The sequence below is a fragment of the Lithobates pipiens genome, unplaced genomic scaffold (genome assembly GCF_037356315.1).
Source record: "Lithobates pipiens isolate NorthernLeopardFrog02 unplaced genomic scaffold, aLitPip1_a1.2 Scaffold_25, whole genome shotgun sequence".
Classification (NCBI taxonomy): domain Eukaryota; kingdom Metazoa; phylum Chordata; class Amphibia; order Anura; family Ranidae; genus Lithobates; species Lithobates pipiens.
In genome coordinates this window covers 100766845-100838933 of record NW_027507787.1, presented here as the reverse complement: position 1 = coordinate 100838933, position 72089 = coordinate 100766845, and the positions used below count along the sequence as shown (strand labels likewise).

The following is a 72089-nucleotide window of genomic DNA, read 5'->3' as shown; positions in this document are numbered from 1 at the left end:
AACAAATTATTTTTAGTATATAATTAAAAAATCAATTCATGATGAAATGAATATGGTTCCATATAAAATGTAGCTGGGGCATCAAATCAAAAGCTTGACGCGTTTCGTGGGTGTATCCCCATTCATCAGGTTCTGATGCGACCAAAAAGTTCCTATGGGATATGAATAAAAAGTATAATATACTTAACCATATAGACAAAAATATGAATTTAATAAGGATTTAATGCGTATAAATGGTTAGCCAGAACACACTCACCAATCCGGACGGCAAGTGCAGTGCGCGGCCGTGGGCGTAGGGTGGGCCAGGAGCATAATCCCTCCACGGGAACTGAGGCGGCATGGAAATGGATGCGATATCGGGAAAAGTAAGGAAATGCAAAAGTATAGAAGAGTATCACCAAAAATGTGTTGTAATTGTTGAGACCAACATATCTGGGAACAAGGTATTGTATATGTGTATAATTAGTAGTAAAAAATATCCCATAGGAACTTTTTGGTCGCATCAGCTCCTGATGAGTGGGGATACACCCATGAAACGCGTCAAGCTTTTGATTTGATGCCCCAGCTACATTTTATATGGAACCATTTCATCATGAATTGATTTTTTAATTATATACTAAAAATAATTTGTTTTACATCTAGTGGATGCATACTTGCCATGTGGGTATATCTGTCGATATCGGGTATGCTGTCATGGGCACCATTATGCTACACTATTAAATTTTTTTATTATTATCATGTGCTGTTGTATGTATATATTATATATCATGCTTCTACTGTACTGATGCCCTTACATATTATTAATTTGATACTTTTTACGTTTTTTTACTTAACAATCAATAAACATTTAAACATGGTTAATATCTACCTCCACTATCCAAGTGCTTCATTTTAAAGTCCCAAACTCCCTTCTATATGTACCTATTATCGGGATGGATGCACTTAACTGTGCTTCATTTAAAGTCCCAAATCCCCCCCCCCCCTTTTCGCCAATAAAATACATTTACGTTTTTTGCTGTAACATAACAAAATGTGGAAAATGTCAAGAGGTTTGAATACTTATATATATATACAGTGCCTTGCGAAAGTTTTCGGCCCCCTTGAACTTTTCAACCTTTTACCACATTTCAGGCTTCAAACATAAAGATATAACATTTTTATTTTTTGTGAAGAATCACCAACAAGTGGGACACAATTGTGAAGTGGAACGAAATCTATTGGATTTTTGAAACTTTTTTAACTAATAAAAAAATGAAGTGGGGCGTGCAAAATTATTCGGCCCCCTTGCGTTAATGCTTTGTAGAGCCACCTTTTGCTGCAATTACAGCTGCAAGTCACTTGGGGTATGTCTCTATCAGTTTTGCACATCGAGAGCATGAAATTCTTGCCCATTCTTCCTTGCAAAACAGCTCAAGCTCAGTGAGGTTGGATGGAGAGCGTTTGTGAACAGCAGTTTTCAGCTCTTTCCACAGATTCTCGATTGGATTCAGGTCTGGACTTTGACCTGGCCATTCTAACACCTGGATACGTTTATTTGTGAACCATTCCTTTGTAGATTTTGCTGTATGTTTGGGATCATTGTCTTGTTGGAAGATAAATCTCCGTCCCAGTTTCAGGTCTTTTGCAGACTCCAACAGGTTTTCATCTAGAATGGTCCTGTATTTGGCTGCATCCATCTTCCCCTCAATTTTAACCATCTTCCCTGTCCCTGCTGAAGAAAAGCAGGCCCAAACCATGATGCTGCCACCACCATGTTTGACAGTGGGGATGGTGTGTTGAGGGTGATGCGCTGTGTTGCTTTTACGCCAAACATATCGTTTTGCATTGTGGGCAAAAAGTTTGATTTTGGTTTCATCTGACCAGAGCACCTTCTTCCACATGTTTGGTGTGTCTCCCAGGTGGCTTGTGGCAAACTTTAGACGAGACTTTTTATGGATATCTTTGAGAAATGGCTTTCTTCTTGCCACTCTTCCATAAAGGCCAGATTTGTGCAGTGTACAACTGATTGTTGTCCTATGGACAGACTCTCCCACCTCAGCTGTAGTTATCTGCAGTTCATCCAGAGTGATCATGGGCCTCTTGGCTGCATCTCTGATCAGTCTTCTCCTTGTCTGAGCTGAGGGATAGCCAGGTCTTGGTAGATTTGCAATGGTCTGATAGTCCTTCCATTTCAAAATGATCGCTTGCACAGTGCTCCTTGGGATGTTTAAAGCTTGGGAAATCTTTTTGTATCCAAATCCGGCTTTAAACTTCTCCACATCAGTCATTTAGAACAACATTGGATCATTCAGAGATCCTCGCTGAACTTCTGGAGTGAGTTTGCTGCACTGAAAGTAAAGGGCCGACTAATTTTGCACGCACCACTTTTCAGTTTTTTATTTGCTAAAAAAGTTTAAATTACCTAATAGATTTCGTTCCACTTCACAATTGTGTCCCACTTGTTGGTGATTCTTCACAAAAAATTAAAATTTTATATCTTTATGTTTGAAGCCTGAAATGTGGCAAAAGGTTGAAAAGTTCAAGGGGGCCGAATACTTTCGCAAGGCACTGTATGTGGGTGGTGTGGAGCTGGCACATCCTTGCTGGTTCTTGGCCTTTGCCAGGCAGTATGGGTAGGGTCACTCGCAATACATGCAGGGATACCTTTTTCGCAGTGCACGCAAATTAATGTCTGGAACCAGGCGGAGACTGCAGTCATGTGAAGAATCTAACAATAAGGTAGTAGTTTTTCAATTGGATAGGACTATCGTTGGCCTATCCTATGACCCTATCGTTGGTTCAACAGTTTTCCTTCCTTGTACCGCTTTTGGTAATTCCTGACCTATGCAGACCGGGAACATCCCACAAGGGCTCAAATTTTGGAGTTGCTCTGATCCAGTCCAATACAAATTAATCTGTACAACACTCAAAGAATGTTAGATTAACAACAATAAATTGCAATCATTCACCAGGGTATGCAGAAACCCACATTTGATAATATAGCCAATTGTGTAACTTCTTACCAATACAGCTACAAGATGAACAAATCTTAACCCCTACCATTCAGCAGTCGATCCATGATCAGGTTCACTGGAACCAGATCTGGTGTATTCAACCACGGGGCCCAATGTTTATCAAATTTACCATAGCTCCCCCTATGCTGCTGGAATTAATACTTTTACAGTCTAAGGTCTCTTTCACATGGACGTGTCCCTGTACGGAGCCTGCTCTGCTCAGCGGGGGATCTCTCCATTGATCCCCGCTGATCAGGAAGATGACAGGTCCGTCTCTGCACACTGTGCAGGGATGGCCCTGTCAGAGCGCCGCTCTCCCCTATAGGGGATCGGATGAGGACGGCCCGTAGAGTCCGTCCTCACCCGATCCGATCCTCAGACGGATGGAAAAGTCGATTTTTTCCTCCATCACACTTTTTCGGATCAGGTCGGATGTCAGTGGCCATGTCACCGCTGACATCCGAGTGTCCGTTCAGCTCCGCCTAAAAAACTGACAGGTGGACCTGAATGGATCGTCCTTGTGAAAGAGCCCTAAGGATATCTCCCATTTGAGCTATCCTTCACTCAGTGGATGTCCAGTGTCTTAATATAAGCTTGCGGGCCTGGAGCACCATCCTGGCTATGGCCTGTTTTGTAATATCCTCTCCTGGGAGATCATACAAAATCCCCAAAAACATTGTTTTGGTTCCTCAGGCAGCTGGACCTGAAATACCTTATTTATGTAGTTATAACTCCCTTCCAATACAAATGTAGCTTTAAGCACCACCACATTGGGTGGAAGAAATCACTGCTGCACCTTGTGCAGATGGGGCTTTCCCGCCTTCCCATACAGTACAGTCTAGCAGGTATGTAATGCACCCTAAGGAGCAGATACAGTTAAGAGATACATTCAGACAGCACTGTTGGACTGCCAAGAGAGTCTCCTCCCCTAGCTTTTTTTCTGCTTTCAATACATCAACTTCAGTGACAACTTAAACAACTCTTGCCTAATATATCTCACCCACCTTTAGGTGCCATTGGTATTGGTATTAGACCCTAGAAGAAGCTATGACCCCAAATATAAAAGGGAACAGAATGACCTTTCTGTGTCAAACTGCTCCCTTAAAATCCTAATGCCATGGGCCCAGATAGTAAATAGCACAATTTATAACAACAATTTGTAAGTAATGCAATAATCAGCTTTTGAGTAAGTTCCCCTTAATGTGCACAAATGTTATTCACTGTTAGGCCGCGTACACACGGGCGGACTGTTCGCCCCAACTTTGTCCGCTGAACAGTGTTTCAGCGGACAGTCCGCTCGTGTGTGGGCTTCAGCGGACAGTTTCAGCGGACAGTCTGACGAACAAAGTTTTTCTGAATTTCCGTAAGACTGTCCGCTGAAACTTGGTTTCAGCGGACAGTCCGCTCGTGTGTAGGCTTGTTCGACAAACTAAGTCTCGCGCATGCTCAGAAAGAATTTACACGGCGAAGGTTGCATTGCAGTGTATTGGACTTCGAATCTCTCGTCCCGTCGTACGTGCCGTTCACGTCATCGCGCAAGTTTTCAGTGGACTGTTCGTTCGTCGTGTGTGGTCAAGTCCGTTCATGCTAATTTTGAACGGACTGTTTGTCAAACTGTTTGACGAACCTAGTTGGGCGGACAGTCCGCCCATGTGTACGCGGCCTTAGTCCTTTCAGTGGGGAGGGAAAAAAACAAGTAGAGGAGTCCTTGTAGGGTTGATGTTCAAAATCTTAAGCTAGCTCAACAAGGGCCCAGAAAAGGTTGCTGTGAAATGGCGACCAGCAATAGTAGAAGACATATGAAATGTGTTTCTTGTTAGGAGCTTTGTGTAAAGAGATGGGTAAGGGTGTCTGCATGCAGTGTCTTTTGTAGGGTGTACACAGGATGGGCTTCCGCCCGCTCACCAATCTTGATACCAAGGCTCAAGGGATTATAATGCCCCAGAAACAGGCCCTTGAAGGACCTGCAGTCAGATGAAGGATGCCTGACTGGCAACCCAGGTATCCAATTATGTCTGTATGGGTGCTCCAAGAGGTATCCACACAGCCGATGGGGTGACAGTTGACCTGCGCCCAGTGATGGAGCTTGCTGGTGGGAAGGACTGCCATGTCCCCACACAACAGGCGGGGGGGGCTCCTTCTCCTGCAGCTGGTTACCTCTCTCTCTCTCTCTCTCTCTCTCTCTCATCCCTAGCCACCTTGTGTCCTCTCTCCTTCCTAGTTAACTCTTCCCCCTTCTTTGTGAGTTCCTAGCTCTTGCTTGGCATGCTGGGGGCTGTAGTCTGCCCCCTGTGGTCCACAGTGGGTATGTTTGTCCTCTGGGAGTACTTGTCCCACGATCTTCTATTCCCCCCCCCCCCCCCCTTGATTGTTTTTTTTTTTTTTTTTTTTATAGCCAATGGAGAGGGAGGGGAAAGAAACAGCAGGCTGGGCAGAGATCTCAGCAAGCACCGCTCTCCTGTGTAGCAGTATGAGAAGGGGGGAAGCCTGCAGCTGCTCCAGTCTCTCGCTGTTCGCTGGTCTTTCCTCCGCTGACAGGAGGGGGGAGGGGACAGGAAAGCAACAGAGAGCCGCTCTTTCTGCAGTAGACAGTGGCAGCTGGCTGAGCTGGGGGGATTCGGCACCCGCTACACATTCCCCCCACCAAAAAACCTTTGGTCCCCAAAGGAGGGAAAGAGTCCATTGACACATAAAGTCTGTAACCTGTTACACGCTTTCAAAGGTACATCGGGAGGCAAAAGCAAGTTAGTACATGCAAGAAAACAATTTGGCCTCTTGCACACAATACTCCTGTTTTGAGCATCTACTTTTTCAGACTTTTCTTTATGTATTTTGGCGCATATGCATTTGTGCAATTTTCAAATATAAAAACAAAATAGATGCAGCACTAATAACAACACATAATTGAATTACGTGATAAATTAATTCATGAATAATGAATACAGTTAATTAACCACAAAAGGAAAAAAAAGAAGAAGAAAAAGAAAAAAAATGTGATCAAAAAAAAGAAAAAAGAAAACGAATGCAGAGTCCCATTAGAATCAATGGTGAAACAATTTATATAAAGTGTCCACGCAATAAGTGAGTAATAATGATCTCCGTGATCTATCTTCAAACAGCATCCTCTTCACCACAAATAATGTATAGATTGCCTGCTTACCAGAGGGCGATGACTGCCAAAAGAACAGTCTCGCCTAGCGTTTGGAAAATAGGTCTCCCGCAACCCTTTAGATGTTAATGGAGCCTCGGTATGTAACACAATACCGGTAAACAAAAGAGACTTCCATAGTGTGATACCGTAAAATCAATACGTTTTTAATAAAGATAGTTTGCACTCACAAATTAGTAGTCATCAAATGGCCGAAAATATATCCAAGTGTGTAAATCTCCAATGCAGTCTCGCCAAAACAATCTCTCTACTTGCTTGTTCCTGTATCCATCCACCATCTTGCGGCTAGCATGATGAAGTCACCGTCAAGGCCCACCCTACGCGTTTCATCAGCAAACGGACGTTGTCTGGGGATTGGCCAATTATTTATTTGTGGTGAAGAGGACGCACATTGCATGCTGTTTGAAGATAGATCACGGAGATCATTATTACTCACTTATTGCGTTGACACTTTATATAAATTTTTTCACCATTGATTCTAATGGGACTCTGCATTTGTTTTCTTTTGTCTTTTTTTATCACTTTTTTTTTCTTTTTCTTCTTTTTTTCCTTTTGTGGTTAATTAACTGTATTCATTATTCACAAATTACTTTATCACGTAATTCAATTATGTGTTATTAGCGCTGCATCTATTTTGTTTTTATATTTGTGTAATGCCGCGTACACACGGTCGGAGAATCCGTCGGAATGCGTCTTATCGGACCGTGTCGTCAGATAATCCGACTGTGTGTGGTATGCATCGGACTGATTCCGTCCGAATCTCCGTTGGACCCAATATTCCAACATGTTGGAAATATTTCCCGACCAACTGGGCCGGTCGGACGTAATCCGATCATGTGTAGAGAATTTTGATTGGACCAAGTGCCACGCATGCTCAGATCAAATTCCTACATCAAAGCTATTGGCTACTAGCCTGAATCTAGTCCCATCGTAATGAAATTACGTCATCACGTTCTGAAAGATCAGATTTTTCGACAACTTAGTCCGACCGTGTGTATGCAACAGTTTCGGACACAATCCGTCTGACTAAATCTAACGGACAAAATCCGACGGATTTGGTTGTGGAAATCTCCGACCGTGTGTACAGGGGCTTAGAAGTACTAGGTACTGGACTTTTTTGGTGCTGGATGCTTATATTATATATCTCACCTTGGTTATAGCGTAGCGTTTCCCGGAAGGGCTTTTTGAAAATTAAATTTTCGCCCAAATTTGCGCACATTTTTGCGCATTTTTACAGATTGACAATGGCAGTGGACAAATCTGTGTGCATTTGCGCTCATGAGGCGAAATTACTGTCCAAAAATGCAGATTTTTCTATTTTTTTCTTTACTGAAGAATTTACGGTGCTTGTTTATAGGCCTGTGTACATAGTACATTACAATTAATGGGCTGTATTTTAGCTCAGTAAAAAAATAAGCTGTACTGAGCATTTTCAAGCTGCAGTGTGTAAGAGGCCTTAGCATGTACATTTGAATCTGGCAGGGGAACCTCCCACCATTTGCCTCACCCACAAGCCACCAATTTTGGGATGGCCCACCTAGATTTGCCAGGGGGTGAGCTGGAGTCGCCTTCCACTGAATCTGTAATGGGAAGGGTCAGCATGTTGAGAGTTCTTTGAGAGGTGAGGACAGTTCCTTCACTTTCACCTAAAGTATCGTAAGTCAGTCTTTTAGGGGGGCAAATTGTACACTTCTTTCTCTGCTCTCTGGGCTCAGGTGTTTCAGGTATTACAGGCTCTTCATCTTGTACACTTATAAAACCTCCTGCCCTTGAGTGGGGATGCCAGTTGTCTAGATTCCCATTTTGGCTTAAATGGACATACTGTGCCATAAAACAAAACGGAGAGCTCACCAGCCTAGCACATTATCCTCAAAACATACAGTATATTTTATTTTTAAAATCCGTAAGTATAATACTCACAAACCTACAGGTGTATAGAAGCTTGTCATGCTACAAAACAGCATCGAGCCCACGCTACTTCATAAATCGTACCAGAATATCATGAGTCCAACAGGTTTTGAGTGGTTTCCCTCTTCCTCAGAGAGGTTCTGCCTGTAATGCTTCTCTTTTTAGAGAGCTGGACCCCGGTATCCAGTGTTTGGTTTTTAAGCCATATTTTCCGAGCGGGGTGCTTTACAGGCCCAGGAGTGTGGATCCTCGATAACAAGGGGCCCCGGTTCCTGAAGGTTTTTTAACGGAGCCCACTGTGAGTGAAGATTGGGTCTGTTTGGTTTACCACAGAACCCTATAGCTGGATAAGGTAAAGGAGATTCCTAAGGAATTTTTCTAATTTTTGTGGGTTTTCTCAAGTAAATGTTGCTATGCCTAAAGTCTCCACCGGGGGCTGTCAAGTGCATGTACCTGTTCCATGCTTGTTAGTCTTGTTCAGTGTCACAAGCTGCACGCTTCCTCCGAGCCCAAGCTCCAGGTAGGATGTGGGAAGGGGGGTTTTCTATTTTCAGGAATTTCCCCCCACAGCTTTTTTCCAGACTAGAGGCCATGGGTCAGTCGGCAGTATGCTGCACCACTCCCGCTGCTGCCGCTGTTACGGTAGCTCTCCATCCACCTGGCCTCCTCTCTCCACCATCCGAGCCTCCCCTCCACGTGCGATCTGGTCGGATCTGAGCCCCCGCTTGCACGGGAAAACTTTCTTGAAAAAAGATGAGGGGGCTGAATGGGGGGGGGGGGGGTCAGAGGAGGGGGTGGAGCATTATCGTGGCGTCAACGCCCACAATGTGGGCTATGCATAGCTATAAAGGTGCACTTTTTGCAGGTGCCCACAGCTAAAGGAGGGACACAGAGCAGATGGATGGCATGTGAGTGTGGGTGACACAGGCATTCCCAGGCACATTTACTTAGCATCAGACTGAGCCTTGATAGCAGTGGCAGTTGCTGAACTATTTTGATCAGCATTGGGTACATTTCTGGTAGTACCTCTGCATTTGTGCTTAGCACTATGGCCAGAAGGGGAGGTACAAATACCCCAAAAAATAGGGGCTCAAAGGGATCTCCCTCAGGCACTGATGACCCCCATCTGCAATGCCATCTCCCCCTGAAAGACCTAGGGAGGATGGTCAGAGTGAGCCATTGGGGCTAGTGGCTGCAACTGCTTCTGGCATTTCAGCCCTGTATATATTATTCAGGAGGTTTTTTCCTCAGTCATGAGTGGATTGGAGGAAAGATTAGTGGCCTTAATTGCATCTTCACAAAGTGGAAGAAAATGCACTAGGTCCCCTTCTACCACCCAGGACCCTCAAACAGAAGAACTCTGGGGAAGGGGAGACGAATCCCCCTCAGGGGACGGGGAAGAGACTGATGACTCTTCAGAGGCGGCTCTAGACTTTCTGAGGCCTTAGGCAAAACTTAGACATGAGGCCCCACTCACGCCCATAATGGGAAAAATATTATAAAAATGATAAAAATTAACTGTATGAATGCATATATTAACTTAATTCCTATGAACTATGAATTCACCGTTTCTATAAATTTCTCTAGCCAATTATTCTTTAATCAAATATCATTAAACATAGGGTGGGTGGGTATATATGTTACACGCACACAGATATAGATCAAATTGTGCAGCTGCCTACTCATTATCCTTTGTGCTGTCTCATAAATGTGAAATTAATTTGTCAACAAAGTATAAAACAAAAAAAAAAGTAATTTTACAACATATTCTAAAACATAACCTGTTTAATGCAACAAGTCCAATCCAGCTAAGGAGCAGTCCCAGCTGAGGGATATAGTCATAGTCCAACCCAGCTGATAGACATAGTCCGACCCATCCAATCCAGCTAAGGGACAGTCCCAGATAAGAGACAGCCCAGCTAAGAGACAGTCCAATCCAGCTAAAGGACAGTCACCGACCTCACATCCATGATACAAGAGATGGTCAGAGACTGTGTACGGGCAATAATACAGGAGATGGTCAGAGACTGTGTGTGGACAATGATACAGGAGATGGTCAGAGACTGTGTGTGGACAATGATACAGGAGATGGTCAGAGACTGTGTGTGGACAATGATACAGGAGATGGTCAGAGTCTATGCAGACAATTATACAGGAGACGGTCAGAGACTGTGCAGACAATGATACAGGCAAGGGTCAGAGACTGTGGACAATGATACAGGAGATGGTTTTATTATGGTAATGACAAGCAAACTCTTACCTGGCTAACATGGTATCAAACGTTGGAGCCACTGACAGGGTGCTGACAGACAATCATGCAGGAGATGGTCATAGACTGCGGAAAATTATACAGGAGATGGTCAGAGACTGTGTGTGGACAATGAATCAGGAGATGGTCAGAGACTGTGTGTGGACAATGAATAAGGAGATGGCCAGAGACTGTGTGTGGACAATGATACAGGAGACGGTCAGAGACTGTGTGTGGACAATGATACAGGAGACGGTCAGAGACTGTGTGTGGACAATGATACAGGAGACGGTCAGAGACTGTGTGTGGACAATGATACAGGAGACGGTCAGAGACTGTGTGTGGACAAGGATACAGGAGACGGTCAGAGACTGTGTGTGGACAAGGATACAGGAGACGGTCAGAGACTTGCAGAGACAATGATACAGGAGACGGTTTTATTATGGTAATAACAAGCAAACTCTTACCTGGCTAACACGGTATGAAAAGTTGGAGCCACTGACAGGGTGCTGACAGACAATCATGCCACAAAGATGCAGGAGATGGTCAGATACTGTGCGCAGATAATGATACAGGAAATGGTCAGAGACTGTGGGCGGACAATGATACAGGAGCCACTGTGCCATCAAAAGCAGCCACCGTGCCAGTAATCGCAGCCACTGTGTCATCAAACACAGCCACTGTGTCATCAAACGCAGCCACTGTGCCCTCAAACGCAGCCACTGTGCCAAAACGCAGCCACTGTGCCCATCAATTGCAGCCACTGTGCCCATCAAACTCAGCCACTGTGCCCATCAAATGCAGCCACTGCGCCATCAAACGCAGCCACTGTGCCATCAAACGCAACCACTGTGCCATCAAACGCAGCCACTGTGCCCTCAAACGCAGCCACTGTGCCCTCAAACGCAGCGACTGTGCCCTCAAACGCAGCCACTGTGCTCATCAATTGCAGCCACTGTGCCCATCAAATGCAGCCACTGCGCCATCAAACACAGCCACTGTGCCATCAAACGCATCCACTGTGCCATCAAACGCAGCCACTGTGCCCATCAAACGCAGCCACTGCGACATCAAACGCAGCCACCGTGCCAACAAAAGCAGCCACCGTGCCATCAAACACAGCCACTGTGCCCATCAATTGCAGCCACTGTGCCATCAAACTCAGCCACTGTGCCCATCAAATGCAGCCACTGCACCATCAATTGCAACCACCATGCCATCAAACTCAGCCACTGTGCCCATCAAATGCAGCCACTGCGCCATCAAACGCAGCCACTGTGCCATCAAACGCAGCCACTGTGCCCTCAAACGCAGCCACTGTGCCCTCAAACGCAGCCACTGTGCCCTCAAACGCAGCCACTGTGCCCATCAATTGCAGCCACTGCGCCATCAAACACAGCCACTGTGCCATCAAACGCAGCCACTGTGCCCATCAAACGCAGCCACTGTGCCCATCAAACGCAGCCACTGCGACATCAAACGCAGCCACCGTGCCAACAAAAGCAGCCACCGTGCCATCAAACACAGCCACTGTGCCCATCAATTGCAGCCACTGTGCCATCAAACTCAGCCACTGTGCCCATCAAATGCAGCCACCGTGCCCATCAAATGCAGCCACTGCGCCATCAATTGCAGCCACCGTGCCATCAAACTCAGCCACTGTGCCCATCAAATGCAGTCACTGCGCCATCAAACGTAGCCACTGTGCCCATCAAACGCAGCCACTGTGCCATCAAATGCAGCCACTGTGCCATCAAACGCAGCCACTGTGCCATCAAACACAGCCACCGTGCCCATCAAATGCAGCCACTGTGCCCATCAATTGCAGCCACCGTGCCCATCAATTGCAGCCACCGTGCCATCAAACTCAGCCACTGTGCCCATCAATTGCAGCCACCGTGCCATCAAACTCAGCCACTGTGCCCATCAATTGCAGCCACCGTGCCATCAAACTCAGCCACTGTACCCATCAAATGCAGTCATTGCGCCATCAAACGCAGCCACTGTGCCATCAAACGCCGCCACTGTGCCATCAAACGCAGCCACTGTGCCCATCAATTGCAGCCACTGTGCCATCAAACACAGCCACCGTGCCCATCAAATGCAGCCACCGTGTCATCAAACTCAGCCACTGTGCCCATCAAATGCAGCCACTGTGCCATCAATTGCAGCCACCGTGCCATCAAACTCAGCCACTGTGCCCATCAAATGCAGTCACTGCGCCATCAAATGCAGCCACTGTGCCAGCAAACGCAGCCACTGTGCCCATCAAACGCAGCCACTGTGCCATCAAACGCAGCCACTGTGCCCATCAAACTCAGCCACTGTGCCATCAAACGCAGCCACTGTGCCATCAAACACAGCCACCGTGCCCATCAAATGCAGCCACTGTGCCATCAAACGCAGCCACTGTGCTCAATAATTGCAGCCACTGTGCCATTAAACCCAGCCACTGTGCCATCAATTGCAGCCACCATGCCATCAAACACAGCCACTGTAAAGCATCCTCAGTAAAGCAGATGAAAAGTTATTTTTAGAATGTGTGAAAATAAAACTGTCTTGTCAATGCAGAGTTAATATGGCCTTTGGACTCTTAGATTTGGTGGGGGTGCATTGTTGTTAGGTTTTTCATATATATATATATATATATATATATATATATATATATATATATATATATATATATATATATGAAAAACCTATATATAAACTGTACCTGATGATCCTGCTCCTCGCCTTGGTGACAAATTGGTAAAGGCAGCAGGACTCAGTTGGAGAAGCAACACATGATGTTCTAGCTCTGCCCTGCAGTGCAATCTGGGAGTTGTAGTCTCTGCAGAGCACAGGCACCAGACGGCCATGTTAAAGTCTATGTGCCTGTGCTCTGTGGGAGAACTACAATTCCCGGCATGCAATGGGGCCGCCGTTAGGGGAAGGAAGGGCTAGGACTCGGAGGACAGCGCTGCTGCTATTGGACACACAGGCAGCCTAAGCCATGCATATTAGACAGTCGGACATACTCTTATCACCCCCCTCATCCACCGCCGCGGAGCTCACTCTGTCTGCAGCTGTGTGCAGCGCGCCCGCCGCTCGCTCACCCCGCCGTTTGAGAGACACTCCACACAGCAGCAGACAGTGCAGCACAACACCTCAGAGACAAATTAGGCAATCGCTCGATGGCGAGGCCCTTCCTGTGGGCGAGGCCTAAGGCAATCGCCTAATTTGCCTAATTAAAGAGCCGCCTCTGTGACTCTTCTTCTGAGGAATCAAGTGGGGAAGGACCCTCTTCAGCTTCACAGGCTGAGAAATTGCTGGTGCATTCTCTTACTGAAATGGTCCACTCCACATTTAAGTTACCCATAACTGAGTCAGGGGAAAAGACCACTTCTTTGGGTTCACTGAAGCCTCTTCAAGCTGTGCATGCTTTTCCTGTTCATTCTTTGCTGAAAAAGATTATTTATTCTGAGTGGGATCACCTAGATAAACATTTTTTCCCTCCTAAAAAGTTTTCAACACTTTATCCTATGGAGGAAAAATTTACAAAGATGTGGGGTATATAAGCAATTGACGCTGCTATATCCTCTGTAAATAAAAGTTTGACTTGCCCTGTTGACAATGCTCAAATGCTTAGGGATCCAACTGATAAAAAGTTGGAATTCCTGTTAAAAAACATGTTTTATTTGGCAGGTTCAGTAGCTCAACCTGCAGTGGTGGCAATTGGGGTATGTCAATCCTTGAGAGCCCACTTGAAACAGGTGCTCAAAGTTTTTCCCTGAACAGCAGGCCCAGGAGTTAGCACAGTTGACAGCAGCTTTGTGTTTTGCAGTTGATGCCTTACACTTGTGTTGGTGCATATGCATAGAATCTTATGGTTGAAAAATCGGTCAGCCGAAGCGACATGCAAAAAGCTCCTGGCTATTTTTCCCTTTCGTGGTCTAAGGCTGTTTGGGGATGATTGGGACAATTATATCCAAAAGATTTAAAGTGGGAAAAGTACCCCTTTTCCAGTTAAGAAAAGGAGTAAACGTCCCTCATTTAAACGGGCTCCTTCTTCGGTGCCATGGACATCATCCTCCAGGCAGTTGCGACGGCCTCCACGTCAGGTTCCAGAGGTAAAACTCAGCGTCAACCCCAGGGACAAAACAATTCCTTGGGGAAGGAACCTACAAGACAGAAATCGAAAGCCTCTTTATGAAGGGTCGCCCCCCCCCACTCGTTCGAGTGGTGGGAAGACTGCTACAGTTCTCAAAGGTCTGGCAGGTCTGTAATAGGTTACAAACTAGAGTTACGAGAATTCCCGTCTTCTTGTTCCCTGAGATCAAATGTTTCCAAAGACCCAGAGAAAAGAAGTCTCTCCTTCAAGCATTGGAGCAACTTTTGTCACAAAAAGTAATCATGGTGATTCCCATGGAAGAGCAGGGGTTGGGTTTTTTTTTCAAACCTTTTCATGATGCCAAAACCAAATGGAGATATCAGACCCATTCTAGATCTCAGGTTTCTAAAAATTTGATCTTTTCCCATGGAATCAATTTGATCAGTAGTCTCCATCCTACAAGAAGGAGAACTTCTGGCATCAATCAGCATCAAGGATGCATACCTACAGGTACCTATTTTCCCCGCTCATCAGAAATATCTGTGTTTTGAATTGAAAAAACTTAATTTTAAGTTTGTAGCTCTACCTTTTTGGTCTAGCTACTGCACCTCAGGTGTTTACAAAGGTCCTGGCCCCTCTGGCCAGATTAAGGGCCCAGGGTATAACGATTATAGCTTACCTAGACGACCTGCTCTTAATAGACTGGTCGGTAGCCCGCTTAGACCAAAGCTTGGTCACCTCAGTCAACTACCTGGAATACCTAGGTTGTGTCCTTAACCTAGAGAAGTCTTCTTTAAAACCAGTAAGAAGACTAGAGTACTTTCCATAAAGGAGCTGGTTCAGGTAGTCAGGGTGAAGGATCCTTCTATTCACCTTTGTATGAGGTTGTTGGGAAAGATGGTGGCTTCATTCGAAGCGGTTCCGTATGCTCAGTTTCATTTGAGACTGCTGCAAAACAGTATCCTGTCTGCCTGGAACGAGAAAGTCCAGGCGCTAGATTTTCCAATGCGTTTATCGCCAATAGTGAGTCAGAGCTTCAGTTGGTGGTTAATACCCGAGAATCTGTGTAAAGGGAAATCCTCCTTACCAGTTACCTGGAAAGTGGTAACAGATGCCAGCCTTTTGGGTTGGGGAGCAGTTCTGGAAAAGACAACTGTCCAAGGGAAATGATCCAGAACTGAGAGGACCTTACCCATCAACATTCTTGGGGTTCAGGCAGCGCACCTAGCCCTAAAGGCCTGGGCATTCAGGTTGCAGAGTTGTCCTGTCAGGGTCCAATCCGACAATGCCTCAGCAGTGGCTTATATCAATCACCAAGGGGGCAGCGGCTGGGAGCTTTTTCTGTCTGTCACCCAGCATTCGCAGCACAGGAGAGCATAGAGAGGACCGAGCAAAGGGGGGATTCACCCATCACCCTGCCCACCTAGGTACTGAGGAACGAGAGCTGAACTCCCTCGGAGGCTGTGCTCAGCCCCATTGCCATAGAAACATTTGTAATGGGGAGGAGTTAATAAGATGATCACGCCCATGTGGGGCGCCATAAATATTTCTGCACCCAGGCGTCTGTGACCCCAGGATTGGCCCTGATGACATTGATAGGCAGCACTGATAGGCGGCACTGATAGGCGGCACTGATGATCGGCACTTAAGGGCATTGATAAGTGGCACTTATGGGCACTGGTAGGTGACACTGATAGGCAACACTAATTGGCGGCACCGATGTGCACTGATTGGCGGCACCGATGTGCACTGATTGGTGGCACCGATGTGCACTGATTGGCGGCACCGATGTGCACTGATAGGTGCCACTGGTGGGCACTGCTTAGTAGTGCTGATATGCACTTGTAGCTGGCACTGGTGGGCACTGCTTAGCATGTCCAATTTACAGCGTGAGGAGGGAAAAAAAGTGGATTACCGGCTTCTATTTATGTCGCATGATCAGCTGTCATTGAAAGAGTGAGAGGGGAAGATGTGAGCCTAGTGATTGTAATTGAATAACAGTTTTAAATTGTGGCATACAAATTAGTATCCTTAACCTGCCAAAATCATTACCTTGGACCTCGCCTAGCATAGGCAGTAACCATTTGTCCCATAGGTGTAATATGCTGGCTTTCTGCTGCAAATTTGCCCTCTGCCATGAATGCAACTCCTAAATACAGCTTGAAAAAAAGTCACATCTCATCTCATTTCTGCTATGGTTTTGTCCTTTTTAAATCTTGTTCTTTCTAGAGATACATTCACTTAAGATTTATTGCATGTTTGAATTTGTATAATAGTTTATGCATGCGATAATGCTTCAGATGATTGTGGATTCCTCCTGGATCACTCCATAGGATTGAGGATAATGTGTCCCTGCCTCAGTGTCAGGTGACCTTCCAGTCCACTACTATACAGACCAGTTTTCAGATTAAATTTGCCATCTTTTTTTTAGAGATAATCTTTTAGGACACAGTTAAAGTGTGTGTGTGTGTCACAAGCATTTTACCCTCATCCAAAGCACCCTACACCATAATGTAAGACAAAAACAGGTAATATAGAAGGAAAATGTAATAGACATTGCCATCTTGTGGTCAAAACGGAGTACTATATCATTTTACATTGAAGTCCAAGATGCATACTGTCGATATCAAAGATTTACCTGCTCTGTTTTATCTGCTTAACATTGTCAACAGGACATAATGTGAGGAGCAATTCCGAATTTCTCCCAGACCAGAGGAAACCAGTTCTTGTGATGCCTTTGCAAAAGTAAAGGGGAATCCTTTGTTTTCCATACACTAACCAAAACTGAAAAAAAGCTTCAACTAAAGGTTCACTTTAAATAATGAAATGAAAATGAAGGAACAAAACTACAGTATATGTAAGCCACGAGTTACAACTAAGAGCTTACACAGACTCTTGGCCTCCCACATGTGACAGCACCAGGTGCCTAAGTGACCACATGCACTATTACTTAGAAGATAGGGGATGAAGTTAAAGGGGCTGTAAAGGTTTGTTTTTTATTTTCTAAATAGGTTCCTTTAAGCTAGTGCATTGTTGGTTCACTTACCTTTTCCTTTGATTTCCCTTCTAAATTTTTTTTTTCTTTGTCTGAATTTCTCACTTCCTGTTCCTCCTCAGTAAGCTGTTCTGGCTGACTAAACACCGCTCAGATGATGGTGTGAAGTTTACTAAGGAGAAACAGGAAGTGAGAAATTCAGACAAAGAAAAAAACATTTAGAAAGGTAATCGAAGGAAAAGGTAAGTGAGCCAACAATGCACTAGCTTAAAGGAACCTATTTAGAAAATAAAAAAACGATCCTTTATAGCCCCTTTAACCCAAATCCCCAAATGCTGTATGTGAATGTCAGCTCCAGCTGTTGCCCATAATGCCCAGTTTCCCAACAAACAATTCTCCACTAACTGGTGTGGTATCAAAGAATAGAGCATGGATAGGCAGCAGAAAATGTGAAATGTGGAGAATCATCTGCTATAAAAAGACAGCCTTACCTCTTGTGCCCTGTACTCATGGGCAGACTTTCCAACGACAAAATCCATCAGATTTTTTCCGACGGAATTTGGCCCAAACTCGTCTTGCATACACACGGTCGCACAAAGTTGTCTAAAAAAACAATTGTTCAGAACGAGGTGACATAAACCACTTACGACGGGACTATAAAGAGGCCAGTAGCCCCAAGGAGAATTGTACAATAAAACAAGATTTGTTACACCCACAATTTTTCTTTTTTTTAAATCACTATTATTCCTTTATTTTGGCTTTTGAAATTTGGAGTTGTTGAGTAGGAGAGAGACACAGCAGCATGCTGTGTGGAAACGTCCATTGCTGGAAGGTGTACCTGCTGGGTGAGCTTAAACCACAAAAAGACTGTAGCTCTGGAGCCATGAACTGTTACCTCTAAGCCTGTGGGCTGATGAACTGTGAGCTGTACCTGTGTGCACATCCGTATGATAAGACAAGTCTGGTCTTATGTTTTGTTTTGCTGAATAAAAGACAATTTTATTTTACTGGACTGCCTCTGAGCCAGCTCTTCACACCTCTTATCCCCTACAATATATATATTATAAAACAATAGAATAAAATATAATGTATTATATTCTGTTCTATTGTTTTTCTAGTCTATTCCCTATTTCCATTCTAATCTTTTCTATTAAAATTCTAATTCATTCTATACGAAATTCGAATGTCAGAAGTGTGTGTGTGTGTGTGTGTGTTAGGGTTGCCACCTTTTCTTCAAGTCAAACCCGAACACTTTAGCGGCGCACAGCAATCTTTTTTTTTATAGTATAAACTATACATCTATTTTGCTACTAAATAACATTTCTAATCATATGAAGTTAATAACAAGAGTTCCCCCTTACATCAGAATCCAGAGTTCCCCCTTTACATCTGAACTTGCAGAGTTCCCTTTCACTGTAAGGGGGACTCTTCAGACTCTGATGTAAGGGAGAACTCTGGGGACTCTAACATAAGGGATGCTGTGGGAACCCTGATGTAAGGGGGAACACTGAGAACTCTGATGTACAGAGAGGACTCTGATGTAAGGGGAAAGACTGTGGCCTCTGGTGTAAAGGGGAACTCTCATATAAGGGGTGCTCTAAGAACCTTGCTTTGCCTTAGTGTACTTACTCAGAGGCAAGACAGTGAAGAGGGGAGACTTCAGTCACAAATGGATAGATGGTGAGCTCACTCACCTCTTGACAGTCAGCACCTCTCATCCAGTTGGATCTGAGGCTGCTGGACTTCAAATTTCTGGCCCAAATTTCCCTTTTCTGAGGCACAGTGTCAGGGATTGGAGTGTGGGCAGACAAAGAGAGGTAGGGGTGGGGGGGAAGAGGTGCAGATCGAGCCCTCTCTCCTCTCCCGTCTGTATGTGTTTGGGGGGGGGGTTGTTAGTGTTGGCTTTGGGGAGTGTGAAAGAGAGTAACAGACACACTCAGCTTAGACAACTGCAGCCAGCAACCCTGCTGGGAAGCCATAGGCCAGTCCAAATAATGTGTCCGGGTTGCAGACAGTCTGAAACCTGGACACATGATTCCAAACCCGAACTGTCCGGGTGAATCCGGTGAATCCGGTGAAACAGGTGGCAACCCTAGTGTGTGTGTGTGTGTGTGTGTGTGTGTGTGTGTGTGTGTACAGTATATGTATATATGAAAAACCATCTTCCGAAATTCGAATTTAGTATATAATGATTTTGATTTTAATATAAAAGAATAGAACAGTAATACAATAAAATATAATATAATATGTTCTGTTCTATCATTTTTCTAGTGTATTTTCTATTTTATTGTAATCTTTTCTATCCAAATTTAAAATTAATTAATGAAAAAATTTGAATTCATACTATTTGAAATTCAAATGTATTCTATTCGAATTTCAGAAGATGGTTCTATATTCTTTCTATTTTATTCTATTAAACTATATTTTTTTTTCTATTCTGTTCTAATCTTTTCTATTTGAATTAGAAATTTTGGAAGATGGTTAGTTACTTATATACATCTGTCACATTAACTTCTCATACTTGCAGTGTACCAGTGCAAAAACGCACACATCTTATTTCATTTATATTTATCACATCAATGAAGTTATCAGCATGCCTGATTGAAGAAGTCACGGATGTCGATCGCAAGGCAAGTACATATGCTGTATGTCATTGTCCACTTGCCACGTCACCTGCCACAAGTTGTGTATTGTCCACTTGCCATGTCACCTGCCACAAGTTGTGTAGTGTCCACTTGACACGTCACCTGCCACAAGTTGTGTATTGTCCACTTGCCACATCACCTGCCACAAGTTGTGTATTGTCCACGGGCCACGTGACCGGCCATGAGTGCCACGTGACCAAGTTGTGGATTGTCCACTTGCCACATCACCTGCCACAAGTTCTGGGGCTCCTAGCACCAAGTGACCTGAGATATGGGCAATGTGCTAAGTACTTTTCTGCAGCAGAGAATGACATCTTGCGACCCGAATTTGGGGCCACGTATCTCAGGGCCACTTATAGCACTACAACATCTCCAAATTTGGGGCTTCTAGCACCAAGTGACCCCAAGATATGTGGCCCCAAAGTCGGGTCACAAAATGTCAATCTCTGATGCAGAAAAGGGCTTGACATTTTGCAATCTGACTTTGGGGCCCCGTACCTCGGGGTCTCTTGGTGCTAGAAACCCCAAATTTGGAGATGTTGTTGTAGTTCTAGCTCTACTGTGTTTACATACCAAATTTGGGGTTTATAGCTACAAGTGGCCCCAAAGTCGGGTCACAAAATGTCAAGCACTTTTCTGCAGCAGAGAATTACATTTTGCGACCCGACTTTGGGGCCACATATCTCGGGGCCACTTGTAGCTAGAAACCCCAAATTTGGTATGAAAACACAATAGAACTATCACTACAACATATACAAATTTGTAGCACCAAGTGACCAAGTGACCCCGAGATACATGGCCCCAAAGTCGGATTGCAAAATATTTTCTAATCCGGTTGAAATAGTTTAGAAAGTGGTTGAAATCATTTCGAATCATCTTGAAACCTTTTCGAATGCGACCGATTTTTCAAATTCGGTAGAAAACGAAATGAAATCCAAAAACGAATTTAATGAATTTAACTAATATAACTAAACAGAATAAATTAACAAATTAAAATGAAACGAAACTAAACAAATTTTTTTCTTTTTGCACATGTCTACCCTTAGGCCTCATGTACACTGCTGCTGGTAAACGGACGTTCAGAGGCAGTTGAGCATATTTTTTTTTTTAACTGCTCCTGAACTCTCCTCTATGTTATCTTATCAGTTCATGTACACAGGGTCGTTTACAGTTCTTTCTGGGCAGTTGAGTTTAGAGCTTTTTTTGGAATGCAAAAAAATGGCTTCAGAAGCTGAGTTTAGAGGCATTTCAAGTGCAAATGCTTCTAAATGCGGTAACTCAAATTTTGGCCACATTTTGTTTACAGGCGTTTTTCATTTTTGGGTAAATTTTGAAAAAAAAAAAAAAAAAAAAAATATATATATATATATATATATATATATATTTATATATATAAAAATATATATATATATATATATATATATATATATATTTTTTTTTTTAAATGCTTCCAAATGCAACAAAACGCAACAAAACTCGGTTAAAAGCTACATGTACACACTGCAAAACTGACGTTTTTAAATGTGGGTTACTATCTGTCAAGTTAAATTGTTCAGGAGAGGTTGTAATAACTTCCCGTGTACATGAAGCCTTACTTTTCTGAGCCACCTATAAGCCTGCTTTCATACTGATGTGCTGCAGTTTACCCACACTGTGGGTGCAGAGCAGTGCATCTACAACTTTCCTGGGTTAGCTGTGCTTTGCCATAGACTTCTATTCTATATCGTGCTAGTGTAGTGCACTTTATGAAAACGTTACCAAAACTCCTGCACTCAGGGCAGAGAATAAAGTTTATCAGTGTACAGAGGTTATTAGTTTGTAGGGCAAAGAACAGGGAGCAGCAGGGCAGTGTACAGGGTGTAGGCAGAGCAGAGGACAGGGGGGCAACAGGGCAGTGTACAGGGGTGAGCGGGGCAAAGGATGGGAAGTCGGCAGAGGAGTGTACAGAAATTGATAGGGCAGTATACGTACAGGGGATCAGCAAAGCAGTATACAGAGATTAGCAGGGTGTAGGACAAGAGTGAATGGGGGTGGCGCAGATGAAAATTTTGCACCCCCCCTCAGATCTGGCCATGAAGAGGACAGGGCAGCCCTGCAGTTAAGATTGCAACAGAACCCAGCAGCCTGAACAAAATGGGACATACTTAATTACAGGTAAGTAATGTAAACATCAGCTTTATGGTCCTTTCACATGGGCGGTCTGCTCAGGGACTCTGTTTTGAGCCCGGCTGAGCAGGAGGATGACAGGTCTGTTTCCGCTCACTGTGCTGAGACAGACCTGTCAGAGCTCCACTCTCCTTTATGGGGAAATCAGATGAAAATGGACCGCATGTCCATTTTCATCCAATCCTATCCACCAGACAGATGGAAAATAAGGTCATCATCTGTTTAATCACGGTCACATGATATTTTAAGTTCTTTCAGGGTTTTTTTCGATATGTGCAAAGAAAGATCACACAAATACTTAAAAGCATAACATTTATTAAAAGTAATGACAGATACAGATAAAGAAAATATCAAGAATACTTAACTAGAGGTACTTTTTCTCCCATGGAGTCCCATAACATGGCACAGGTGATCGGGACCAGATACTTGCCTCATGGCCATTCTGAATGAGATTAGCTTATGCCAGTTTGGGCTGTGGTATTCGAATTGTGTATAAAGAATAAACCATCCTAAGCCAACTCCCTATGCAATATGACCCCTCAAGGACTTGAATAGTTAACAATAACATTCCTTTTGGTATATGGTAAAGCTATACCTATGTCCTTACATGACTCTTTGATTAGTATGTGGAGGCTTAGAAATCTTTGTTTAGCCACTTTATGAAAAAAAAAATGGAAATATGAAATATGCAATTTCCCCAACGCCATCCGCCTGCATTTGGAGGACAGGAGCGGATCGGATAGCAGTGGGAGTCAGCAGACATGTCACCACTGATATCTGCCGATTCATAGGAATGAGTGGAGTGTCCGATCAGGTCCTGATCAGAAAGCCTGTGCGAAAGTGGCCTAAATGCATGAAGATTTCCTCATGTTTTATCCCTTTAAAAACTCTGCAAAAACTTTCTATTTGAGCTGCCAATGCAGCCTTTGCTTTGCTGAAATCCCAAGCATTGTTGCCTAAGTTCTCCCCTGCTGGACTACAGAACACCCTCTCTCTCATCATCTCTATAACCGAAGGGGTTTTCAGCTAGAAGTTAGAAGATCACTGGATTTATGGTGGGATCAAGAGGTATTTTTGTGCACTTGCAATGTTTTTTTTAAAGAGACAAAACATGGAAAAATGTTCATGTACTGCCTATGTTTTTCTTTGTCACAGATAGGGATGAGCTTCGAGTTCGAGTCGAACTCATGTTCGACTCCAACATTGCCTGTTCAGCGAACAGTGAACAATTTGGGCTGTTCGCGGCAAATTCGAAAAGCCGGAACACCCTATACAAGTCTATGGGAGAAATCTAAAGTGCTAATTTTAAAGGTTAATATGCAAGTTACTGTCCTAAAAAGTGTTTGGGGACTCGGGTCCTGCCCCAAGGGACATGGATCAATGCAAAAAAAAGTTTTAAAAACTGCAGTTTTTTCAGGAGCAGTGATTTTAATAATGATTAAAGTGAAACAATAAAAGTGTAATATTCCTTCAAATTTCGTACCTGGGGGGGTGTCTATAGTATGCCTGTGAAGGGGCGCATGTTTACCGTGCTTAGAACTGTCCCTGCACAAAGTGTCATTTCGCAAGGAAAATAAGTCTTTTAAAATCACTTTCCATTGTCGGCTCCCGTAATACAGAGAACAGTCAATGACAATTCATTCATTGATAAAAAAATAAAGCGTGGGGGTTCCCCTAAATTCAATTACGAGGCCCTTCAGGTCTGGTATGGATATTAAGGGGAACCCCGTGTCAAAAAAAAAAAAATTTGACGTGGGGGTCCCCCTAAATATCCATACCAGACCCTTCAGGGTCAAGTAGTTTTTTTCCTCTGTCACACTTTTTCAGATGGGAGCTGGTCAGATGGGAGCTGGTCAGATGTCAGCGAACATGTCACCGCTGACATCCGACGCCCCATAGAGGTCTATGGAGCATCCGTTCAGGTCCCCCTGTCAGTTTCTTTAGGCGGACGTGTCAAAGAGGCCTTACGCTTTGACAAGAAAACCTGGAAGCTGATTAGTTTCTAAGCCAAGATGCACCAGTGTTTACATGCTCCAATTTTAGTACACAATGGGGTTTATTTACTAAAGGCAAATCCACTTTGCACTACAAGTGCACTGCAAGTGCAGTCGCTGTAGATCTGAGGGGGACATGCAAGGAAAATAAAAGACAGCATTTTTGCTTGTACATGATTGAATGATAAAATCAGCAGAGCTTCCCCTCATTTTAGATCTTCCCCTCAGATCTAAAGTGACTTCACTTCAAAGTGCACTTGTAGTGCAAAGTGGATTTGCCTTTAGTAAATCAACCCCAAAGTGTAACTTCCATAGAATCAGATGACATTTCAGACTAACATAATGTAACACAGTATATATTTTTTTTAATACTACAACAGAACATGTATTGGCATGTTTCTGTACCATAACTGCAATTCAGTACAGGATGATTATCTTAACAAAAATGCAACAATCAGAGAACATGTTTGCATACCATAACTGCAACTCAAAGGAGAGGGGGGACAAGGAAGGTGGGACTTTATATGAGGCACATGATAGCAAAACATAATACCAGTTGAACAGGGGAATTTCATTTGATTACCTTACAGTATATTACTATTTTTTTCTTTTCGTTTTGTTCCTTTTTAGATACTCACGTGCATGCTCCTGACGAGTGGCGCATCAGCCACGAAATGCGTAGAGCTATTTGTTGCTGTGCGTTTACCTACCCTTACCCTTGTCCAGTTATCATTTGATCCCTACCTTATCTGGCTCAGCGAGGCCATAGGTCCTGCAGATATTAATGTGCAACATTGATTTTATTCAAGCTTGTCCATGTTGAACTATGGAATTTTACAATGATTATATTCTGTGATACCATTGTTGTTAAATTGTTCAATGTTTATTATTATGTTTAATTATCTACCATTAATACCAGTGGTTATGTCTTTCGATGTCCCTGCTGTCATTATTGCTATTATAGTTACCATGTTATATATTTTATTCGATAATAACAATGTATTATACTGCTATGTGAATAAAATTCCCCTGTTCAACTGGTATTATGTTTTGCTATCATGTGCCTCATATAAAGTCCCACCTTCCTTGTCCCCCCTCTCCTTTGACCTTAAAGGGATGGAAATGCATGACCCTACCAGCTCATGTTTTCATAAAAAGTCCCATAGGGATGGAAATACGTTACCAGGTCTTGGCTTCCTTAAAGTCCCTAAAAATACAGTGGTGTGAAAAAGTGTTTGCCCCCTTCCTCATTTCCTGTTCCTTTGCATGTTTGTCACACTTAAGTGTTTCGGAACATCAAACCAATTTAAACAATAGTCAAGGACAACACAAGTAAACACAAAATGCAATTTGTAAATTAAGGTGTTTATTATTAAAGGTGAAAAAAAATCCAAACCATCATGGCCCTGTGTGAAAAAGTGATTGCCCCCTAAACCTAATAACTGGTTGGGCCACCCTTAGCAGCAACAACTGCAACCAAGCGTTTGCGATAACGTGCAATGAGGCTTTTACAGCGTCCTGGAGGAATTTTGGCCCACTCATCTTTGCAGAATTGTCCTAATTCAGTTACTTTAGAGGGTTTTCGAGCATGAACGGCCTTTTTAAGGTCATACCACAACATCTCAATAGGATTCAGGTCAGGACTTTGGCTAGGCCACTCCAAAGTCTTCATTTTGTTTTTCTTCAGCCATTCGGTGGTGGACTTGCTGGTGTGTTTAGGATCATTGTCCTGCTGCAGAACGCAAGTTCGTTTCAGCTTGAGTACACGAACAGATGGTCGGACATTCTCCTTCAGGATCTCATAGTTCCTTTTATCATGGCAAGTCTTCCAGGTCCTGAAGCAGCAAAACAGCCCCAGACCATCACACTACCACCACCATATTTTACTGCTGGTATAATGTTCTTTTTATGAAATGCAGTGTTCCTTCTACGCCCGATATACTTGGACACACACCTTCCAAAGAGTTCCACTTTTGTCTCATCGGTCCACAGAATGTTGTCCCAAAAGTCTTGGGGATCATCAAGATGTGTTGTGGAGAAATTGAGACGAGCTTTGATGTTCTTTTTGCTCAGCAGTGGTTTTCTCCTTGGAACTCTGCCATGCAGGCCATTTTTGCCCAGTCTTTTCCTGATGGTGGAGGCATGAACGCTGACCTTAACTGAGGCAAGTGAGGCCTGCAGTTCCTTGGACGTTGTTGTGGGGTCTTTTGTGACCTCTTGGATGAGTCGTCGCTGCGCTCTTGGGGTAATTTTGGGCGGCTGGCCACTCCTGGGAAGGTTCACCACTGTTCCATGTCTTCGCCATTTGTGGATAATGGCTCTCACTGTGGTTCGCTGGATTCCCAAAGCTTTGGAAATGGCTTTATAACCCTTTCCAGACTGATAGATCTCAATTACTTTCTTTCTCAATTGTTCCTGAATTTCTTTGGGTCTCGGCATGATGTGTAGCTTTTAAGGATCTTCTGGTGGACCTTACTGTGTCAAGCAGCTCCTATTTAAGTGATGCCTTGATTGTGAACAGGTGTGGCAATAATCAGGCCTGGGTGTGGCTAGAGAAATTGAACTCAGGTGTGGACAACCACAGTTATAGTATGTTTTAACAAGGGGGGCAATCACTTTTTCACACAGGGCCATGATGGTTTGGATTTTTTTTCACCTTTAATAATAAACACCTTCATTTACAAATTGCATTTTGTGTTTACTTGTGTTGTCCTTGACTATTGTTTAAATTGGTTTGATGTTCCGAAACACTTAAGTGTGACAAACATGCAAGGAACAGGAAATGAGGAAGGGGGCAAACACTTTTTCACACCACTGTATCCTCCTTTTCATCCAACATAACTGCAACTCAGTCCAGGAGGATTATCTTAATAAAGTAACAGAACATTGCATTACTTTTTTAATTTTATTTGTGTTCCACCTTGTGATGGGCCAACTGGTACCCCACCTGGATACAGCTGCCAAGATACAGCTTCTCCCACTCTGGAACCAGGAACAAGGTATTACAACTTAGAATTGCACCCATGAACTAGACAACACTAGATTAGGTGCAAACCAGAACCCCTTTATTGCAAATTCCCATAGAATTTATACCATACAAAATCAAATAAGAGCTTGATCACATTATCCTAAACAATGCAAACTTTAAACAGTCAGTAATATTGTCAGTACATCTAAAGCTTAGTACAAACCATGAGTTGTTTTTTTTTGTTTGTTTGTTTTTTTCTCGTTCAACGAAAAAAAACTACGGCTCCGGTCGGAAGTCACTGTACTAACAATCTGATGTTAGTAGAGCGATCTCCCCCACTAAGCTGTTTGGCATGTTGATTTTTTTGTGGGATACCCTCTTTTCAGGGGGTCCCAGCTCCCACTTCCTCCTGGCGCACTGCGGCACCGGAAGGGAGATCACCTTTCCCCCCTCCCTCTCGGCAAACATCTGGGGCACGTCATAGGTCCCAGATGATTGCCCGGCCAGTCACGGCATGCTGCATGGCTCACGCATGTGCAGTAGGTGCGTGGCTGTGAAGCCACAGTATTTCCTCTGACCATTAACCTGTACAAGATTAATATTACACCTTTCCATCCACTCCAGAAGGGAAGCTTTATTGTCTGTATTCTGAGAATTAATCCAAGCCTCACTCTTATCGTTCATCATATTGTTGTCCATCATTAGAGAATGATCTGCTCTCTCCATGGGATCAAAGGCTGAACTGAGCTCTTTTCCATGCTCTGACTGGAAGAAGTAAACAAAATCCCCAGTCTCCTCCATGGGCCATAATCAGAGGGTAGAAGGCTAGCTCCTAGTCCCTTCCAAAATCCCCTGTCCCAGTTGGGTCTGTCACACACCTATACTATAATCTGTCAATTGTGAATGTCTAAACAACTCAGAGGACTTTAACTACAGGATAAATTATCAGTTGCCTACTTCATAACTCCCAATTGTCCCTGATTTGGAACAAAGCTCCTCTGTCCCTCCTTCCTCATCATCTGTCCCTCATTTAGGTCTGAAAAGTATAGTTGTATATAAAATGCACTATTTATCTTTCAAAAAGCATTTTACAGTGCTATCCCTTTAATCCAGTTTCTAAATTGCTGCATTTGTAAATTTCAAAAGCCAATATCAAGGAATGGTAGTGGTAAAAAGAGCACTTGTGGGTTTAACTAATCATTTTTTTGTATAATTCTCCTTTAAGGGGGCATGGCAAGTGGTGTGTAGTATGCCCACATAATTTTGATAATAGGTGTCCCTTGTTTCCATCTCAAAAAGTTGGAAAGTATGCCTACTGGGATAAGAATATAATAGTGGCCATTATTGCAGAACTTGGTGTAGAAGGAAGGACATCCTCCAAAGGCAAACCCTTTGTTCAGCAACTGTAATTTGACATGCATGGTTCCTAAGTACACACAAATCAGGAGACAGAGATAGCCAGCCATTTTAGTGCATGTCCATGCACTAACCCTGCTAAGTAAAGCGGTATTAAACCCAACGGTATTATTTTGCAGCTTAACAATCATTAGATGTGGTGGCTGCATCAGTTTTCTTTTCTTTGGCTTTTCTCCTCTGTTTTCACCTGGTGATCTGGCCAGTAACACACCTCCTGTATTAGTGAATCACAACTCGAAGAATGAGCGCAGGGGGCACATCAGACAGCACTGAATTGCACCAAATTAACACCTGACCTGCTGGAAATACACAGCCCAAGCACAGAAAAGTCACAGCCTTGTACCATTAATATGAGAGAATAGCAATGCGATGACTATCTGCTACTGCTATGTTGCATTAAATGAATCCCTATGAAAAGTTTTGAGACTGTATGCAAAGTCTGTATGCCAACTAACTTACTACAGTAAAAGAAGTTATTGGTGCAGAGAAGATGTATGGCCTGATTTACTTTTGAGGAGTGAAAGCAAGTGTGCTTTTACAGTGTGCTGATGCACTGGGGAATAAAGTGTACAATTACAAGTTAACCTTTGAGGTTATGAAGTGAGGAGTGGTAAGAAGGAGAAGCAGCCAGTTGGGGAGAGGGAACAGTTGTGGCCAGTGACATAGGTTGGGGTGGCTTGTTACTTGGTGAACCCCACCAAGCGGCTGGGTTCCTATGTTAGGGGCTGTGTCTGGAACCACAGTGTGCAAGAGCTCATGGCGTAAGTGCAGTTGCTCCACTCTATGCCTTCAGGTTAAGTACAATGAAGTGTATAGCGTACAATGCGAAAAGAGCTGACGGAGAGACTCCCCACTAGAACTCAGGAGTAAGAGTAATGAGTAGGAATGAGCTCAATGTTCGGGTTGAACATAAGTTCGTCTCGAACATTGGATGTTCGCCCGTTTGCCAAAGAGCAGAAAATTAGCGCGCTGTGGAATGCCACATAATGCACTTCAAGATTGCAGTGCATTGCTGTATGCTGATTGGCCAAAGCATGCACCTGACCTGCATGCTTTGGCCAATCATAGCACGCTATGCTAAGAGATCCAAAATTGGCCAAAGGCAAAGTGCCTTTGGCCAATCATGGCTCAGGGGGACTAAGTCCATGCCCTACACTATATAAGGCTGCTTACACGGTATCCGTGTGTAGTGTTGTTGGTGTGAACAGAGAGATAGCTTGATTTCAATTAGGCAGGCAGGCTATTCAGTTAGTGGCAGTATATTTGAGATATATTCTGCATCCAGTGTAGCCTATATCTACAGTGCATTTGTGGTGTACTGTTTCTAACACACTTCAGGCTATGTACACAGTATCTAATACAGCGTGTATAGTTTCTACCACACTTCTGGTGGTGTACACAATACAGTGCAGCTGTAGTACAGTTTCTAATACACTGCAGGCAGTGTACACAGTATCTAATACAGTGCAGCCATTGTACAGTTGCTAATATAGTGCAGGCGGTGTACACAGTATCTAATACAGTGTGTACAGTTTCTAAAACACTTCAGGCGGTGTACACAGTATCTAATACAGTGTAGTGTGGTGTTGCAAAACAAAAAATACATCGTGTCCAGAAGGCCACCAAGGAGAGGCAGACGCTCACAGGCCACTAAAAGAGGTTAAGCAGCCTCTGTGTCTACAGTCAACAGTGGTGGTTGTGGACATGGTGCATCTTCTGCAGGTGGCCGTTGGTCACGCTTGTCCTTTTTTTTTCTTCTGCTGGTCTTGTTGTTGAGCCAGAACATGCAGAAGAGCTGGTAGAGTGGATAACAAAGCTGTCCTCATCCTCCTCATCCTCTGTTACCCAGGCTCAGAGTAATTTGCCTTCCAACGCAGCTGCCAAAGCGGCCTATTCCACTGGATCCTTATCCACAGTCACTCCTTCCATAGCCCCACCATCATGCACGGAAGAGTAGTGATGGCCGAACGGTTCGCCCAGCGGTCGTTTTGCGGCGAATTTCGGTTGTTCGCGGTCCGCCCGTTCGGCGGACTATTGGCGCCATTCGCCCGGCGGACTTCCGTGTTTACTGTGTAAAAGAACTTTGACCTATGATGACACATCCATCATGGGGTACAGGACAGCCAATTGAGACATTACAGCACATGGACACTTGGACATTCCCCCTAACTTATAAATACACCCGATCCGGCAGCCATTTTACATTCTTTCTTCTGTCACTATAGGGAGAGGTTGCTGTGTGGAGCAGGGAGAGATTACAGTGACCCAAATCGCTAGCTATTTGGTACACAAAAGTTCTTTTCAGGACTGGTATAGGTGTTAGGTGTAGTTCAGGATACTATGTAGGGACAGTCAGTTTAGTCATCATCATTAGCTATTACTATCAGGTCCACAAAAGTGCTATTCCAGTTATTGTTCCAGTAGCCTCTGTTTTGTCAGTTTATATAGGGACAGGCAGGAAGCAGTGTGTGAGGCAGTGAGGGTCAGTTTAATCAGTAGCTGTTACTATTAGTCCCACAAAGGTTATTTTCAGGACTGGTATCAGTGGTATGGTAATAGGCTTGTACACGTATAATATTCTTTCTTCCAAATATAGAAAGAATATTATACTTGACTGCTGCCCGACTGCTGCCCTTCTGCTGCAGTCTGCTAATCATTCACAACCCACTTGTTCCACAAAGCTCCTTATAAGGACTGGTAACTTGGTCTGTCTAGGGTGCTACAGTACATAGGGTTGAGTGAGGTACAGTCTGCCATTCTATAAGGACTGGTATTGGTCCACAATACATAGGGTTGAGGTGCACTACTGCTGACCACTGCCCTATACGGCAGCAGTCCTTCATCGGTATAGGGACTGACGTACAGTCTGCTAATCACTCACACACAACCTACTTGGTCCACAAAAGTCCTTATAAGGACTGGTAACTTGGTCTGTCTAGGGTGCTACAGTACATAGGGTTGAGTGAGGTACAGTCTGCTATTCTATAAGGACTGGTATCGGTCCACAATACATAGGGTTGAGGTGCACTACTGCTGACCGCTGCCCTATACTGCAGCAGTCCTTCATCTGTATAGGGACTGACGTACAGTCTGCTAATCACTCACACACAACCTACTTGGTCCACAAAAGTCCTTATAAGGACTGGTAACTTGGTCTGTCTAGGGTGCTACAGTACATAGGATTGAGTGAGGTACAGTCTGCTATTCTATAAGGACTGGTATCGGTCCACAATACATAGGGTTGAGGTGCACTACTGCTGACCGCTACCCTATACTGCAGCAGTCCTTCATCGGTATAGGGACTGACGTACAGTCTGCTAATCAGTCACACACAACCTACTTGGTCCACAAAAGTCCTTATAAGGACTGGTAACTTGGTCTGTCTAGGGTGCTACAGTACATAGGGTTGAGTGAGGTACAGTCTGCTATTCTATAAGGACTGGTATCGGTCCACAATACATAGGGTTGAGGTGCACTAGTGCTGACCGCTGCCCTATACTGCAGCAGTCCTTCATTGGTATAGGGACTGACGTACAGTCTGCTAATCACTCACACACAACCTACTTGGTCCACAAAGGTCCTTATAAGGACTGGTAAGGTATAGGGTACTACAGTACATAGGGTTGAGTGAGGCAAGTCTGCCATTCTATAAGGACTGGTATCGGTCCACAATACATAGGGTTGAGGTGCACTACTGCTGACCACTGCCCTATACTGCAGCAGTCCTTCATCGGTATAGGGACTGAGAGTTTTGTCACAGGGTCATTTAAAAAATGACAGGCAGAGGAAGAGGCAGGCCCTTCTGCAGGGATGGTAGGGGTAGGGCAGAAGCAACAGGCTTGAGCCAAAGTGGGAAGTTGCAGAAGGTGCGTTCAATTACTTCAAAGGACGCACCAGACTTGGTTGAGTGGCTCGCTCAGCCTTACTCTTCTGCACCCTCCTCATCCTCTCGATCTGCACCCTCTTCTTCACTCTCTGCTATGTGCACCCCCAAAGACACTACCACCAACAACACCACCACCACCACCACCACCACATACCTTCCGCTTGAGTCACAGGAATTATTTTCCGATCCATATCAAGACATTTCTGATGCGCAGCCACTCTTGGTATTGGATCAGGAAGAGGAGGCAGCAACAACCGCTACTCAGCAGTCTGACGACAGTACCCAGATCAGCCCAAGGAGGAGGTTGGTCCCCGGTGTTGCTGCCTACTTCGAGATCTCTACTTATAGCGATGGGGAAGGTGACGTTGATGATGACGTGTCTAGTGATGTCACGTGGGTGCCCACAAGAGAGGAAGAGGAGGGGAGTTCAGAGGGAGATATGGACCAGCAGATAGGGAGGAGAATCAGGAATAACTTACATTGCACAGGAGGGACAAAGCAGACTGCAAATGTATCAGGAGCGAGTCATCGACCATGTACGGTCACATCTGGCTCTCCCAGGACACCGGCACATGGCTCCGCAGTGTGGGCTTTTTTTAACGTGTCCGCTGCTGACAATAGCGTTGCCATCTGCAATCTTTGCAGTCAACGCATTAGTCGCGGTAAGCCCAACACTCACCTAGGGACGACCGCCTTAAGAAGGCACATGAGCAGCCATCACCGAGCCGAGTGGGAGCAACGGAACACACAAAGCCACACTGCAGGCTCTCACCGTCCAGCCTCGTCTTCTACTTCTCTTTCTCCTCTCTTCTCACAATTGTCCTCCACTCCACCTTCCATCACGCCAAGCTCACGTTTTTCTGCAAAAAGGCAGGCTTCCGTGGGCCTAACGTTCGAGCGTAAAAAAATGATGACGCCGGATAACCCTCTTGCCCAACGGTTGACGGCTGGCTTGTCAGAACTCATAGCCCGCCAACTACTGCCATATAAACTGGTGGACTCGGAGGCCTTTCGCAAATTTGTGGCCATTGGAACACCACAATGGAAGGTCCCAGGAAGGAAGTATTTCTCAGAAAAGGGCATCCCAGAGCTATATGGCCATGTTCAGTGGCAAGTGAATGTATCTCTGGCACACAGTGTCGGTGCCAAGATACATCTGACCACAGACACTTGGTCTAGCAAACACGGGCAGGGAAGGTATATCACTTTTACTGCCCACTGGGTGAACCTTCTGACGGCCGTCAAGCATGTAACCCGTGGCACCCATGTAGATTTGGTTTTACCGCCACGGATTGCATGCAGGCCTGACTCTTCTTCTCCTCCTCCTCCTACTCCATCCTCCTCCCTCTCCTCCTCAGCTGACTTCTCCTTTTCCGCTGCTAGCGTCTCTTCCGCTGTGCCGCCCAAGCTCCCCAGAACCTATTCGACATGCCAGGTGAGACGTTGCCATGCCATGCTGCGTCTGTTGTGCCTGGAAGCCAAGAGCCCCACTGGCCCGGCACTCCTTTCAGCTTTGCGTTCACAGGCAGATCAGTGTCTAACACCGCTCAATTTGACAGTTGGTAAAGTGGTGTGTGACAACGGTGCCAATCTGCTTAGCGCATTGAAACAGGGCAAAATCACGCACGTGCCATGCATGGCACACATCTTAAACTTGGTCGTGCAGCGATTCCTTGTCAAATAACCTGGGGTCCAGGACATCTTGCGGCAGGCAAGGAAAATCTCGGCCCATTTCAGAAGATCTTACACGGCCATGGCTCGCCTTGCTGACATTCAGCGGCGACACAATCTGCCGGTCAGACGTCTTATTTGCGATTGCCCGACACGATGGAACTCAACCTTCTATATGCTTGATAGGCTGCTCCAGCAGAAACGTGCAGTTAACGTCTACCTGTATGAACTCTGCGGCAGAACCGGTTCTGGGGAGCTGGGTTTTTTTTCACTGCGCCAGTGACTGCTCATGCGCGACGCATGCAGACTTCTGCCCCCATTTGAGGAGATCACCAAACTGGTCAGTCGCAGCCATGGCGCCATCAGTGACATGGTACCTTATGCCTTCTTTATGGAGTGTGCATTGCATCGTGTCATTGATCAAGCTGTGGAGGAGCAGGAGCGGGAAGATGAGGAAGTCGCAATGCTGGATGAATTCCCGGGGGGGGGGGGCTACTCTATCTGAGACAAGTGAACAACAGGAGTCTGAAGAGGAGTCAGAGGAGGATGGTTCCGGGGCGGATGAGGAGGAGCAAGAAGAGCATGCTTTAAACCTTTCTGGGATCCCTGTTGTGAGTGGATGGGGAGAGGAGAATGAAGAGGACGACATTATCCTGGATGATGAGCAGGAGCCAGGCCACCACACCGCTTCCACTTTAGTGCAAATGGGGGCCTTCATGCTCCAGTGTTTTAATAGGGACCCCTGTATAAAAAGCATAAGGGTCAAGGACCAGTACTGGGTGGCAACGTACTTAGACCCCGGTACAAACACAAAATGGCGGAAATGCTACCACCGTCACAGAGGGCTGTCAGAATGCAGCACTTCCAGGCCTTGCTTCGAGAAATGCTGCATTCTGCTTTTGCGTGCGCTGGCAGAGGAGCAATTCCCACTCCCAGAGAAGGAGTTGCGGGTACCAATCCAACAGCGCCTGCAAGAAGAGGCCGGTTTGAAGATGTGTTGGTGACTTCGAATATGAGGTCATTCTTTCAGCCGACCCATCGACAGGTGTCATCTGGATCCAGCATCAGGGAACGCCTAGACCGTCAGGTGTCCGATTACATCGGGTTAACGGCCGATGTGGACGCTCTGAGGAGTGATGAAACCCTGGACTACTGGGTGGGCAGGCTTGACCTCTGGCCAGAGCTTGCCCAATTTGCAATCGAACTGTTGGCTTGCCCCTCATCCAGTGTCCTGTCCGAAAGGACGTTCAGCACAGCAGGGGGGATCGTGACCGATAAGCGTACTCGCCTAGTTCACAACAGTGTTAACTACCTCACATTTCTAAAAATGAATGAGACATGGATCTCGGAGGAATTCAACACATGTGACCAGTAGACCATGTATATGTCTATAAACAATTTTTTTAATCGAGCACAGAGACCTTCTTTCTTCATTTGGCTCACTTCCTTGTCCAAAAAAAGCACACCGTACTATATGCCCGTACCCTCCTCTTTGAAGAGGTTGAGCGGTGTCATATTTCTACTGGGGCTGCTTATTATGAGGGGCTCCCACCATCCCTGTGCTGTGCTGACATCCTCCTGGGGCTATACCTCTGCTGTGCATATCATGAGGGGCTCCCACCATCCCTGTGCTGTGCTGACTTCCTCCTGGTGCTGTACCTCTGCTGTGCATATTTTGAGGTGCTCCCACCATCCCTGTGCTATGCTCATTATGAGGGGCTCCCACCATCTCTGTGCTGTGCTGACTTACTCCTGGGGCTGCTTATTATGAGGGGCTCCCACCATCCCTGTGCTAGGCTGACATCCTCCTGGGGCTGCTTATTATGAGGGGCTCCCACCATCCCTGTGCTATGCTCATTATGAGGGGCTCCCACCATCCCTGTGCTATGCTCATTATGAGGGGCTCCCACCATCCCTGTGCTATGCTGACTTCCTCCTGGGGCTGCTTACGGTGCAGGTGTCAGTGCTGTATATCACAGTGCTGATGTCAGTGCTCTCTATCACGGTGCTGCTGTCAGTGCTGTATATCACGGTGCTGGTGTGAGTGCTTTATGTCACGCTGCTGATGTCAGTGCTCTCTATCACGGTGCTGCTGTCAGTGCTGTATATCACGGTGCTGGTGTGAGTGCTTTATGACACGCTGCTGATGTCAGTGCTCTCTATCACGGTGCTGCTGTCAGTGCTGTATATCACGGTGCTGGTGTGAGTGCTTTATGTCACGCTGCTGATGTCAGTGCTCTCTATCACGGTGCTGTTGTCAGATCACTCTATCATGGTGCAGGTGTCATTGCTGTATGTCACGCTGCTAGTGATCATCTCCTGCACCCTCTTCTTTGCCTACCCTGGTCCCTGACCTTCCCTCTCCTCCATTGCCTTCATGCGCTCCACAGTCCTGAATTGTCACAACAATTTCCCATATAAAAAAAGAATGCTTGTAGTTGTCGATCCCAGATTCACCTCATACATGTGTTATGTCATTGGCCATGTGGTGGGACTATGTTTGCATAGCTATTAATTATTTTGTGGCTGCAAATTTGACCTGTAGGTTTGCGAAGTTCGCCTCCCATTGAAGTCAATGGGGCCCGCCGCGAACGTTCCGGTTCGCGGTCCGAGTTCGCGAAACGTCCCGTCGGAAGTTCGTCCATCACTACAGAAGAGCCCCCAGAATTATTCAACCACAATGTCTGGTACATGTTGCTGGAGGATGTGCAGTTATTTGAAGGCTCCGATGTTTGTTCCCAGGTTGAAGAAGGGAGTAATGTGAGCCTAGAGAGAGGGGGTGCAAAAATAGCGAAGAGATTGGGCCCAAAAACATAATGTAGATGACAACACCCAATCCAACGTGAGTGTACAGTTAATAAAAATCAACACATAACCATGAATATAATACCAAATCAATCCAACATGTAAGTAAAAAAAATGTTGGATTGGCGGCACAGTGGTGTAGTGGTTAGCCTATCAGTGAAAAGGGTCGCTGGTTTGAATCTCAACCACAACACTACCTGCCTGGAGTTTGCATGTTCTCCCTGTGCCTGCGTGGGTTTCCTCCGGGTACTCCGGTTTCCTCCCACACTCCAACGACATGCAGGTAGGTTAATTGGCTTCTGTCCAAAATTGGCCCTAGTATATGAATGGGGACCTTGGATTGTGGGCTTCTTGAGGGTAGGGACCGATGTGAGTGTGCAATGTACAGGAATAGGGACAATTGTAGACAATAAGGACAATTGTAGACACTCACTCAGGTTGAACTGGATGGACTGGTGTCTTTATTCAACCTTACTAACTATGTAACTATGTATATATATCTATATGATGAAAAAATTATATTATAGTGAAATAAAATATTTCTATAATCGTGTAAATTCTTCTTTGTACACTGTACTCCCAACACAGTGCCTTCCTAAAGTGTAAATGTGCTTGATTCTTGATTCTTGTAGACAGTGCTTCACCCATAGTGACACATAAATCTGCTCACCAGATATCCCTGGCCACAAAGTGACCACCAGGCATATAAAGTAGGGAAAGATTCCTCGTTGAACCAGGATCCTCCAAGCCAGACCTCAATCCAAATGACCGTTTACATATCGGTCAAACTCCAATCAGTGAATGGTAATCACGGGGCAAAATGTTTAACAGGGGCATGTAATTAAATTTTTTTATCTAATATTTCACAACCGGGCCTGTTCCTGCGCCCAACAAGAGTATCTGTGAGAGGTTATAGTGTTGTGGCAACACCAGCACCACCCAAGGCCCAATTTTTCTGCCCCTGTTTAACAGGGGCACGTAATTACATTTTTTGATCTAATATTTCTCAGCAGGGCCCGTTCCTGCGCCCAACAAGAGTATCTGTGAGGGGTTACAGTATTGTGGCACCACCACCCAAGGCCCAATTTTTCTGCCCCTGTTTAAAAGGGGCATGTAATTACAATTTTTGATCTAATATTTCACAGCAGGGCCCATTCCTACGCCCAACAAGAGTATCTGTGAGGGGTTACAGTGTTGTGACACCACCACCCAAGGCCCAATTTTTCTGCCCCTGTTTAAAAGGGGCATTTAATTATAATTTTCGATCTAATATTTCACAGCAGGGCCCATTCCTGCACCCAACAAGTGTAACTGTGAGGGCTTACAGTGTTTTGATACAGACGTCCTTTTGTTCCCCACAAATAGAGACTTTTAGAGCAGTTTAAAATTTTTGCGCTATAAACAAAAAAAGAGCGACAATTTTGAAAAAAACGCATTATTTTTTACTTTTTGCTATAATAAATATCTTCCAAAAATATATAAAAAAATGTTTTTCCTCAGTTTAGGCTGATACATATTCTTCTACATATTTTTGGTAAAAAAAACGCAATAAGCGATTATTGATTTATTTGTGCAAAAGTTATAACTTTTACAAAATAGGGGATAGTTTTATGGTATTTTTATTAATAATTTTTTTTTTTTAAATGGCGGCGATCAGTGATTTTTATTATGGCTGACACATCGGACATTTTTTTATACATTTTCGGGACCATTGTCAATTATACAGCAATCAGTGCTATACAAATGCACTGCTTCCTGTGTAAATGACACTGGCAGTGAAGGAGTTAATTACTAGGTGGCAGTGTAGGGGTTAAGTGTGTCCTAGGGGCGTGTTTCTAACAGTGGGGGCGTGGCTATGTATGACACTTTACTGATCTCTGCTTCGATCACACGGAGCAGAGATCCGTGACACTGTCACTAGGCAGAACGGGGACATGCTTGTTTGCATTAGCATCTCCCTGTTCATCCTCCCCTTGAGGCAATTGCTGGCCGCCTCTTAAAGAGCAATGTACAGGTACGTGATTCTGCCTGCACTAGCCCTTCTGCCGATGTGCATCGGCGTGAGGTGGTCAACAAGCTGTTAAAATTAGCACTTTTGATTTTTTCACATTCGTGTCACATAGAATTTAACGGTGTTGGCGCGATCAACACATTTTTTGCCTATTCGCATGTTCTGCTGCGAACTGAACTGGGGGGGGGGGGTGTTCGGGTCATCCCTAGTAATGAGTATGTGAGTACCTGATTTCTGAAGGTAGAGGGGTGAGGTGAGAAATGTCTTGATTGCCCCATGTTCAATGCAGCTGTTTGGGAAAATGAGACACCTATCTAAATTTTGTCCTGGTAATTTTTCTTTGTTTAACAGGGACCAAAAGTGACTGAAAATCCAAAATATTAAGTTGTCACAGAGCTGTCTGATTGAATGCAGGTGCTCCTCGGGACCTCCATGGCTAACTTGGGTAAGGGCAGAGCTTATTTTAGCCCCTGGTCCCATAATTTGGCATGCACTCTGCGAGTGGTTAGTATAAAGACAGATTCTCCATCAATCGGAGACAGCACTTAACAAAAGGGAGAGGTTCCAGAGGAGTAGGGAAAGCACAGGCACTACGCCACCTCCACCTTGGAAGTACCTTGGAAGAGTTGGGTTGGCCCAGCCATGCCGCATTCCTCCTTCTCATTGCAGAAGCTGTAGGCATTGTTTCAAGCTACAGAACTGCTGCTATTGACTCTGTAAGTGGCTCCAGATAGAGGTGCTCACACGCCGGGCCTAGTTGTAACCTGTTGAAAGGTTCTACAATATACAGTCAATTTCATTTTGTCTCTGTGTGCTCTCTGCCACTGGCACACCACTCTCCCTCACAATAGCAATAGAGAGGAAATCTAGGGAATAAAAGCACTTATTTCATAACAACCATCTAGGGAAGATTTTCACCTAGGTGCAGAAATATTTGTGGCGCCCCCACATGGGCGTGGTCCTCGTACTAACTCCCCCCCTTTACAAATGTTTCTATGGCAATGACTCAAACACAGAGATGCTCCCCTAAAGGAGTCTTCATTACCCTGGTATCCTCCCATGATCTCTTAACAATAAACAAAATACAGGAATAGAAGCAGAGTACCCTAATGGGTCCTGGAGGGGGGTCTCTCTAATGGACACATAGAGGGCCTCTATTAGAGAGTCTGTTAGAAAGAGCCCCCAGACATACTGCAGACATGCTACAGGAGATGGTCAGAGACTGCAGACATGATACAGGAGATGGTCAGAGACTGCAAACCTGATACAGGAGATGGTCAGAGACTGCAGACCTGATACAGGAGATGGTCAGAGACTGCAGACCTGATACAGGATATGGTCAGAGACTGCAGACATGATACAGGATATGATCAGGGACTGCTGACATGATACAAGAGATGTTCAGAAATTGTGGACATGATACAAGAGATCAATGCAGCCTTATCATTGCCCACCAAATGAAGCCTTATCATTGCCCACCAAATGCAGCCTTATCATTGCACACCAAATACAGCCTTATCATTGCACACCAACTGCAGCCCACCAGTGCCCACCAACTGCAGCCTTCCAGTGCCCACCAATTTAGAGAAAGGGGGCTGAGAGAAAGAGAGAGGGCAGAGAGAGAGCGAAAATAAAAGAGCTGAGAGAGATGTGTGAAAGACAGAGGGGGGCTGAGAGAAAGACAGAGATAGCGAGAGCTGAGAGAGAGAGATGGACAGAGGGTTGGCTGAGAGGGGGGCTGAGAGAGAGAAAGAGGGGGGGCTGAGAGAAAAAAAGAGAGAGAGAGAGATGGACAGAGGATGGGATGAGAGAGAGATGGACAGAGGATGGGATGAGAGAGAGGGGGAGGGGTTGCGCTAACATATAGGGGGAGATGAGAGAGAGACCCCTAGCCCTGTCCCTACCCACAGTTTCTCCTCTGCCTCCCTATCCTAGTCTGTATCTGCAGGTAGGTCTGTGTCAGTGTATGATGCCCAGTACCTTCTTAATCCGGGGGGTGCTCTGCTGCTCCTTCCAGCAGCTCCCTGACAGCTTGCGCCTCCCGCACATCCTTGTCCTCCAGGCCTCACTGACTGCTGATGCAGGAGTAGAGAGGAAGTCAGAAGAGACGGAGTCTAGGCTTTAGGACTCCGAGGATGCTTCTGAGCGCCACTTCGGGTGTCAAGGAGGTTGTGAAGTTCTTCTCTCTCCTGGGCTTCCAGCTGCCCTCAGTGTTTACCTTCCATGCGGACGCAGCCTCCTTCTGCGCGGCCGTCCTTTCACCATGTGGAGATGCCTAAGGCAGGAAGATTATGGCACATGGAAGGCAGGAAGGAGCATTATGGTACATTGAAGGCAAGAAAGAAGGATCCCTATGGGGCATGGAAGGCAGGAAGATTGTGGCAGATGGAAGGCTGGAAGACCATGGCACATGGAAGGCAGGAAGGAGGGATCCCTGGCACATGGAAGGCAGGAAGGAAGGACCACTATGGCACATGGTAGGCAGGAAGGATCACTATAGTACATGGAAGAAATGACCACTATGGCACATGTTGTCACATGAAAAAATGACGTATTTACAAAAATGTGAGGGGTGTACTCACCTTTGTGAGTTACTGTGTGTGTGTATGTACGTGTATATATATATATATATATATATATATATATATTATACACTGTATATTCTTTATGCCTTAGTTACACTTTAACTTTGGAAGACCTGTACTTTGGTTTGTCAATTCTATACATTGTCCTATATAGATCAATACTGTCCATTCACCTGCTGAGTTCAGAAATCCAGGTAGGGAAAGGCTAGCCACCCACGCTAAGGTCATCTAGCAACATGGCAACGCAGGAGGATCAACCTGTGCTTTAAATGTCTCAACACAGATCTAAATATACTGTACATATATAGAGACGGTTACTATAATATAGACAAGTGTTTTCTCCACCAACAGAGAGAGCTCTGGTAATATGAATAGAAGATAAGTAATGGGGATGTCGGATTGACTATCTCTACGCCCACATGTACTGTACAAACAAATACACACAATCAGAGAGCTCGCAATCTCAGAGTCAGAACATTCCCTGGTCTGCTGTCCACTGAATCTTTCAACAGCTACAAGGTAACAATTTTTCTTTTCCATGTAAACAATATTATTAGAATGGATCAAATGGGATATCCTAAAATAGAGGTGGTAGGCACCGATTTACATCCCAAAGGCTAAGAAATTAGGCTTGTACTAGAATTTGCTTCGACTATAATTATCGACCACCTTTGTTATGAAAGACAATGTTAGATTGTATTTTGTTATTTTCTGACTTTTTGCCCTTCGGCATTGTTTATATGTCTTTGGATTTATGCCCATGTTGCTATGTATCTTAACATGCAAATAAACTTTAATGTAAAAAAAAAACAACAATATTATTAGACAGAAAAGACATCACAAGCTCATTGAATAATATGATATTGAACAGATTTCTAAACATGTTGTTGTTTATAGAATGTAGAATTTGTAATCTTGAAAGTGTTCATTTTAAAACATGGGATGAAATGTTGCAATTTTTCGGACCATGTTATTACAAAATTATTATAAAATGATGTTTTTAAATGAAAAAAAATATCCTATTGTAACATATTGCTGGTTTCAAGCCACAGAGAAAGACAGATAAATAGAACAAACCATAATATACTGAGGGTATCCATAAGGTGCCTTCCCTTATATTTTGTTACAGGTTTACAGAATTTTGTAGGTCGTACATAGGCAGTATAATACACGTGTTTTTATATACAGATGCTTACCTGTTTAACGACCACTCAGACATTTACGACCAGCTCTCCCCACCCGAATAAGGCGATGTACATCATTGTATTGTACAGTACAGTACAGAATTTCTGTTTGTGTTCTGTACTTATGCAAATTAAAACAACGTTATTAAGCTGGAGTTTTGTGTTTTAGACCTTTTTTTCACAATACAATACAATGGTTAAGAATGCTTAAAATATTGATTATTTGTGGATCCTTGTTTAAAGACCAATTCGTTTAACGACCTGGTTGTTGGAATGGAACCTGCTCGTTAAGTGAGGAGAGCCTGTATATGTAATCTAAAGCTACCCATGAACATAAAACAATAGCTGGAAGATCCAAATTCTGCTGAGCTATTCTGGAGAACAATCAGCTTTAAAAAACAGGCAGAAAATCTGCGTCTCAGAGCATTCCTTGGCCTGCTTTACAAAAAGTGTACAGTAAATTAACAATAATTGTGCAAATTGAATTATTTTGCCCTATACTTTTATTCTCACGCGTTCCCTTTAGGATCAGCGTTTACCTGTAACCTGAACTTAATTACTAATGTCACTAAAACAAATGGATTTTTTTGGGGAAAATAATATCAGTATACTGTTAGGAAGCAACAAGGTCCTCTGGCGCAAAAGGAAATCCTCCTTCCCCCCGACTCTTAACATTCTTCTTTCAAATTCATTAGCCAGACCAATGCAGTATAGGAAATATGGTAATGCTGCGTACACACGATCAGAAATTCCAGCAAAAGTCCAATTAGAGCTTTTGGTCAGAAAATACAACCGTGTGTATGCTCCATCTGTCTTTTGCTGGCGGAATTCCAGCCAGCAAAAGATCGAGGGCGGGTTCTCAATTTTTCGGTTGGAAAAAGTTCAGATCGGAAATTCCGATCGCCTGTACCAATTCTGACACGCAAAATTTCTATGCATGCTCGGAAACAATTTGACGCATGCTCGGAAGCATTGAACTTCATTTTCTCGGCTCGTTGTAGTGTTGTACGTCACCGCGTTCTTGACAGTCGAAATTTCAGAGAACTTTTGTGTGAACGTGTGTATGCAAGCCAAGCTTTAGTGGAATTCCGTTGGAAAAACCATCCAAGATTTTTCCGACTGAAAATCCGCTCGTGTGTGTGCAGCATTACAGCCACGGTCCACCAGCCTTGGTTTAGCCACCTTTTGGTGTCACAACATAATTAGGCCAATTTAATTTAATCATAAAGAACTTGGTAAAATAAAGCAAATTTTCATTAACATTATGATCACTTATTTTTTTCCCTCTGAGAACCATGGTGTTTGTAACTCATCAAAATTACAACTTTTATTTCGGAAATTTTTCACTTTTGCAAAGGCACTAAAAATATGTTTCTGCCATAAAGAATGGTAAGTTATATACAAATATATAAAAATATTTTTAAATTTTTAAAAACCTTTTGTGCATTTTTAGCACAAGAAAACTAGATGAAATAAAACAAGTTTACATATGATTTAACAAAGGAAAACCTAGCTAAAGTAAGAAGGAAAAGGGATTAAAAATGAATAGGGTTGACCAAGGGTTAGTAAAGGGTTAAAGAACAACTTTCCTTTTCTTTAAAAATTGTACATTTGTTGGAACAAAAAAACACAAAGGCATTCAAACACAATTACAAATAGCAATTACACATGAGATTACAGTTGCCCAATCCAAACATATTTGCTTAGATTGAACTGAGTTCTCTCAGACGCTCACAGCTGGTCTCTATTGAGCAAAACAAATGATTGGATATGTAAAAAAGCTAGCTCTGATTTTTATTTTTCCTCTCAGATAAGCTGGTTCTTCTCTGCTCTCTACTGTCAAATCAATGGGTAGCTTTATGTATTGACTTGATAGAATAAATTACTGTTTGCAGAAACCACACTGTTTCCACATGCAGCTTGTCTGTCTTGTAAAATTAAACAAGATGTATAGAATTGAATCTTATGTGAATGAGCCCTTCTTTATCCATTTAGAGTTCTTCATTATATTAAATATCAGTAGGTGTAACCAAGTAGTAGCCAGGTGGAAGCTATGCTCCAATGATGCAGTGCGAACCTTTCCTATCTTGCTTGTTGCTCTTGCTGCTTCATGCAGTCAGCATGAAGTAGTAGTATTTGTTAGAATATCTGTATTTTAATATTAGCTAGAAGGAAAGCTAAAATACATTACTATAAAATTATGGCATGTATCCCTGAACAAAAGAAATGAGTTCTAAATGCATATCAAAAATACTCGCTATTACTATACTTCAATTCTGACCACTGCAGAATGACGCCCCACTGCCCTCTCCTCTTCATCTGCTCTATGTATGGCAGGGGAAGTTCCCGATTTCTGGTCAACTGCCCCTTTATATGATGACCACAGTACAACAGGGAGAGGAAAGAACATTCTTTCATTTAAAATGGGCAATACTGACCTTCCTGGTTGGCTGCTGCATTATGCATGTGAGGGTTATAGCGCCTGCTTTTGCAAGTCTCATTTGGTGCTGGTGTAGCCATGACTGGCATACTCTTATGCCACAGGAGCCACACAGCCTGAGCCTTCTTGGGGATGCACAGAAACCTGTGATTTCTTCCCACTGGTGATAGGACACTGTGTTAAATTGGTTGCAAACCTAGCTACAGCACTTTACCTACAGGTAAGCCTATAATCAGGCTTACCTGTAGGTACTGGAAATATCTCCTAAACCACGGCTTAGGAGATATTTACGATATACACTTGCGCTGACATCATTGGCGCATGCGTACTGAAGAAAAGGCAAGATCATGCTGTTTCTAAAGGGCACGTGCCGTGACCGTGGCAGCTCCGGCACGCATCTGTGAGAGTAACTTCACATAACTCCGGCCAGTCACTGATTCCCCGCCCCAGAAGGAAGGGGAGTGAAGATGAATGCAGCCGCCAGCAGGGACAGCACGTTCGGGAAAATCTAAGCTTCTCCCTATAAGCATATAATTTCTTTGCGCTTAAAAGCACAAAAAGCCCTCTTATATAATGCCAGGAAAGGGCACTCTTCTTTCTCTCCAAGTAATACAAACCGTTGTTGGTAAAATCCTGAGCAAAATAGCCAAATGTCTTTTATTTATACTAAACACATCGATAACAAAAGAGGCTGCTGACTTCAGAATCAGCCAATCAGACACTTGTATTCATTCAAAAGAACCAATGACACACATGCATATATTGAAACAGAAATACAGTAGTGACGTGTGCAGACGGTGGCAAGCACATGGCTTTGAAAACAACCGTGTGCACATTCCCACTGCTACTAGTGATGCGAGCCATACCAAACTATGGCCCAGTGGGCCATAATTGTGTATAGTTATACTATGATTCCCAAATACACCGATCCGCATACTTAGGAGTTTAAATGCGGTCACCATGGAGTGGCCAGTTACTTGGTGAGGCAAAAAACAACAAACAACCTTAAAAGAGCAAACAGATCCGCCGTGTCCAAGGGAAGGTTTCCACATCCAATGGTCTTCCCCCAATGTCTGTATGTGCGAATACCCTCACATAAGTGTATTGCAGCAAAATTTACACTGGGGGGCATCTGGCAACATACATCAATAAAATTCTCCACAACAAGTGGGGACATTGCGGGCTTTGTTTGCAGGTAAGTGCAACATAATGGGCTAGTATGCAATGCATACTAGCCCATTATACTTTTACTTTGCAGGGGAAAAAAGAGGAAGTAAAACCCATCAGGGTTTACTTCCTCGTTAAGGAGCAAGGAGGATTGCCATCTTTGCTATGCCACCCTTCTCCTGGCTGACTGTCTGCTTTGACCCAAACACTGTGGTCCTTAGCAACAACCCATTAGCTTCTTCTGGATAGCACTCACTCACTTTGTTGTGTTGCAAGCCCTGTTCTTTTCATACACTGTGCATGCCTTCTCTTCAGACAAGGCAAAGGAACTAAACAAACAATATTCTTTACTGAGGTGGTTGCTGATAATAGTACAATTCTTGAAAAACAACTTAAACATGGTTCCTATACAGACCTTTGCTAATATCTCATATGATGTGCATACATTATGCTGAAGGCAAGTCCATAAAGCAATACCCTTTTTTGAAGCCAATTAGAGCCTCAGGCTCTATTCATGCGCTTCAAAAAAATAAATAAATAAAATCCTTGCATCCAGCATCCTGCAGGTAGATTAGGGGCCAGGCTCATGGATTAGGGGGGCGGCGCCCCTGTGCCCCTTATGGACAGGCCGCCACTGGCATACACACTGACATGTCAGGCAGGGGTGAAACAGAATTTAAACTATAGAAGCAACTTCAAGAGGCAAAAACTATTTTGTTTATGATGATAGAATTGGCTTATCTATTTTAAAATATTGATCTAATAAAAGGCTAAGCAAAATGTTGCAAGAAACATATTTACAGAAAAGATATAACATTAAAAGACAATTTACTGCAGTGTAAGACAGATTCTGCAGCAGTTCAGCAGTAACGGGCCTGAGATTCGAACCATGTGTGAGCAGGCCGAATATACCAAGTTGATTGATCAATCAACTTGGGTACAACCAGCCTGCCAGATTCACTGGTGACTATTGCTGCGGCAGCTGTAGCCATTAGCAACAATCAATGTCTTCTCCCAGCGGGGTGTCTTCCACTGCTTGCCCCTGCACCGCTGCTGGAAGCAGACAATTACTCGGCAGGAGGGATTCCCGTCGGCACTGTCTGTGTTGATGGGGGAATCGTGCAAATTTCTTTCCTGCAACCGGTGTTAATGTAACTATTGCTGCGGCAGCTGTAGCCATTAGCAACAATCAATGTCTTCTCCCAGCGGGGTGTCTTCCACCGCTTGCCCCTGCACCGCTGCTGGAAGCAGACAATTACTCGGCAGGAGGGATTCCCGTCGGCACTGTCTGTGTTGATGGGGGAATCGTGCAAATTTCTTTCCTGCAACCGGTGTTTGCAGGAAAGAAATTTGCACTATTTATGGCCGCCCGGTATTAATTGCATTACCTTGTATTCATCTTTCAAAGATATTTACTGATGTGGTTGTTTCATTGCTATCAGTAGGATTGCTCTATTCTCATCTGACTAGTTTGTCCTGGCAGGGCCATTCACTCTTGTAACTTGTTTTAGTATTTGATATGCAGCAGGAGGACCTGAACATCCAGCAGCTCTTTAGGCTTGGTTCACACTAATGTGTTTTTTGATACTTTTTGCAGAAATATGTTCTCATCAATGCATTTTTGTACCTTTGTGTTTTTGGGAAGGGTCGGGGACTTTTGCATGTAATAGACTTCAATGGACCCGCACCCAAAACGCAAGTACTGCATTTTACCGCAATTTTGCCACGATTTACTTTTGAGATTTTGAGTTTTTTTTTATATACTTTTATATATAGCTGGATGCTAAGGAGCAGGCTGGAAGCCGGCCGATGCGTCCTTAACAACCGATGAGCCATCAGCTGTCAGCGGACTTCTCTGCTGAATGTAAAAAAAATGTATGGGCCCCCCAAAATGGGGAGGGGTCATCCAATGACGTCACCTGAAGAGCCCAACACTTGTGACATCATAATCGGTGGGCTCTCTGGTAATGTCATCAGATGGCCATGCCCCATGGCTATATAGGAGATGTCAGACAGCGGGGGGCATCACAATGGAGGAAGACAGCCTCAGGACAAGAGCACCCTTTTTTGTTTTTAGAGGGTAACCAGCAACGAGGAAGAAGACAGCGGCGGTGAAGAAGAAGACAGCGGCGCGGGAGAAGACAGTTCCGGGAGCAGGCGACGACGGGAGAAGACTGCTAGGGGAGAAGACAGCGGCGGGAGAAGACGGCACTGGGAGAGACGGCACTGGGAGAAGACAGCTCAGGGAGAAGACCGTTCAAAGCTATTTTTTTAATAAAGGACTTGTCAAAAACCGGCTTGTTTTTTTTACATTTCACAGTTTTTTGGATAATAGGTAGGGGTATGATGTAAAGGGGGTCCCCTTGTTAAACGGGGCTTCCAGATTCCAATAAGCCCCCTGCCCACAGACCCCGACAGCCACCAACCAGGGTTGACGGGAAGAGGCCCTTGTCCTCATCAACATGGGGGCAAGGTGATTTGGGTTGGGGGCGCAGGGCTCCCACCCCCCATATTTAGGGCATGTGGCCAGTTATGGTCCAGGAGGGGGGGGGCTCGGTCATCCCCTCCCTTTCCTGACCTACTGGGCTGAATGTTTGGATAAGGGACTGGTATAGATTTTAAGGGGGGCCTTAAGCCATTTTTTTTTAAAATGTTGGCGTTTTTTTTTTGTGAATTCTTTTTAGCAGGCTATTTTTTTGTTACATTCAGCTGTCAGCGGGGAAGCCCGCTGACAGCTGTTGACTCATTGGTTGTTAAGGAAACATAGGCCAGCTTCTCGACCCACTCTTTAGCAACCAGCTATATACAATGAATGTAAAATTCAGGGTTCTTACAAGAGACCCTATCCTTCCCCCTATGTCTGCTGTGGCTTAAGCACAATAATGCAATTCCACTGGTCACATGTGGATAAAGTGTGTTAATTGCCATTTAAATATATTTTTCGTTTTACATAGACTATGCTGTTGTGTAAAAATAGGAAAATATATATATTTTGTTGATTGTTTTTTTTTTTTTTTTTGGACTTATCTTTAGTATGCCAACCAGTTATGGTCACCAATCCTGAGATAGTATATCCTTGATCTTGAGAAAGTCTAGAGAAAGGCAACACAGATAATAAGGGGGTTGGAGGACCTAAGTTATAAGGAACAACAAAAATGCATTCTCCCTGAAGAAGAGGTACTTGAGAGCAGATATGATCACAATATATCAATGTTTAAATGGACAAACAACTATTTACCATAATGTTTCTAAAGAACACACATGGTCACACAATGAAAATGGATGAGAAGTGGTTCAAACTTAAACTGTGTACAGGATTCTTTATTGTTAGTGCAGTAAGGATGTAGAACTACTTTCCACAGCAACATCAGTGTGGAGTTTGGAAAAATTAAAACAACTTGTAGATGTGTTTCTTTGTGAACACAATCTGCAAAGGATATGGAAAATGGTAGTGACATAAACATACACGTTCAGGTTCAACTGGATGGACCAGTGTCTTCATTCAACCTTACCAACTATGTAACTATACTGTATGTAAATTCTGCAATATTTACTCACATTTATTATTATTTGCCAGCAATTCCTGGTTGCTGTAATATTAGAAAACTAACCACTTGTGGAGAAAGGCAGATTAGGAAGTGAGTCAGCATTGTGTTTTTATAGGTAACTGCTGCAATTTTAATCTATTAGCGTGTACTGGACATCGGCTACGCTTGGGAACATGTTTGGGATGACGATAAGGAATAATGTAATTAGAGTGAACAGATTACAATGTCAACAATCAATTAGGGCTATCACTGGCATGCTGATAGTAGAGATAATGTGGCCTTATTGGAGAAAGTCTTTTATTGTACAGGCAAATGTGCAGTATATTAGACACTGAGTTAGAACAAATGCCAAATGTTATTTTTCTAAAGCTGCTCATACACGAGAGCATGTGATTAAAGATGAGTGTTTTCTTTAACTTACAGTCCACTGACAATATACCCATCTGCTTTCCCAGGTTGGTAATTTGGACTGTTTCTCAGTACACTTCTTTATAGACTATAGTTTGTAACTTCCAAAATCAGTGCCTTTACTTTATGACCACCATTCAGAAATGGAATACCCCAATGGTAATTCCTGGTTTGAATAAATGACAGCCTGAATGTGATGGATCACCTGGCACCTCACCTTAGTGCCTCTCCCAAGATACAGCTTCCTCCACTCTGGAACCAGGAACCAGGTATTATAGCTGAGAATTGCACCTAAGAACTAGATGACATTAGCTTAGGTGCAAACTGGAACTCGCTTTATTGTAAATTCACACACAACTTATACCACACAAAATCAAATAAGAGCTTGATCACGTTATCCTAAACAATTCCAACCTTTTAAATAGTAATATCATCAGTACATCTAACAGTACATCTAATGCCGCGTACACACGATCAAACAATCTGGTGGAAAAGTCCGGCAAACTCAAGTCGGCCGGACAATCCACCCGTGTGTAGCCTCCGGCAGACTTTTTTTTTACCCAAAAGTACGGTGGACTTAGAAAGTAGTTTTGCACTCCAATCTTACCGCCGGACTCGCATTTCGGCGGACAATCCGGCCGTGTGTTTGCCAGTCCGCCGTACTTTTGAAATGAACGAACTTTTCCCGCCCGGAGAAAAGTCCGCTCATTTTGAGCGCGTCTCCAGGTAGCCGGGGCCAGCGACGCCTCCTTCACTGGCCCCGGCTACCTGGAGACGCGCTCAAAATGAGCGGACTTTTCACCTGGTATGGACTTAAAGGGGAAAAACCGGCGTGGGGTCCCCCTAGGTCCACATCAGACCCTTATCCGAGCATGCTACCCGACCGGCCAGGAAAGGGGGTGGGGACGAGCGAGCGCCCCCCCTCCTGAGCCGTACCAGGCTGCGTGCCCTCCCCAAAGCTCCTTGTCCCCATGTTGATGAGGACAAGGGCCTCTTCCCGACAACCCTGGCCGTTGGTTGTCGGGGTCTGCGGGCGGGGGGCTTATCGGATACCGGCCCCCCACCCTATGGGAATGAGTATGGGGTACAATGTACCCCTACCCATTCACCTGTGGAAAAAAAGTAAAAAAACACAACACACAAGGGTTAAAATAGTTTATTGCACAGCTCCGGGGGTCTTCTGTCCGTCTTCAGGGGTCTTCTCGCCGGACTCCTCCGCTATCTTCTGCTAGCTCTTTTGCTAGGGGAGGAGCCCGGCTTTCTTCTTCGCCGCCCTCTTCTTCTGACTTTGGGGGTCTTGTCCCCCTCTTCGGGGGTCTTGTCTCCCTCTTAGGTTCTTCTTGCTGGGCCACCGCGCCTTCTTCTAGCTCTTTTACAGGCGGTGGCCCGGTCTTCTGTCGCCGCTGTCGCCATCTTCTGTTCTTCTCTTCAGATGTTGTCTTGTCGCATCCTCCGCTCACAATGGAAGGGACACAGCGTGTGGCAACTTATATAGGGACATCGCCGGATGATGTCCCCGCCTATTATGATGTCACAGTCCCAGCATGCTCTGGGACTGTGACATCATAATAGGCGGGGACATCAGCCGATTATGTCCCTATATAAGTCGCCGTGCGCTGCGTCCCTGCCATTGTGAGCAGAGGATATGACGAGGCAACATCTGAAGAGAAGAACAGAAGACGGCGACAGCGGCGACAGAAGCCCGGCAAGAAGAACCAAAGAGGGGGACAAGACCCCCGAAGTCAGAAGAAGAGGGCGGCGGCGGCGAAGAAGAAAGCCAGGCTCCTCCGCTAGCAAAAGAGCTAGCAGAAGATAGCGGAGGAGTCCATCGAAGACCCCCGAAGATGGACAGAAGACCCCCGGAGCTGTGCAATAAACTATTTTAACCCTTGTGTGTTGTTTTTTTACTTTTTTCACAGGTGAATGGGTAGGGGTACATTGTACCCCATACTGATTCACATAGGGAGGGGCCGGTATCCGGGGCCCCCTTATTAAAGGGGGCACCCGGATTCCTATAAGCCCCTCGCCCGCAGACCCCGACAACCAATGGCCAGGGTTGTCGGGAAGAGGCCCTTGTCCTCATCAACATGGGGACAAGGTGCTTTGGGGTGGGGGGCCTGGTACGGCTCAGGAGGGGGGAGCTCGCTCGTCCCCACCACCTTTCCTGGCCGACCGGGTAGCGTGCTCAGATAAGGGTCTGATGTGGACCTAGGGGGGGACCCCCACGCCGATTTTTCGGCGTAGGGATTCCCCTTTAAATCCATACCAGGTGGCTGGGCCAGCGACGCCTTCTTCGCTGGCCCTGGCTACCTGGAGACGCGCTCAAAATGAGCGGACTTTCCTCCACGTGTGTGGGCGAGTCTGTTAATTTCAAAAGTGCGGCGGATAGTCCGGCGGACTTAGTACGCCGTATTAGTCCGCTCAAAAAGTGCCGTGTGTGGGCAAGTAGCCCGTTCGGAAAGTCCGGTGGACAGTCCGGCGGGAAGTCCGCCAGACTAAGTCCGCCGGATAGTCCGCTGCATGTGTACGCGGCAAAATGAACAGCTAGCAGCTAACAATTACCTAATTAAACAGTGATTTATGTAACAGCGAGCTAATCAACAGCTAGGGCCTTGGCAAGTCTTGATTAGTCAGGGAACCCATCCCTGAGAGCTTGGCAACAAGTCTACTAGAAAAGTCATCATTAGACAAAACTCATACAATGCTTCAGCAGTCTAAAAAAGTGGAATTCATTTATCTTCATAGATTTCTTAAAGTGAGATTGTTGATAAATATTTATGTCCAAGTGGAGGAACTTCTCCAATCCAGTCAGCAGGAGGACCACCATATTTCCTCTGACTATTAACCTGTCCAAGATTAATATTACACATTTCCATCCACTCCATAAGGGAAGCTTTATTGTCTTTATTCAGAGAATTAATTCAAGCCTTGCTCTCAGCATGTCCATCATTAGAGAATGATCTGCTCTCTCCATGAGATCAGAGGCTAAACTGAGCTCTTTTCCATGCTCTGACCAAGAGAAGCTGACAGAATCCCAAGTCTCCTCCATGGGCCATAATCAATGGGTAGAAGGTTAGCCCCTAGTCCCCTCCAAAATCCCATGTCCTGGTTTGGGTCTGTCACAATGAGTAAATACAGTCAAAATTCCATTGCTGCTCTTTATAATTACGTCAATGAATATATAGGAAATACTACACTTAGCAAACCTTTAATTGGTTCTAGAATATTTACGGCTGACATCATGGGAAGAATCTAACATTAAAGCAATTCCCGACTTAGAGATGAGCCTTCACTGTGTGCAGTAAGAAAATGCAGAGTTCCTGTGAAAAGTGGCTTTGTTCGATGTCAATATACACTGTACGTGTATGCAGTGGTGGCCAATAATGCAGAGTGCATGAGCGCTGCCCCCCCCATCCATGCGTCTGGCCCCCAATCTACATTCGTGTGCTAGATGCATGATTTAGAATCAGGGTTTTTTTTTTTTGAAGCTCGTGATTAGTGCCAGAGGCTTTAATAGGCTTAAAAAAAAGGTGGGCTCAGGCACAGAGCACTGTGCCCTGAGCCCACCTAGATGTGTGACAATAGCGAATGAATATTCACTATTGTCTTCCTGATTCCCCTCCTGGCCAAACAGGAAGTGGGTCGTGACCCATTTCCCAATTGGCCAAAAGGAGAAGTGCTCCAATTGACTTAGGAGGAGGGACGAGATGCATGGCGTGATGCCGAGGAGGAGACACAGGGGAAGCTGCCGCCGCTGCTCGCATCATAGATGGGGTAGGTGCCAGGCTGGTAACCCAGGGAGGGTTTATGGGTGACCCGACTGTCCCGGGTGGGGCTGTGGGTGCACTGTTTGCTGCCCCCCCAAAAAATATACCATTAACCGCCACTGCTTTAGGAGGGATGTATTGCGCCTGTGTTGACTCAATTATCAGTCCAGCGTACCTCAGTCCCAGTAACAGAATGGGGTCCTACTGGGCACCTAACATGGACCTCATGTGTGCTCTCTCTTAAGTCTGTCTTTCTTATACCATGCGACTAAGCCATAGATCTCCATAATGCTAGTCCTGCCCCTTACCGTGGGAGACAGACTGCTAGGGAGGGAGCCAGAACATCGACCCCTTACACCCTTAGCAGGTACTACGCTTAATGACCGGTTACTGTAGCTTGTTCCTTCACTTGGTTACCCATATTGACTACACTTCCCTTTCTTGTTTTGCTGAGTTAACCCTTTATAGACGTGTTACTTCATACCCCGAAGTGCAATTCCAGATCCAGGTTCTTTGGAATATGACAGAACCAGAATGCACTCCTTTGAATAACTTCAGACCAGGTTTACAATGGTTAATATAACTTTACTGTAGAAAGGCATCATGGCAATACAACATGAATAATGCCCTGTTCCTAAACCTAGCTAAAATAGGTAGTGGCCCAGGAATACCATGGGTTGAGAGTCCACGTAGACATTGCCCATGATTTGGATGCTGTCCATGACTCCCAGTATTTTCAGCACCATCCTACCACTCATAGGTGTGTCGCCATACCCTTGGCACTAAGTATTTTACTCTGACTCTTGCCTCCGGTCTTAGTGGTCTCCCTCTTTATGTAACAGGTGGACTTGCCAAAACCCCAAATCCCAGGATTTGAGCTGAATAAGTTTAACCCCTTTCCTCAGCCTGGGCCGATTGCTGGACTAACTACACACATTTCAACCTTCTTATAAATTCAGCCACAACTGCTTATGCACGTTGAAAATCTTTTGCTGCACATGGCTTAACAAACTTCAGTAAAGTCTGATCCAGTATCTCATTCTCATTAGAGGATATCTTGCCGAGGCGAGATCACATACATTATGTTGGCATTGCAACTTTAACTGGTAAACTAATGCTAATTAACCCACTAACCCTTAACCCTTTCCCTAACATTGAAATTAAATCCATAACCTTAACCCTACATTTAGTTAGTTTACAGCTTCTCAGCAGAAGCTAGCTAAACCTCTCTGGGCAGATAATTAAAACAAGCAAAATATGAGTATTATAAACTTTGTTCTGGATAATAAATAATATTTAATATTAAAAATATTTAGTATATACCAAATGGGGAAAAAATTGGGGTGGGGTTTGGTGTAGGATGTAAATGTAGGACAATACATAAGTACATTGTGAAGAAGTACTTGCCCAGAGAGGTTTAGCTAGTTTCTGTTGAGAAGTTGTAAACTATTTTATGTGGGGTTAAAAGCAATATTTTGACAGTTTTAGATATTCTTCTGTCTCTGAATACTGCTACGTTGTAATTGGGTTGTTTATAATCATTATATTTTTTTATCTAGTATCCAGTTTTTTTCGTGTAGAATATTACCAAAAAAAAAAAGTGAGGAATAATATTTATATTTATGAAGATACTGCTCTGAACAGACTGAAATTGTCCTGATTACTATGATAAAATATCGTATAGGTTATGTTAGCACTTGAAAACATTTTTTATACAGTGGGAAAAATTATTTGATCCCCTGCAGATTTTGTAGGTTTTCCCATTTACAAAGAAATTAAGGTTCTATAATATTTATTAGGTGTATTTTAAATGATAGAGACAGAATATCAACCAAAATCCAGAATAAAAAAAACACAGGATGCAAATGTTAAAAATTGAGTAGCAGTTCAGTGAGTAAAAAAAAAGAAAAAAACATGACTCAGTACTTGGTGGAGAAACCCTTGTTGACAAGCACAGAGGTAAGATGTTTTTTGTAGTTGGCTACCAGGTTTGCACACATCTCACCAAGGATTTTGGTCCACTCTTCTTTACACATCTTCTCTAAATCCTTAAGTTTTCTTGGCTGTCGCTCAAAGTTTCAGCTCGCTCCATACATTTTCTATAGGATCTATATACAACCTATCTTCTATTGTTAGGTTATTGTGAATAGGTTTTTCTTTACCATAGGGAGGATCCTGCCATCATCCACCACTGTTGTCTTTTGTGGATGTCCAGGCCTTTTTATGTTGCTGAGCTCACCAGTGCGTTCTTCTTCTTTTCTCAGAATGTACCAAACTGTTGATTTGGCCACTCCTAATGTTGCTGGGGTTATTCTTAAGAGCTGTCATTTCTAAACCCTTCCTCCAATTTGGATGTACATTCCCTCACATTAAATTTGAGTGTGCACTTTCAGCCCATATGCATTATATAACTATATAGCTTGAATATGTTTTGGTAAATAATAATAAAAAAAAATAATCAAATTATGCTTGTGTCCAAATATATATGGCCCTAGTGGTATATATTGTCAATAGAAAAACCTTTAAATGGAAACTGAAGCTCTGGTAGGAGGTCAGGCTATTTAAGAATCCACACCAGCTTGCTAGATAGACTTGAAAAAGGAGAACCCGTACCTCCGAAATGCATTGTGATAGCAAGGGCGTGCCATGTGGATTGACAGTGTGATTCCCGTATTGTTGCTTGGTGTTTTCTCGCTATGCAACCCCCCCTCCATGAGGTACCTTACATGATGTCAGCAGCTGGGAGGTGAGCATGTGTAGTGTCAGCAGGGGTTAGTATAGATCTTCTTTTTTTTAGATGTCCAAAGCCGTTATCTGGCTAATCAAGAGAGGAGGAATAAACTTGTATAGGTCTGTGTTGGTACACGTGATGACATGCCTGATACTATTGCAAAGTACCTGTTTCTTTGCCTAGTATAGGAAAGTATATGTTTGTTTAGACCCAATGCTTCCCTAAGGTCCTATTTACATTTGTAAAGTGCATTCATGCACGTGCACTGATTATGTCACACATTAGTGTACATCGCATTAAGAGAGCCTATAAAAAATAATGGGCTGCCAATGCACCAAGTCTTGAAAATTGGATCTGCCACAAAATTTTTGCTGCAATGCACTGTAATTCATGTTTGTGCAATTCATAGATTTAAATTGTCCCTCAAGGTTTTAGTAACTCAACCCCTAATATTAGCTAAAACTGTGTATGCCACATTGGCCAATGGCATACTTACATATTTGACATGCAGGGCAGATTTTTTTTTTATATCTTCATGCATCAAAATTTTCAGTAATGATCATGAAATTAAACATCATGCATGCTCAGGTGAGACTTTAGGCAGAAAGCATACTTAGCTAATATGCAGGAGTTCAGGGTCTCCAAATCCTGCATTGTTTTCAATATTTTAAAATAGTTAGAGATGCTTTAAAGGAAACAGAAAGAAAATGCAGTGCATGTAGCTTGCTACCTGCTGAACACTTGGCTGGAATTGGCCCATAAAATGGTTATTGCTTCACAGTGTAGAGCTTGTAGTGTGGGAATAAAATAAAATCCAATGTTAGTTAGTGGCAATAATAGTAACCCCCCCCCCCAGCACTGGTGTCAGTGGTGGCAATAACAACCCCCCAGCACTGGTGTAAGTGGACAAAATAATAATTCCTAGCATTGAGGTTAGTTGGAGCAAAAATAAACCCTTCTTTTTTGGGGAAACAAGACACTCCCCCTTTCACTCTGATGGCCAGGTTGGGATTGTACTTAAACTCTTAGGCAGAGATCACCCTGCCTAACAGTCCCCCCTGTCTTTTTTCAACCTAACTATGTACCCATGTAACAGATACTGCTTTACCTATTTAATAAATAGGGAGAGGGAACCTGTTCACATAGGAGGCTGAGAATGTCAAGTCCAGGCTGAATTCTGTTTTACTCATTATTGCTTGTGATCTTCAAATCAGGCTAGAGCAGACTCTGTTGATGATGTGGTCTGATAACCCCAAATTGATAGAGAGTGGAGATAATAGAGAAGTCATGGTAAGCACTGTGCCACTCTCATTTCTCCACAAATTACAAGTCAGCGACAATTAGATTTAGGTCTTGGGTGTGAGGAAAGGCAAAGCTATAAGGCACATCTCATCCTATCCTCCTATTAAAACTACCAGCATAAGTCTGATCAGGTTGATGCAAGCAGATTAAGTTGGAGTCAAAAACAGTATTGAGCAGAGTCTGCAAATCATCAAAAGACTTCTAATAAGCTTTGTCATGAAGTGGCCTGTCATGTATGTCATGAAATTTATAGCAGAGCCCACAACAGACTATAAGATATTCTGTTCAAAATCTGGCACCATAAACCTCCATTAAGTCAGAGCCTACTAATAGCTCTTCTAAATAGTGGTTAACAATCCAGAAATGGTTTGAAGCAATACAGATCCTGGTATGGCATTTTCTTTAACTGCCAAAACCTAAATATATTCATATTTCATAAATCCTGATAGAAAGCTACATTCATAGCAAGTGTCTAACCAAATGTGTAAGAAAATAATCAGTTTGATACCAACCATACCTATGTTATAATGTAAAGAAGGTGGATTGGTCACATCCCTGAGGCGAAGTGTGCATCTGGTTTATATCATGTTGGATTTCTATCAAACCACAATTCCATTTTGTACAATATACTGCATTGGTTGTCTTATAAAAACATAGTCATCTGGAAATATTGATGTATTTAGAAAATCTGGCCTGGAGAGTTGGTCCGCTAGAATATCATAAAACACCCCTCAGGTCAATTGATTGGGTGGGATTTGGCTCAGTGGCACTAGAGGGTCCACAAAATATCTGCTGCTATTGACAGCTAGGAGCTCTCATCTCCATCAAAATTGTGCATGAATGCTGAGAGTCATTCATTAGAGCCAGTTACTGGTCAGTGTATCAACACTCTGAAGTAGATTGGATTTGCACAGGAAGTAAAATCCAGGCAAACTTTGCTAACTATCTTTCATTTTTAATTTAATTTATTTTACTGTTGTTGTCTTTTTTTTCTGTAAATATTTCCTGTACTCTCAATTAATTAATTTTACATTATACAGATTGCTGAACAAGGAATCAGACACTTTTTTTGGCTTATGTTCATGAGAATGACTTTACCCGTATGGTTTTGTGGAGTAGGTGGATAAACAAACTATTGCAGGAAAATGATTACTTAAGATGGCCATAGGAACAACATGTGGCTAGTCCAGCAGAGACCAATCACATCTTGATCCATTTATGGCTGTTCCCATTTGAGAGGAGTCAATCTAATTAATGACTCTTCGGGAACAGAAATTCGTTTTTACTGCAGCACTGATCAGTATATTTTGACAGCAGAGGAGTCCTCACTGTCAGAATACAATAGCACAGCAGGGAGGATTCCTACAGTCACCTCGCTTGTGTGGATGGGGGAATTCTTTTTTTTTTTTACTCAATAACTTACTTAATAAGCCCACTGTCTGATTAAAAAAAAATACATTTATGAGAATTTTTTTTTTTTTTTTTTTTTAACAAATAGAACTTTTATGGCCAGCTTTACTGTCTTTCAAAAATAAAATATACCAGCATATGGTTCATCACACCATTTCAAAACCTAAAACAGAAATATCAGTGTAGGGCAGAATTGGGTGCTAATTGGAGAGAATTTTTTACCACAGATTTGAATATAATGTATGTTTTCTTTTTTATTTTTTTTTACACAGGATGAACCACACACTCCTCACTGACAAGTTTTCTACAGCCCTCCATTTCCAGAAACTTATAATGAATAAATGTCGACATGTACCTGATATTACACCCTTTCTGGGAACATCTTACAGCTTGATGATAGTCCTGGGCTTGCTGGGGAATAGCTCCTTGATATATGTACTCTTTCGAAGAAAAGAGAAGGGCAATGTGACTAACATTCTTATTGCCAATCTAGCCTTCTCTGACATCCTAGTAGGAATCTTCTGCTTACCCTTCACAGTTGTCTACACCATCATGGATTACTGGATGTTTGGTCGGTGCTTATGCAAGATCACCAATTTTGTCATGTGTGCATCTGTTACAGTATCAGTCATGATCCTAGCCCTCATTGCTTTGGAAAGACATCAACTTATCCTACACCCAACTGGGTGGAAACCTAGTGTCCTCCAAGCTTATATAGGTATATTACTTGTTTGGGTTATGGCTTCTCTTCTGGCTGTGCCATTGATCAATGCTGTAGATTTGACAGATGGCATTCACAAAAATATTTCAAATGTTTTCGACTCACTTGCAGACAAGTCTGTTTGCTTGGAGAAATGGACCTCTGTTCAGGAGAGGAGAGCATACACTGTGACAATTTTGCTCTTGCAATACGTCGTTCCACTTTGCTTTATACTATGTTGCTACTTCCGGATATCTGTGTATTTACACCATAGGGAAGGTCTGTTAGGAAGGAGCTATAGCCACATGAGAAGAATCAACGTTATGTTAGGCTCCATGATTGGAGCATTTGCCATTTGCTATTTGCCACTTCAGATTTTTAATATCATTGTGGAATGGGACCATGAACTGATTTCCGTGTGCTACCACAATCTTATCTTCTCTTTGTGTCATTTGTTAGCCATGATAACAACTTGCATCAATCCTGTCATCTATGGCCTCCTTAATAGTAATGTGAAGCAAGAAGTAAAGTTATTGGTTGAGAGGTGTGCAGGGCGGACACAGAAGAGGCCTAAAACCCAGGAAGAACCAGAAAAGCATCCTCTCGCCATCAAGTCTGGTTCAGCTTTGCCTGGTTCACCAAGTTCAGATCATGGAGAAGATATGTGTTGAAAGGCAGCATGTGAGCCATAAAATTCACTGCAAGAAAAGTACACAGATACAAAAGGCATATAGCATCATGATATATACATTACATGTACCTATACATTAGGTATGAACTTGGTGGACCTGTAACAATTGAAGTGCTATTGCTCACGCATATGACAATACCAAAAGCATGTTGTGACTTTTAATATCAATTGTTTATGTACATAAATCCTGGGAATTGCTTTAAATTTATGAAACAGAACTCAATAGGGTGACTAACTTATCGGATTTTTAGCACACCAAGACTGATGGAAGTGCCTAATGATTAATAGTAACTGAATCAGGAAACAGGCTACTTATGTTTCTACTTGCAGATCTGCAGAAATTCACCCAGTTTTCAAATCCTGACAGTCATAATTTATGAACTATATAATTTGCCAAGGACCAGACAAATGCATGCATATATTCAGGAGAGTTAAAGTCATTTCACCGATTCTTCTGCATTTTCAGTTTGTTCATGATATTTCTACTGGTAATTCCTCATCAGCTTTTGAAAACTATGAGGGTAATAAGAGCAGGTCCACTTTCCAGCAGCTCCTAGCAAAATCAGGTATCTTTGCATATCATACTAAGCTTAGATCTGGTATTAACTCATTATAACACAGATCATGTCTCTGGTCTACAACCACTGTTGTAACTGCACAGTCAAGAGTAGGAAGAGTGTATTACAGGTGTTCATTAGGAGACTATGAGAATATTACATCCATCCATTTTGGTCCACAGAGCTTTCCTTTTAAAGTTCAGCTACACATTTGGCCTATGAAGTAACTTCGACTTGTGCTGTGCTTGTGGTGTCACTACTGTAGGTTTAGAGTTCCATTCATATTTGTGGGGGAAAAGTTGATTGACTAACCATATAAACACCATGGATGGGAATGCACAAAGAAGTAAATATGCACCAGGATGGGGTTCTAAGTTAGATAGTAATGGAGAAAAGAATGAAGTTAGAGTTTATGGAGGTAATTGGATTTTCTACCAAAAGTGTAGTTGTACCTTAAACAGGAAAGCCTATTTTAGGGTAACATACCTGTCACAGTAAAGATATATAGAATTATGTGAGCACTTGTACAGTATCTATTTAAATGTTATTTTATTATAATCTACGGTATGTATATGTTTGATATTCATATTAAAAATAGGTTGCACTTTCATGTGTAATTGCTACCTAACAGTTTTGATTACTGTGTTCATATGATAGTTTTAACTAGTGTGGTTTGCTTTTTTAAATATGTGAGAGTGAGACTATTGCCTTTTTTACAAAGACAATACTGTATATAATTTACAAGAAGAAGGCAACACCTTCAATAACCTTAGATTCTAAAAACAGTTGGTGATTTCTGAACAGAGTTTTCCCTACACCTCCTCCTCCTGAGAACTTTCTCACTGGCTATAAGTATGTAGCTTAAGCTGGCCATGCACACTAGTGGATTTTTGTTTGACATTTTTAATTTCTTTGACTTTTTTTTTGATTCTCTTTGGTTAGTGAGGTCAAGTCAACATTTGTTTTTGACCCCAGTGATGAGAAAATTCAAAGGAACAGAGTAAAAACATTTTTTTCTTGAATTCATGAATTTGAATGTGAATGTGGTTATCGTTCAGGGAAATTTAATTCATAACAAAATCAAATGTTAAGCACAAACTAAATTTTAAAGTACTTTTGAACAACGTTTGTTAAAACAGAATTAAAGGGAGTAATACTCACCTTCCCAACACTCCTTAGTCAGTGTTGGCATCTTCTCCTGTGTACTGGGTTACGACCATCTTCATTGGCTGGGACACGATGATGTCACTCCTGTGCATGAATTCTGGCACACAGGATTGGCCCAGTTTACAAGCTGAGGATTACTGTGATCAGGGAGGAAAGTGTGTTTTATTGCGGAAGAGACATTGCATGCAGAACTTTTTTTTTTTTTTTTTTACTTTGTAATCTTTATTAAACATTTTCATTACTTATCTTTAACATACAAATGTCTATTGCCCTCTCTCCCTCACCATTTTAAATATACAGATATAAAAATAGAATAAAAATGTATTCGTAGTTAACTTCTTGGATATTAATGGGCTTAACTCCCTCCTTTAGATCCTCCATTCAATTCCTCTGTGCCTGCGACCTCCCCTCTCCAACCTTTCAATCCTGTTGATCACTCTCAATCACCTCTTCCTCCCTACTTCACACCATGCACTCTCAATCACACATCTCTCTCATTTCAGTAAGTCACATCCTTATTCGCCACCTTTTTTTAATATATTGATACCTCTGTCCCTGCCATATCCTCTACCCTCCTAATCCTTCTTTCTTTACACAGATCATTTTATCTTGCACATTACTCTAAGGGGGTATCACTTTGCATCCCACCAGGGTTTCTAAATCTCTTCATATTTCTTTATACTATTTTTCCTGACATAAACCGATTTTTCCTTCCATATCGACTCATTCATGCTGCTCTTCCACTCTCCACTAGATGGTGGTAGGACCGATTGCCATCTCTGTGCTATCAATTTCCTTGCCTGGAATAAACGTCTAAGAATTGCAATCTGGGCGCGGCCAGGATTTTCCTCCCCCTCAACAAGATCCAGTACACATAGCCTTACATCCCAGTCTAGGGGTCCTCCAAATACCTGACCTATGATTCCAGATACCTCTTTCCAGTACTGAAATAACTTTGGCATCTCCAAAACATATGGATTAAATCACCTTCTTTCCCACACCTGGCCCAACAAAAAAAGCCTTTGGGGGGTATAGTAAGCTCTGTATAACAAGAACAAATGAGACATCCTCTAGGAGGGGGAGCGTGAGACCAACGAACCCAATTCCAGAATTCTACCCCACTGTGAAACAGTTATAGTACCTACATCCTCCTCCTACTCGATGGGACTTCTATCCCTTTCAGGCTCCCCTTAAAAAATATGCGGGTATAAGCTTCAGATTAGGCCTTTTAAGTTTGCTGCATTAATTACTTTCTGGAGCAATGCAATCTTGCTCCATTCAAGTGTCCTTTCCCTAAACTGTTCTCCCAGGGCATGTCTAATTTGTAGATACTTAAAAAAAAATACTTTTGGTATAGCATATTGTTCTCTTAATCGCTGAAAGGATTTCAGAGTACTGTCTTACTGTCTTTATATAGCTGGTTAATGAAATTTAGTCCACATCTTTCCCATTCCTTAATTGTGCCCATCTTCTGGATATCTCCCAGGTTTCTGTTGTCCCATAGGGGGGCATACTCTGTAAATCCACTATACCCCAACAATATCTTCACTGTGTCCCATACTCTCACCATCAAACTTAATGTAGGGAGCCTAGAAGTGAAAGAATCTGCCTCCATGACTTCCACCATTGACGCATGCGCAGTGTTTTGTAGCAACATTTCCCTCCCTACATATTCCCCTTCCAACCAATTAATCCCTCCCATATACTGTAATTGTCCCGCCAAAAAGTAGCTCTGAGGGTGTGGAAGCACCTAAGCACCTTCCTGTCTTTGTAATTGTAGAGTACGCAGACAAATTCTTGTCAGTCCGCCTCTCCAAACCAATTCTCTAAAAATAACATCTATCTTTTGGAACCACTTTTTGTATACCCACACTGGAGAATTATGTAATACATACATAAGCTGTGGCATCCATGGCATTTTGATTAAATTACATTGTCCTGGTACAGATAATGGAAGTCGGTTCCATATTTTTATTTTCCCTTAAATGTAACTAGGAGCGGGCAATATTATTTATGATATATTGTTTAGTCTCTTGTGATATTTATTCCAAGATATTTAATTTTATCCGCTATCTGATTCTGGGCAAACTCTTCAGGCAGGGGGCTTTCCAGTGGTCCACGGGTAGCAGTGCAGACTTTTCCCATTTATAATAAGTCCAGAAAATTGACTAAAGTGTGTGATGATTTCCATTACCCCCGACAGGGAAGTCTGTGTGTCTCCTAAGAATAGTAAAAGGTCATCCGCATATAATGCCACTTTTTCTTCCGTTACCCCCTTATGAATCCTCCTATCTCAGGGGAAGATCTAAGGGCTATTTCCAAAGGTTCGATTGCGAGGGCAAAGAGAAGGGACGAGAAAAGGCACCCCTGTCTTGTACCCCTCAGCAATCAAAATTTCTCTGAGTATTCACTAGTCACTCTCAATTTTGCTTCTGGCATTTTATATAGCATTTTTATTCAATTAATAAAAATAGGGCCAAATTGGAACCCCTGCCAAGACTCTCCACAGATATTGCCATTCAAGGCTATTGAAGGCCTTGGCGGCATCCAAAAACAAGATGTGCCTTGATCCTTCCCCATCCGTTGAGATCTGTAAATTCAGATATGCACATCTTATATTTATACTAGTACCTTCCAGGTATAAATACTGGCTGGCTGGGGTGGACAAGTTTCTGAATAATTTTATTTAACCTGGCTTTCAAAACCTTCGCCAAGATTTTTATATCTGTACTCACTAAATAAATAGGTCTATATGAGTGGGGCTTTGCCCTCCTTGTGTTTCACTACTATAGTGGATTGCATCATAGATGAGGGAAGCTCCCCCTCTACCTCCGACCAGTTTAAGATCCCCAGCAGCTCTGGGAGTAACACCTTCCCGTAGCACTTGTATGTCTCCGCCAGAAGGCCATTTGGCCCTGAGTATTTCTGACCTGCTATCTCCCTTGTAGCCAGCTGTAATTCCTTTAATGGTATAGGTGCACCAATTCCTCTCTGTAAATTTCAGAGAGAGCTGTAATCATTAATCCATTAACCACTTGCCGACCGCTGCATGAACATTTATGTTGGCAGAATTGCACAGACAGGCAAATGGGCATACAGGTACGTCCCTATAAATTTGCCGACGTGGTTGTGCTCACGATGTCGGTGGCACAAGCGTGACCCTGCCGTGAGCTACGTGAGTGTGATCGCAGGTGTCCGCGGGCATACCCGCGATCGTCTCCCAGAGAGGAAGAACAGGGAAATGCTGATGCAAACAAGCATTTCTCCGTTCTGCCTAGTGACACTGACACTGATCCCAGATCCCTGTGATGGGGAGCAGTGATCAGTGTCGTGGCACACGTAGCCCATCCCCCCACAGTTAGAATCCCTCCCTAGGACACACTTAACCCCTGCAGCACCCGTAGTGGTTAACCCCTTCACTGCCAGTCACATTTACACAGTAATCAGTGCATTTTTAATTGCGCTGATCACTGTATAAATTTGAATGGTCCTAAAATAGCGACAAAAGTGTCCGATTTGTCCGCCATAATGTCGCAGTCATGATAAAAAGCGCAGATCGCCGACATTACTAATAAAAAAAATTAATAAAAATGAACCTCCATTTTGTAGATGCTATAACCAATATAAACCAATCAATAAACGGTTATTGCGATTTTTTTTACCAAGAATATGTAGAAGAGTGCGTATTGGCCTAAACTGAGGAAAAAAATGTTTTTTTATATATTTTTTTGGGATATTTATTATAGCAAAAAGTAAAAAATATTAGTTTTTTTCAAAATTGTCACTCTTTTTTTGTTTATAGTGCAAAAAATAAAACCACAGAGGTGGTCAAATAGCACCAAAAGAAGCTCTATTTGTGGGGGAAAAAAAGACGTCAATTTTGTTTGGGAGCCACGTCGCATGACCGCTCAATTGTCAGTTAAAGCGACGCAGTGCTGAATCGCATTAAAACACTCTGGTCTTTGGGCAGACAAATGGTCTTGGGCTGAAGTCGTTAAGAAAAGTATCAACTCCCCCCCCATTTCCCCCTGCCAACAGCTATACAAATCCTCATAATATTCTTTAAACTTGTCTACAATTTCTGTCATGTAGGAAGAAACCCTTCCCTCACCTATACTAATCGTGGGGACCACAGATGGAGATGAGTTTGTCTTAACCAAATGGGCCAGCATCCGCCCCACCCTTTCCCCCTCCCCAAAGGTGTTCTGCTTCTGGAGTCATTTATTCTCTGCTTTCCTAATCATCATTGTCCTATAAATCTGTTGTTCCTCTGACCAAGCCCAGAGTCTATCAGGGGTTGGGTCATTGACATATTGTTCTTCTATTGTTGTCACCCTCTCCCCAGCCATCTTTTCCCAGTCCTTGGTTCATTTCTTGATTTGTGACACTTGTATCATTATACCCCGGAGGAAAGCCTTCAAAGTATCCCTGGCCATCCCTACCGAGGCAGTGCCTCTATTTAAATAAACAAATGCTCTTAAGACTGTTAGCACCTTATCTGGCTCACCCATCAGTTACATCCAAAAGGATTATTTTCCACTCCCCGGGACGGTAACTCTCCCTTAATTCAACTGACAATGTCACCGGATTCTGTACTCTCCATATGTCCATTAGTCCGACCTCTCCCAAAAATAGGAATAGTCGATCATCGACTATGGTACCTGTCTGTATCCCCGAGAGGAATATATCCACTTTTCGGTCCATGACCGTGTTAAAGTCTCCCATAACAATAACTGGCACACCTGGTCCCAGCTTGTCAAGAACAAACTCCATGAATTTATACAGAATTAGAGTGTTAAAAGGTGGAAGGATATATAGATTATCCAGCACGTAGGTTATATTCTCTATCATACAATATAGAAAAATATAATGCCCCAATTCATCAATATTGATCTGCCTGCAGGTAAACATCACCCCAGATCTGATGAAAATGCTTACCCCCCGGAATAGGAGGTGTGAACAGCATGATACCAAGTTCGAAAATCTCCCCAACCCAATTGGGGCATAAAGACATTAGTAAGGTGCATCTCCTGCAGGCAGAGCAATCCCACTCCACATATTTTTGCTACAGAAAGAACTGCGTTTTTTTTTAGCTGGATCTCCCAATTCCTGGACATTCCAGGAGCATATAATTAACTTTTTTACCTGCATACAATTAACCATTTAACCATTTAGTGTACCAATAAAGAAAAATAAATATATTTCCATCTACCCAAACCTAGTTGGGTAATTTCTATAGATTTTGTGTAGTGATTTTTCTGTAATACTTTTGTGACAAAACATTTCCTACATAAAGTGCATTTATTCTTCATACGCTCCTTCAAAAACCTTTCATACCATCCACATCTCTCTCCCACCTCACTCGCTGCCCCTTTCTCTGGGTCCTCTCTGGGGGCTTCCAAAGTGACTTTCCCATGTGTTCATGGTTAAAAAAATTATTGCTTTCATATGCATTCTTACCCCCTCCCATTCCCCAAGCCAATACAAACAAAGAGAAAAAAATTCCCCAAATCCCTTTATAAAAGGGAACCGTGTGCACATTGTTTCCTCTAACCTAAATACGACCCCCCCATCCACCCCAGCTCCTAAATTTGTACCCAACTGTGCCCATAAATCAATTATGCTATTGATATGCTCCTGTTTTTTATCTTCAGAATGCTTTTTGGTTCATCTATAATTTTCCCTTGTGGGATGCCAGCCACCCCGCCACCCCCTCCGGGGTATCAAAGAACAAAGTCTCCCCTAGGGCGGTTACCCACAGTCTTCCTGGATATAGCAGGGCATAAGTTACTTTCAATTGTTGTAATTTCCATTTAATTTCCATGAACCTAGCCCTCTGTTTTTGCAGTTCAGGTGGAAAATCTGGGTATATAGAGACCCTAAAGCCATTATAGAGAATGTTGCCCCTTTCTCTGGCCTTCTGTAGTATGGTTACTCTGTCCTTGTAATAAAGCATATTTACAAGAAGAGATCTAGGGTGGCCTCCTGGTGGAGGAGGTCTGGAGGGCACCCTATGAGCTCTCTCCATTGCAAAAAAGGGTGAGAATATGTCCTTTCCAAATAGTTCCTCAAACCATTTTTCCAGGAATGCTACAGGGTCTGGGCCCTTACTTTGCTCAGGGAAGGGAATCCTTCTCGCATTCTGTTTTCCATGTCATCCATTTTTTTCTCATAATTAGCTTTGTTTTCTTACAGATCTTATCTCACACTTAAGGGGGTTCACTGAGCTAACTCCCCACTCAAGGGCGGTAGTCCTTTCTCATACTTTTTGCAAATCATGCCTTACAACGGATAACTCTTCCCTGATAGTTTTAAGCTGGTCAGACAGTTCACATAAAGAAAACTTACAGGAGTTGATTGCCTGCAGGATCTCTTTCAATGATGATTCTGCTTCTGTTGGAGCACCAGCCCCAGATGGGGTGTCCTGAATGTTCTCCTCTGCAGACTTCCCTCCTATATGGTTTGCTTCCGATACTACTGCTGCTTGGCCATGGCCTTGACTTTCTTTCACTGTTGAGGCCCCAGACTGCGACATGGTTTGCGTTTGCGGGTTCTATTGCCCTCCTTTTGTGGGTGACTGACCCAGAATATGAGCAAATTTCTTTAATTTGGCCGCTGCCTGGTTCCCCTTCACAGATCATTGTGGCTGTGCACTGGAAATAGCACTGCCTGTTGCACTGATTCTTCCCCCCTCCTCCTCGTCGTGGCAGGGTACTATGATGGGCCAGCATCTCCTTCCCTACTTGGGGCAGGATAGCACTTGTACCTCAAAGAAAGGAAAAAGGGGGGAGGGGACAAAAAAATAAACCTACAGTGGTCCCGGGGGATTCCTTTTTTACCCCCAATTTCAAATAGCTTATTGTCCACCAGATGCCGCTATAAGCCAGACCAGGTCTCATCCAACAGTTGTATTATATTACTAGGTCAACTCACATGCAAGACAGGGGTGCTGATGAAAACACCACAGGCTCTCCTCTCTCTCCGATGCATTCAGCAGGAGTCCCTAGGCTGAGGCGGTTGAATCACCGTGGATATGAACCATCCACATTCGCTGCTACTCTGCATCATTTTACAGGCTATCTTCTGGAGCTGCGGTGGGAGCTAGGTCACGCAAGTCCTCACTCTAGAACATCCGGTCACACACCCCCATCATAGCCGAATTTTAGTCTCTCTTGGCATTATCAAATGTATTGACAAGATTTTGCATACTGAAGTTTATTAAAAAAAACTACCAGTGTATTTTCAGCCTTAGTTTATGCAAAACAACAGTGCCAGCTGGTGAAGTTTTAAGATGGTGGGGTGCCAGACCTGACCCTTTGTTTTTGACCCCTACCACTTCTCATAATCCCCACCCCTTATAGACTCCATCCACTCCTGACCCTGACCTGACCATTACACTGATCTACCTACACTGACCTACATGACCCCTACACTAACCTACCTGATTCCTACTTCCTGCACTACTCACACTCCCCCCGCCCACACACAGCTCGATGTAGATCAGTGGATCTATCATCCTCCTTACCTCTCCATGGCCTCATCTTCCTACTGATCAGAGCTCTCCCCAGCACCAGGTGGGCAGAGTCCCTGCCATCCAGCCACTCTTTGGTGTCCCCCACCGGGAAATGAGCTAGAAGCCACCGCAGCTCTCCCATAGCAGAACTTTAGTTAGTCTCTCTTGGCATTATCAAATGTATTGATAAGATTTTAAGTACCAACGTTTATTAAAAAACCCTACCAATGTATTTTCAGCCTTAGCAAAACAGCAGTGGCAGCTGGTGAAGTTTTAAAATGGCCCCTACACTAACCTACCTGATCACTACACTGACCTACCTGACCACTGCACTGAACTGCCTGCCCCTGCACTGACCTACCTGACCCCTACACTGACCTACATACACTGACCTACCTACCCTGAACACTGACCTACCTGACCCCTACCTGACCCCTACACTAACCTACCTGATTCCTTACTCACCCCCACACACACACAGTTCGATGTAGATCAGTGGATCCATCATCCTCCTTACTTCTCCATGGCCTCATCTTGAATCTGATCTGAGCTCTCCCCAGCACCAGGCAGGCACCAGGCAGGCAATATTGTTTTTAGGAGTCCCTGCCATCCAGCCACTCTTTGGTGTTCCCCCACAGGGAGGTCAGCTAGCAGCCACCGCAGCTCTCCCATAGCAGAGCTTTAGTTATTCTCTCTTGGCATTATCAAATGTATTGACAAGATTTTACATACCAACGCTTATTAAAAAACCCTACCAATGTATTTTCAGTATTGTTTAGGAGTCCCCCACTGGGAGGTCAGCTAACAGCCACTGCACCTCTCCGATGATGTGCACTGAGCACTGCCCCTCCCCCTTTGCTGCTCTCAAACACAGGCCACACCAGAGGGACAGGCTGGACCAAAGAAGACCCGGGGCGGGGGGAGTTGAAATAGAGTGCCACAGAGAGGAATGCCAGAATGCCTCATCGGAGCTGTAGAGGCCGGGGGAGGCCATAAGCTGCAGCACAGACCCTCAGGACGGCGGAGGACTAATTTTGCCCCCCCCCCCCACATGTCGTGCCCCGGGTGAAATTACCGGCTGGCCCCTCTACACTACACCACTGGGAGGAGAGGAGAGGGGCAGAGGAAGTTTGTAGGGTGAACCCCCTGGTGCAGGGAGCAAATAAGGGAGTTCAGTAGGCGGGCCAGGTCAGTATTTCGGCCCATCCTAATGAGCTCCAATTGAACACAATGGGGGACTGGCAGGCAGCCAGTACGCACGGAGAAACTGTTTACTCAGTGTTCTAAATTACACTTGGAAGTGATTTTTTTTGGACAGACTGTTACTAGGCAGATTATAAAAAAAAGTCTAATCATGATTAGACTTTTTTTTCTAATCTAACTAGCAACAGCAGAGACAGAGAGATAAACCAATCAGGAAAGGGAACTGCAAGTGCAGGTCCAGTATTTAAAGGCACAGAACACATTTTTATCAAACAGACACACATTAAAATGTAAGTTTACACAAAGTTAAAAACTCAACAAAATTGTTATATCATTTTTTTTTCTTGCAACAAAAACTGAGCCCCAATAGATGAGCTTCCACTGCAAAACAGTATTTCATCCAACTCATATCAACTTTCTGAGATGGCAAGGCATAACATATAACACAAAGTTTGAAACCAAAGACATACTCCCATCATGTTCCCAATTGTCTCTAACATGAAGAATTAGCCTCAGTTTTTGGGGGTTAAACCGGGATGATGCCCGCAGCTGCAGGCATCATCCCAGTACCGTTTTTTAGAGCCAGCAATCGGCTTTCCAGGGATAACAACCGATGTGGCTAAAAAGCCCAGACGTCCCCCCTCCCGCCACCTCCCACTGCTCTGAACGGGCCTCCCGTCCCACTGGGAGACCCGATTCAGGAACCACCACTTCCAGCGGCTAGCCACAGACTGGAACGAAGCCGTCA

General features: G+C 43.7%; 1 protein-coding gene across 1 annotated transcript; it reads left to right on the top strand.

Annotated features, from left to right (window-relative positions):
* Positions 1 to 41855: 41855 nt before the first annotated feature.
* On the top strand, positions 41856 to 62086 carry LOC143930452 (neuropeptide Y receptor type 4-2-like). The gene is made up of 2 exons (XM_077454772.1): positions 41856 to 42072; positions 59783 to 62086. Exon 2 carries the CDS (start codon positions 59784 to 59786, stop codon positions 60879 to 60881), a length of 1098 nt encoding a protein of 365 aa, XP_077310898.1. The 5' UTR covers positions 41856 to 42072; position 59783; the 3' UTR covers positions 60882 to 62086.
* Positions 62087 to 72089: the final 10003 nt, after the last annotated feature.

Coding starts and splice junctions, on each gene's coding strand:
- LOC143930452 (XM_077454772.1), top strand. CDS start 59,784: ATGAACCACACACTCCTCACTGACAAGTTTTCTACAGCCCTCCATTTC.